The sequence below is a fragment of the Glycine soja genome, chromosome 7 (genome assembly GCF_004193775.1).
Source record: "Glycine soja cultivar W05 chromosome 7, ASM419377v2, whole genome shotgun sequence".
Taxonomy (NCBI): domain Eukaryota; kingdom Viridiplantae; phylum Streptophyta; class Magnoliopsida; order Fabales; family Fabaceae; genus Glycine; species Glycine soja.
In genome coordinates this window covers 19,759,691-19,831,779 of record NC_041008.1, presented here as the reverse complement: position 1 = coordinate 19,831,779, position 72,089 = coordinate 19,759,691, and the positions used below count along the sequence as shown (strand labels likewise).

The 72,089-nt window shown below is 33.2% G+C and overlaps 2 protein-coding genes and 1 pseudogene across 29 annotated transcripts; 2 read left to right on the top strand and 1 right to left on the bottom strand.

Moving 5' to 3' along the window:
* Positions 1–26,289: 26,289 nt before the first annotated feature.
* On the top strand, positions 26,290–35,224 carry LOC114419142 (protein indeterminate-domain 5, chloroplastic-like). The gene is made up of 4 exons (XM_028384788.1): positions 26,290–26,854; positions 27,271–27,667; positions 30,462–31,523; positions 34,952–35,224. The coding sequence occupies exons 1-3, from the start codon at positions 26,701–26,703 to the stop codon at positions 31,510–31,512; spliced, it is 1,602 nt and encodes a 533-aa protein (XP_028240589.1). The 5' UTR covers positions 26,290–26,700; the 3' UTR covers positions 31,513–31,523; positions 34,952–35,224.
* A 2,771-nt stretch (positions 35,225–37,995) lies between these two features.
* On the bottom strand, positions 37,996–67,011 carry LOC114419140. Of its 28 annotated transcripts, none has more exons than XM_028384776.1 (21): positions 66,336–67,011; positions 65,519–65,664; positions 64,948–65,049; positions 54,850–55,046; positions 49,644–49,691; positions 48,901–49,016; positions 44,763–45,051; positions 44,463–44,675; positions 44,108–44,363; positions 43,274–43,966; positions 42,923–43,176; positions 42,668–42,835; positions 42,321–42,593; positions 42,135–42,230; positions 41,979–42,038; positions 41,736–41,757; positions 41,488–41,579; positions 40,713–40,864; positions 40,112–40,242; positions 38,322–38,468; positions 38,051–38,233 (listed from the first exon to the last, which is right to left on the bottom strand). In XM_028384776.1, exons 8-13 carry the CDS (start codon positions 44,558–44,560, stop codon positions 42,542–42,544), a joined length of 1,521 nt encoding a protein of 506 aa, XP_028240577.1. In that variant the 5' UTR covers positions 44,561–44,675; positions 44,763–45,051; positions 48,901–49,016; positions 49,644–49,691; positions 54,850–55,046; positions 64,948–65,049; positions 65,519–65,664; positions 66,336–67,011; the 3' UTR covers positions 38,051–38,233; positions 38,322–38,468; positions 40,112–40,242; positions 40,713–40,864; positions 41,488–41,579; positions 41,736–41,757; positions 41,979–42,038; positions 42,135–42,230; positions 42,321–42,541. The 28 variants fall into 28 exon arrangements, with proteins under 28 accessions (XP_028240570.1, XP_028240565.1, XP_028240568.1 ...); XM_028384773.1 differs by having other exon boundaries at positions 40,112–40,197; XM_028384779.1 differs by having other exon boundaries at positions 40,112–40,197; positions 41,488–41,547.
* Positions 50,816–52,432, top strand: LOC114420489 (annotated as a pseudogene).
* Positions 67,012–72,089: the final 5,078 nt, after the last annotated feature.

The following is a 72,089-nucleotide window of genomic DNA, read 5'->3' as shown; positions in this document are numbered from 1 at the left end:
TTGTCCGTCTCTTTTATATGGCTTTCTAATCCCTTCCTTGTAACAAACATATATCTACAAGAGGTTATAATACCATCATCTTTTCGCTTGTTTTTGAATTGCTTTCTAAGTCCAAAACCTACTTTCTCACCATATCTACTCCAAAATTCCTATGCTTCTTTTACATCTTCAAACTCTAAACCAATTTTTGGCTTCCAATCACCATTTTCTTCTGTCATGTTTAGTATCCTAATTCAAAAGGAAAAAAATACACTCAACATTTCATTAATAATAAACTATTAATTTGGTCCCTATTTTTACAAGGCATTGTCATATTAATTATCACATCACTCATGATTCCACAGAAGAGAAACAAGTTTTATTAATTAAAAATACTCAATTTTTGTATTTTAATTCAACAGCTATAACATAAAAAGGTAAAAATATACAGGGAAAAAGAAAAGATGAAGTGCAGAAAATAGGAAGGATTAAAGGTGCACACATACCTGCTCTTGCTGAAGAAGTACAGAAAATAGCGTGGACCAGGACCCAATTGGAAAATAATGCGAAACACCACCACTGTGCAACTATATAAAATGAATCAACCTTTCAGTTCTTCCAGGAGTGATACTTGTGAGTTAAAAAATATGCGGTAAAACTGTAAAAGTAAAACACTAAGTTTTTGTTAAAATTCATCCTAACCATTAATTTTAATCTAAAGAATATTATTTGTTTAAATTAAGATTTTGAAGTTTTTATAAATTGAGGAGATCCATTCCCCCATTTAGTCCATATATTTTTCACTTTATCTCTTTTAGTCTCTAAAGTTAATAAGTGAATTTTTTTATTCCTGTAAAATTTATATTTTAATTCTCAAAAAGTCTTTATCGTTAAAATTCTTTAATTAATGGAGTTAAAAAAAATTAACCTTTTAGAAATTAAAAGGTAAACTTTCAGGCACTAAAAAATTCACTTATTAATCATAGAGACTAAAAGAGAGAAATTTGAAAACTATAAAGACTAAATAAGTAATTAAATCTTAAATTTAATACTAGAGAAAAAAAAAGTAAATATTAACTCAATATTCTATTTTTGTTATGTATTTTTTTTCCCTTTTTTCTCGAGTATATACAAAGGATGTTGAGGGGGAGGGTCTGGAGCCAATAACACACAATTGTACTAGTTATTCCTTAATTAAATTTTGAATATTGATAATATTTAAGTCACTTTAATGTCGTATTTGAAAATATTTTTAATCAACTTTTATAATAATTGATTAAAAATTTAAATGCATTTTATTAAATAATTTTATATTCTTAAATTAATAAATATTTTAAATTTTTTTATATATTTGTTTTTTAGGTTGCTCTTGCAGCTATCAATCCATTTACTTATATATATATATATATATATATATATATATATATATATATATATATATATATATATATATATATATATAATATGAACTTTGTAACATAGACCCACTAAGAAAACCCTTGTTCTTTTATTTAGACTAACATAAATAAAAGGATAATTATGTACTTTTGTCCTTAAATAAAATAATGAAAAAAATCTTTGTTTTTCCCTCTCCCCTTAGCTATATCCTAAGTCCTAACAACCCGAGATTCCTGCTGTAGTGCTTCTCTCTCTCTCTCTAACTCTTCTTTCTTCTTCCTGTTACCGATTCAGTTTGGAACCGGGCACGTTGTGCAGATTTTTAACTTCACGTGATAGTACTTGGTTATAAAAAATGGAGTCTTTTCTTCTCTTCTTTTTTATCTAAATGGTTTGAGTTTTCACTGTTGTTTTATTTACATTAAAAAATGAATTAATAGAGCTGTGATGCCAATGAGGCAAAGATTCAAGATTAGAACAGATAAAATCAGTTTTCAGTTTGACTAATAATAAGTAATTGCTTTTCATTTTCTGGGAAATAATAACATTTTCTTTAAAAAAAACTGCAAAACAAAGTGATCGTTTTTTTAAAATAAACATGTGAACGATGTTAACAGTCACAGGAAGAAGAAAGAAGAGTTAAACGGAGAGAATCAGAAATTTTAGATTGCCGCAGCATATCCAATGGAATATCTTATTTTAATATTTTAATTATTTTTTTTATGAATTTCACATTATTTCTTCAATTTTTTTATTCTAAAAATATATTTTATTTTAAAATTTTAAATCATTTTTTAAGTTATTTTTTAATATTTATTTATAATTTATTTTAAAATAATTAATTACACAGCTCTTTCTTCTTTCTTTCTCTCCTCTTTTTTCTCTTCTTCCCCCTTCCAAGAACACCCTCCTCCGCCCAAGCTTTCTTTCTCTTCCCAGCCTTCGCTTGTCGCCCCAACCTCCCTCCGATTTGGCCACCCTGGCAGTGCGTGCTTCCAATCTGGTCGCGTGCGGCAACCCTCCTCTCCGATTTGATATGTTGTTTTTATAATTGTTTTTGATTTATTTTATTGTTCAATTGGTGTTGTGATGATCTATTCTTCATTATTCTGTTAATTTTTTCTTCTCAAATCAGTTAACCAGATACCAATGAAAAATTATTTTTTTTTATTGAAAATGTTGGAATCGAGTTTATCAACATGATCTGAATCATCATGGAGATTTGGCCTTGTGCTCCAGCAGTTCTTTGAAGATCTTAGATCAAGTGGGAGAGAGAAAAAGTAATATTTGGTGGTGTTGGTTTTTGATTTTTAAATGTAATTTTTAAAAGCAAACACACAAATGAAACTCAAAAAATTTTAAATTAATTTCGAAATACTTTTATACTTATTTGCAAAATTAAGAAAAATAGTTCTCAGAACTTGTTTTGTTTTAAAAAAAGCATTTCACATGCATGTATTTTACTCCACACTTTTATTGCCATCACGATATTGTCACTAAGAGTGTCATTGTTACCACCACCAACATCAATACCACTTTTATCACCATAATTATCATCAATGTTGTCACAATTACTGTCACAATTGGTTGTCAAGACCAACATTATTACCATCATTGTCACTAACATCACCATTGACACCACCAACATTACTACTACCACCACTATTGACATTGTCAGAATTACCACTAGCTACCACCATCACCAATGTTGGTGCTAGAACCACTACTAACGTCATCGTTGTCATCACCAGTATTACTGTTGACACCATCAACATCGTTACCACCATCGCCATCCCCTACCGTCACTGGCAATCAACCACCAATGATATCTCTACACTACTGTCATCATCATTGTTGTCCCCCTTACACAAAAACACTCTTAAACTAATTTTAATATAATATGAAAATTTTAAAATAAGTTTATTTTGAAAATAATCATATTTTAAAACTTAATTTTAATTTTTTTAACTAGGATTAAAAATTTTTTGTTATTTTAAAAAAATTTGAAACTCCAACCTAAAAACCATCCCAAATAGGACCTTAATATTTTTAATTTTTTTTTATCTTAGCTATGTTTTCCATTTTTTTCCTTTTGTTCCCCAAAAGGATAAGCATCGAATGTCTCAAAGTTTATTGTATGAGTTATCACTCATGTAACTAGATGGAAATAGTTTCTTTTTCTTCGACATTCATCTTCAAGTCAAAATAAAAAAAAAGCACTCATTTTCATTTTCACGTTAATTTTATTAATTTATTATTTGAATTTTTTAGATTCAATAATAAAAAAGATAAATAAAAAATAAAAAATAATTAGCAATGTTATAAATACCATAATGTTTATTTTTATAAAAAATGATTTGATTTATTGTATAGCAAAATATATTATTAATAATGGGATGATATTATATCTAAATAAATTTAAATTTAGGAGTATCGATCAGAATTCTTCTACATACATTATATTGATTGGAATGGAAATGGATTTTGAATTCTTTAAGTTTAAGTTAAGTTTTAAGTTTAAGTCATATGAATAAAAATAAAAAATTAAGATAAAAGATCCAACTAAGTTACTACCAACTAGATTTTCTAATAAAGATTAGGCACATACATAAAGAGAGTGGTTATATTGTATCTAAATAAATGTAAATTTAGGAGTATGATAAGAATTCTTCTACATTGATTCGAGTGGAAATGGACACACACACAGGCGCACACACATAGAATCCACTTAAGCTTCAATTTTTTATAATAAGGAAAAATAAATTCAACATGAACAAAACAAGATTCGATCAAGCATAACCACTTCTCATTGATCTCTCAACATTTTTGTGATTTACAATCTCTCACTCTATTTCAAATTTCTCACAAGGATTACAAGTGAAGAGAAAACTACAATGTCAGAAAACAATCATTTATCCTAGAGCTACAAAGATTAAGCTTTTATAGCATCTAAAAAACTGTCAACTAACTACCTAACAATTATAACAAAATTATTAAAGAGAAATAACAGTTAACAGAAATAATTGTTTTGCAAAGTAAAAGCAAGAGTAAACTAATTTATTGATTGAGCCAACTCCTGACAATTCTCCACCTTTGTTCAGTAATAATCGCATATCAGTGTCTGCTTTATCAACTCCATTTAGCTCAATCACCCTTTAGTTGAATCAAGTTCAAATAGTGGAAAAACTTAATGCTAGGAAGTGTCTTTGTTATCATATTAGAGGGATTGTGATCAATTGAAATCTTACTTTTACTGATCCTTTAGCAATAATATCTCTCACAAAATGTAGCTTTATATTAATATTCTTTGTCCATTCATAAATTCCACTTTGGTTGTCACAGTGTATAGTAATCACTTGGTCTTGCATCTTTAATCCTCAAGCAATCCCTTCAAGCCATAATGGTTTTTTCACTGCTTCAGTCAAAGCCATATACTCGTCTCAATAGTGAATAGGGCCACAATCTTCTATAGATTTGGTTTCCAGCTGATAGCAATGCCATATGTAGTAAACACATAGCCAATAAGGGATTTCCTTGTATATAGAAAACCTACATAATCAGAGTCTACAAACCCTTCATTTGTTGTTGTTCCTTTTCTATCCCTAGCTCCACCATAAACCATAATTCTACCTAGAGATCTTGTTATATATTTATGGATCCACTTTAGTGCCAATGTGCTTTTCTAGGATTTGACATAAACCTGCTTACCAAGCTCATTACATGTGCTATATCAGGTCGAGTACATACCATAGCATACATTATAGATCCTACAATGTTAGCATATGGAATACTCTCCATATAAGCCAATTCTTCAATGTTCTTGGGGGATTGACTTATACTCAACTTGAATTGCTTAGATATAGGTGTCATAACACGTTTTGAATTTGACGTTCCAAACCTTTCAAAAACTTTCTTGAGATATGCCTCTTGAGATAGGTACAAAACCTTCATTTCAAATTCTCTATTCAATTCAGCTTTGACCTTTTTAATCTCACCCTTAATGTTGCTTGCTATTAACATATCATTAAAATATAACAACGACATAATGAATGTACCTTCAGAAGGGAATTTGAAATAAACACAATTGTCATACTAACTCCTTTTGAACAGTATGTGAGCCATGAATTCATCAAATCCCTTATTCCATTGTCTAGGAGACTATTTGAAGCCATAAAGGAACCTCTTAAGCTTGCAAACATACTCTTCCTTGCCTCTAATTTCAAATCCCTCAAGTTGTTTCATGAAAATAGTTTCATCTAGCTCTCCACACAAGAATGCAATTTTTACATCCATTTGTTCAAGCTCAAGATCAAGTTCAGCTACCATAGCTAAGAGAAGTCTAATTGATCTATGCTTAACAACAGTTGAGAATACCTCATTGAAGTTAACTCCCTCCTTTTGAGTAAAACCTCGAGCAATAAGTTTGGCCTTGAATCTATCAGGTTCAACACCTTTTATACCTTCTTTCCTTTTGAAGATCCATTTATAACTTACCACCCTTGAACCAGTGGGCTTTTTGATAAATCTCACACATTGTTGTCATACAGAGACTTCTTTGTTGGATCAAGTGGTCTCGGAATAATTAAGAAGGGGGGTTGAATTAATTATTACTGAAACTTTATTAATTAAAAATCTACCCTTCTTAGGCTTTTACTATGTTGTTAAGAAAGTAAAGAACAGAAATATAAACTTAACCAAAAGTAAAAGCGATAATTAAAGTGCACAACAGAAATTAAAGAGTGTAGGGAAGAAGAAGACAAACACAAGAGTTTTATACTGGTTCGGCAACAACCTGTGCCTACATCCAGTCCCCAAGCGACCTGCGGTCCTTGAGATTTCTTTTCAACCTTGTAAAATCCTTTACAAGCAAAGATCCACAAGGGATGTACCCTCCCTTGTTCTCTTTGAACAACCTAGTGGATGTACCCTCCACTAGAACTGATCCACAAGAGATGTACCCTCTCTTGTTCTTATTCACAACAACCTAAGTAGATGTACCCTCTACTTGTACCACAAAGGATGTACCCTCCAATGTGTTAAGACAAAGTTCTCAGGTGGTTAGTCCTTTGAAACTTTGTGAAGGGGAAACAAAAGAATTCTCAGGCGGTTAGTCCTTTGAAATCTTTTGTTTATGGGAAAGGGAAGAATCAAAAGAATTCTCAGACTGTGTCGTTTTGAATTCTTTGACAAGGGAGAAAGGAGACACAAAATAATTCAGGCGGTTAATCCTTTGTTCTTTTGGAAAAGGGAGAAGAGAGACACAAAAAGAATTCAAGCGGTTAGTCCTTGGGGAATTCTTTTTGGCAAAGGGAGAAGGGAATGAAAAAAAATGAATAACACACTTTTGTTTTCAAGGTTTGGAAAACCAGAAAACTTTGGAAAGCTTTTTGCTAAGGAAGAAGAAAGAAGAAAAAATTCAAGAAGATGTTCGAAGAGACTCAAGGGTTGTAAAGGATTCAAATCAATGTATTCAATGTATGTAAAATGCAAGTTAAGGTCTTGCTTTTATAGACTCTTCATGTCTGGCCAAGAAAACCATTAGAAGAGTTATAACTTTTAGAAAAGCTTGAAAACCATTGGAAGAGTTACATCTTTTAATTTTTATTCAAAACTTATCACTGGTAATCGATTACCAAATCATTGTAATCGATTACACAAAGCATTTTTGTGAAAGGATGTGACTCTTCACATTTGAATTTGAATTTCAACGTTCAAACACACTGATAATCGATTACCAATATATTGTAATCAATTACACTATTTTGAAATTGATTGGAACGTTGTAAATTCAGTTGAAAGCTTTTTGAAAACAAAACTTGCCACTGGTAATCGATTACAGTAAACTGGTAATCGATTACCAGAGAGTAAAAACTCTTTGGTAAAAGCTTTTGTGAAAACTTCATATGCTACTCAATGTTTTGAAAAACTTTTTTGTACTTATCTTGATTGAGCCTTTTCTTGATTCTTGAATCTTGAATCTTGATCTTGATTATTCTTGATTCTTGATTCTTGAAAACTTGTTCTTGAATTGTTCTTGACTCAATCTTGAAATCATTCTTATGGGCTTTTTGTCATTATCTTTGTTATCATCAAAACTTCTTGAATCAATCTTAATTCAACATCATGAAGCTTGCTTCTACATTCTTCTCTTCAACCATAGTAGTTTTCTATTTGTCCTTCTCTTTACTGCCTAAGGCATATTTAAAACTTGTGGGTTCATCTTCTAGAACCTTACTTGCAGCTATCAGAGAAAAAAAAAGCAATCAGGTCTGTATATCCATACCTATCAAGTGATTTAATGTCTCTTTTAGTTTTGTCTCGAGCCAACATATAACCATCTCTCTCTTCATTCTATTGCTCAATTTTATCACTTAGTCAATCTTTAGATTGACCTTTATCAGCCTTGTCCTTAGGCTCCACCTCAAGGTTTAATTTTTCATATTCATCCTTTTCATTCTGATCATTGCTAGATTTTGACATACCAGAGTCAATTTTATAAGCCATGTGAGTTTCATTGAAGACAACATCATGACTTAAAATAATACATCTCTCGTAATCACGTTCTAGGCACTATAACATGTATCCCTTAACTCCTTCTGGGTAGCCTAGAAACATACATTTGACTACTCTAAGTTTCAGTTTGTCTTGCCTAATATGAGCATAGGAAAGACAACCAAACACTTTAAGTCTATTCAAGTTTGGAGGGTGACCTGACCAAACTTTTTCAGGAGTTCTCATTTCAAGGGCAGTGGATGGACATTTCATAACTGCTTTTGCCCAAAAAATCATTGGCAGACCTACACTCAACAACATGTATCTCACTCTTTCCAAAATGGTTATGTTGAATCTTTTTGCTAAACTATTTTGTTGAGGAGTACCAGCAACTGTCCTGTGCCTTGCAATTCCATTTTCTCTACAAAAAACATTGAAAAAATCAGAATAAAACTCAAGACCATTGTATGTTAGAAACCTCTTGACTTTCCTTTCTGTTTGATTTTCAGTAAGAGTTTTTCAGTTCTTGAAGTTTTCAAATGATTCATCTTTTGGTTTTCTAAATGTAAATCCATAGTTTTCAAGAGTAACTATCTACAATTGACATGAAATATCTTGCACTAGAGTGATAGGGAGTCTTGGATGGTCCCTAGAGATCAACATGAACATAGTCAAGTGTTCCTTTTGTTCTCTATTGACCAACATTGGATTTCACTTTGCAGGCCTTGCCATAGACACTGCTCACAGAATCACAGCTTTTAAACTTTGTCTCCACATAGAAAATTTTGTTTCCTAGTTTAATTAAACCTTTCTCACTTACATGGCCCAACCTCATGTGCCATAACTCAGTCTTGGACACCAACTTTTCTGATATAGAAGTTGTTGAACCAATTACTATGTCACCTTCTAATGAATACAAGCCATTTTTCTTAATTCCCTTCATAACAACCATGGATCCTTTCACTGCTTTTAGTAATCCTTGTTCACCCTTAAACACATATCCCTTTTTGTCAAGCTCACCAAGAGAAATCAAAATTCTTTTGAGGTTTGGTGCATATCTTACCTCAATAAGAAGCCTTTCAACCCCATCATAAAGCCTGAACCTTATAGACCTAATTCCAGCAATCTTGCAAGGTTTATTGTTTTGAAGAAGCACTAATCTTTCTGCTTGATCACTAAACTCTTCATCAAAGCAGGATATGTTTGGAGTCATGCGCCAAGAACAACATGAATCCATAATCGATTCAATTTCTAGATTATCATTAGACACCACCAATACTTCAGATGATTCATAACCGTCTTGGACAATGGCTGCATTTCCTGAATCCTTCATTTTTTCAATACTGTTGTCTCACAGGGTAGTGCTTTCGGGTGTATCCTTCCTTTTTACAGTGATAACACCTGATGTTAGGAACATTTCCTCCACTACTCTTCTATTGTGGCTTAGATCCTTTCTTGTGATGTCGTTGTCTTGCTTTGATGATCTGCCTCTTGCTGTTAGTCCTTCACCAGTACCAGAGGACTTTATTTCTTTTCTTTTATTCAATTCTTTTGAATTCAAAGTAGTCTATACTTCATCAAGAGACAAAAAGTCTCTTCCAAACAGTGAGGTTTCTTTGAAACATGCATGCATTTTAGATAAATAACACAATAATAAAAAAGCTTGATCCTCATCACTTATAGTATCATCAATGTTTTGAAAATCAGGAATTAATTTGTTAAAGATGTCTAACTGTTCTCCTATAGATTTTTCTTTATTCATCTTAAAGGAATATAAAGCTTATTTGAGATAGAGACGATTTACTAGAGATTTGGTCATGTATAACCCTTTGAGCTTTTCCCAAACTCTTGCAGCAGTCTTCTCTTTGGAGACTTGTCTAAGCACTTTATCCCCGAGACTCAAGATAATCACATTGTGGAATTTCTCCAACAGTGCTTTCTTATCAACAACAACCATTGATTTTTCATGCTTAGCCTCTCCTTCAAGGGCCTCCACCAGACCTTGCTGAATCAGAAGAACTCTCATCTTCATCCGCCATAACCCAAAATCATTTTGACCAGTGAATTTCTCCACCTCATACTTGGCTGAACCCATGACTATCCATGCTCACCACACCAATTTGTGATGCCAAGTATAGAGAATCCTCTCAAGCTTCAATTTTGGATAATTTGGAAAAGTAAATTCAGCAAGAACAAAACAAGATTCGATCAAGCACAACCACTTCTCATTGATCTCTCAACTCTCTTGTGATTTACAATCTCTCTCACTTAGTTTCAGATTTCTCGAAAGGATTACAAGAGAAAACTACAATGATTTCAAAAAACCATCATTTATCCTTGAGCTACAAAGATTAAGCTTTTATAGCACTAAAAAACTGTCAACTAAACTACCTATCAATTATAACAGAAAACTATTAAAGAGAAATAACAATTAACTAAAATAAATGTTTTGCAAAGTATAAGAAAAAGTAAATTATTGTTGACTGAGCCAATTCTTGACAAAACATTTATACAATCAGTTTCAACACATGTGTGTAACAGGGTTTGGGGATTGGTGAAGGTGCTAAAAATTAGATATAGGCGTGCATGGCTCTCCTTCAATGCATGCGCCATCATCCTCGTGAAGTAACTGAAATCTCAAGTTGTAATTATCATAAAAAATCAATTAGACTAATCTAACTATACATGGATCATTTTATCTGGAAATGAAATGATGACTAGATTACTTAAATATAAGTAAAATTATGATTTTTATTTTTTTACTCTAATGTCATCATATCCAATCAGTATCATGAATTAATCTAATAAGTTATTGTAATTGAATAAGACTTAAACATATTTTTAATTGTTTAAATTTGTAACACTTTTCATTTTGATCCTTCAATTAATTTTTTTAGTTTCTCAAATTTGCAGAATATCATTTTTAATCCCTCAATTTTAGTTTGAAGAATTAAGAATTTATTTTTCCCATTCCTCAAATTTATTGTGAGGGACTAAAAATAAAATTCCACAAATTTAAAAGACTAAAAAGAATATTTTTTTAATTGGATGACTAAAATCAAAAGTACCTTAAATTTGAAGACAAATATATTTAAGCAATTGAAAAACAACATAATATATACTAAATTTGTGAATTTTATAATAAAGATATGCATAACGTAATAAATATATTATTTACATGTATATTAAATAACTTGCTCTAACTCAATGGCATAACTTCTTTCAGAATTAATTCCTTGTAACTTAGGTTCAATTCTTGAAGGAAGAAGATGTCTTGAGTAGTATGCAAAAAAGTGCAAAGGAAATTATTCTTTCTCCTAGATTCTTTGCTGGAAATTGAAAAAAAAAACTTATAATAGAGTTAGCTTTGATGAATCCTTCATAAATTTAATTCATAGTGTATCTCTTCATCTTCCATGAATGTGTTGGCCAATGGGCAAAAAATGGAGTTTCAATCCTTCTAGAGACATACCGTGTTTCCTCGTAGTTTTTAGTGCTCTTGGGGTTTCCCCCAGTTTTTTCACCAAAAAAAGGGCAAGGGGATCCAATTTTCCTTTACCTATCTGTGTTATGTTTAGAGCACTTTAGCTCATTTTATAAATGTTTTTAACAAGTAACAAAATCCCATTAAAATGTGTCTTACAAACTTCCTATATCTCACTTTTTTTTAAACAACCAAAAACAAATTCTATTAATTGGGGACCAGGGGTACCAAGACAGAAGATAGTAGTAGTTTACATAGACATTCATTTCTCAGCACCAACTGTGACACCCTCTACCCCTCACATATATACTAACAAAGGAATAAAAATTCAAATATTAATTAAAAGTATTTTTTAAAACATTTTTAAATACAAGTCTTTCAAAGGGATAAAAGACTCACATTCACTTTCTTCTACATCACATTCAAACTTGTCCAAATAAATAATAAAGTCATCTCGGCTCAAACAAGGTTGTCTAAGACTTCATACAATTAATATAAAACCCTATACCCCAATGTCATATCCTATCAGAGTGTTGTGTCTCGACGTCCTTCAGCACAAGGTTCCTTAAAGCAATTCACCTAGTCATCTGCTCCCCCAAACACAAAGTTTAAGATCATCACAAGATCCAAACACAAACAACACACGGGAAGTGAGTTATCACATTCCTAACTAATAGAGAAGCAAGACAACTAGATATACATATCATATAAACCAAATAAAACTTACTTACACGTAACTCACGTAATTCCGCCACTTTGTCATTCAAAGTTCACTTTTCATCCATCAATCACACTTTTCAATCATCAATCACATTACACAAGAATCACACGCTCTGATCAAGACATAATAACACATTAATTTCATAATAAACAATTAGCAAGTGCATGAGACAGTTATGCTAAGACTCAAGCCTATATGCAATGTGGTACCATGTCAGTGAAAAACCACCCTGGGGCGCTTAGGAGTATAAAACAAGACACACCACACAATGGGTTTGTCAGGTCACTCTCACTAAGTAAGATCATAGGGAGACCAGTCAGGGTCTTGATGTTTTGCGAGAATGCTCCAACCATATGGGATCAGCATAGGCTTAAAGGAGCACTCAAATCCGGTGACCTCCAAGGCCTACACTCTGAAGAGTCCATCAGGGCATTTCCCTCCTAATTCAGGTCTAACCCCTAAAATCATTTTAGCACACAGACACTGCTCGTGAATTGTACAATACCCACGACCTCACACTCGTGTTTTAAACATGTACAACATATTGCGCTACAATTTAACACTGGTTCCTAAATAGGAAACCTACACTTTCTCTTTAACACTACGCATTTACACTTTTCTCAAGATAACACTGGTCATGTTATTGTACAATTCACAGCTTACAACACAAATAATGTCACATCAAGAGTTAATCACACACTTATTCACAACCAAAACTCATTCACAATTTCACATCTCATAATGTCACAATCCACCATCCCATGTTTTCACGTATCTCACAATTCAACACCTATTCTACTTTGCACTTTTACTCAATCTCAATAACAATATTGTGATCTCAAAATAACATGTCATTCCATAATTCATCATATATTTCATTCATAGACATTGCTCATGAATTATACAATATCCATGACCACACACTCGTGTTTTAAACCATACAACATATTGCGCTACAATTTAACACTGGTTCCTAACTAGGAACCTACACTTTATCTTTAACACTGCGCATAAACATTGGTCGGGTTATTGTATAATTCACAGCTCACAATACCATTATTGTAACATCAAGTGTTAAACACATTCACTTATTCACAACCAAATATCATACCCACAATTTAACATCTCATAACATTCCTAATGATATTCATAAGGTACAACATACATATGTTTATCAAATCTAACCATAATATTCTCAAACTCCAACACTTAATAATTTTTGGAATCATACTATAACAACTCTACAATATTATTTACATAAAATATTATTATAAATAAATATATAACTAATTATATATATATAAACTAGCATACATCATATTGGATCATGAATTTCAAAGTAAGCTTTCAGTGCACAAATTCTAAATAATTATATGAACACTTTGGTCAATTTCAATTATGATATTAATTTTAAACTATAAAAAAAACCTAAAAAGCATAAAAAAGAGAAAATACAAAATCAATATCTCACTCTAAATTTCTCCTTACTTTATTTCATCAATTCATGCTAATTAGAAAAATGCTCGAATTATAGGGTTCACACTCGACACGATAGCATATCAATTTCACAACAATTGGTTTGTCAAACATATATAATTCACAATTATAATTATAAGGATAGAATCAAAAATGATGGAAACACCCCAAAACCCATTCTAATTGATACTTAGGGATCCCTACACATGTTCTCACTAATCCCCAATTGTGAATAACTCATTCCTTACCTCTAAGTTGACTCACGTGTCTTCAGACATCGGTAGCAGCGGTTCCTTGAGATTCCTCCAATTTTTTCCTCTGACTGCTCCGATAGAGTTCCCAAATGTCATATAGACTGAGAACGGATTGAAGCCTCCACTTGTACTGTCCTCGTGCGATTTCTTTTTCTCTCTCTGTGAATATTATATCGCAAATCCCAACGGCGAAGGTGCGCGAAACTGAATCGTGAACTAAATATCAAAATTTCATGAAAATTCAACGGTTAACAAAATCGGGATCATAGTTTTACTGAGACCATTTTGGGTTTCTGCAGAAAAGAAAAAGGATACAATGCGAAAGGTATTTCTCTCGGATCAAACATGATACCGAAATTCCCAACGGTAAGAATTCTCAAAATTGGGTTTCGAACCTGGTGCTTAAATTTCACAACGATCCAATGGTGAATGAGTCCGAGATTGTTATTTTTCTGAGACAGGTTTGGTGGTCTGCGAGAAAAAGAGAGGGTTTTGAGAGGATAAAAGAAAAAAATAAAAAATGAGACAAAGAGGAGACACCTGACTTAACATAGCTATTTATACCTAGGGTATTCAGTCTATTATTTGCTCTATATTTATTTATTTTTACTAAACAACTTTTTAAATTTATTTACGAAAAAAATGGAATGTTACACCAACTAGCTTCTTTGATATCTACATCAACGCCCTATATTTTTGTACCCTTCCCTTCTGTATTGTCCCTTTTATAACTTACTGGCCCGTATACAAACCAAACCCTTCCCAGCAATAAATATTGTCACACCCCTTTGACGTAAAACAACATGCATTTTACACAAAAAACAAAACTAGGGGAGAGCTTTTAAACAGAGAGCTGCCTGAGAGTACCATTCATAATAAGAAAAAGAGAAGTTGGGAACCTTAGCTGAAAACCACGCTCATGATTTAAACCGAATCTGTTCCAAGGTCAGATCAAAATCCTTCCTTACCTCATAGAAGACAATGTGTTTCGGTAACTCCAAATTGACCAAGCTATAGCACACCAAACCACCCTCCAATATTTTGTCTTTCCTTTCCCAAGCCACCAATAGTTATAGAGTAAAAAGTGACTGATTGGCTGGCAGTGTTGAGCTTGTTGAACGCCTAACCATCCATAGCAGGATTGCCAGATGCAAAAAGAGAAAGAGCATTGAAAAACAAATTGCAAGTATCTTCCATGACCACTTGGCAAAAGGGACACTTGCAGTTCGAATCTTCCACGATGATACCTCTCCTTATGAGATAGTTCCGAGAGGGCAACCTGTCCTTAGATAAACGCCATATGAAGACAACAACATGATGTTGAATAGGAATCTTCCATATAGTACTTTATAAAAAATCATCAACATAAATATTGGCTTCAAGAAGGAGCAAATAAGCCTCTTTAACTAAATAGTTAATGTTAAGGAGATTTTCCATAGAAAAAAGTCCTCTACATCGAGGCACACCGTGACACCTTCCTAGCCCTCCAAAAAATAGAGCACCAAAGGAAGCTCCCATTGGAACCATTGTCTCCTTCATTTAAAGTCCCACCTCCAACCCCTCCATCCCAAAAACCAACATCACTCAAGAAAGAATCCTTTTGCTTCAAGTTCAAGAATAACCTCCTAAACTTCTCTTCAAGACTGACATCCCCCACCCATAAATGCTTCCAAAATATATCTTTGCTACCATCCCTATCCTCCACAATACATTTTTATCAAACCATGCATTTCTCATCCCAATCCCGCACGCATCTACAATATCTCTCAATCACACCAAGTCTTTCTCCGATATTCTTTTCACACACAGAGTTACCTACCCCATATTCTGATATCAACACTTGTTGCCACAACTCATTTTGACCTTTCTCTAGCCTCCACCTCCATTTTCGTAACATTGTTATGTTAAAAGGTTGAAGCTTTTTATATCCAGCCCCCCAACTTTTTTGGTTTACAAACTTCCTCCCAACTAACCCTGGCCATTTTCCTCCTCCCCTCCTTGACACCCCGTAAAAAATCTCTTTGTAACTTGATCACGTATTTTACAACACAAGGTGGAGCTTTGAAAAAAGAAATAAGAAACAAGGGTAGAAGAAAGAATAGAGTTGATCAAAGATACCCTCCTTCCAATGGACAAAGACTTTTGCTTCCACATGGCAAAACGAATTTACGTCAAATTACAATTTAACACATACCCTCACATACCTTCTAAGAGCAAGATCCTCCACATCAAACGCCGGCAATCTACTCTTGATGAAATTCACCTTCAACACAAATACAATTTCAAAGCATATAAGAATTGCCTTTATACACATAACATCATGAATTGAGTCCCTAGCAAAAATTATTATGTCATCCACAAATTGCAAGAGAGACACCTCCAATTGTTGAGCCCCAATGTTATAACCCAAAAACAAATTGCAAAGGGAAGTTTGCCTCATAAGTCCACTTAAGCCTTCAGCCACCATTAAGAACAAGAAAGGTGCAATGAAATCACCTTGTCTAAGTCCTCTTTGGGTCCTAAATTCCACCATTGGGCTAGCATTAACAAGGATAGAAACTTAATCGGATTTCAACCCATTTTTGATCCATCTCTCACAAAACTCCATCCTCCGGCCCACATCATCTAGTAAAGGAATTCCCAATTGATAGAATCATAAGCTTTTTAAAAAATCTACTTTTCTCTTCCTTACTTCATCCACAACTTCATTAGCAACAAGAACACCATCAAACATAAATCTTCCCCCCACAAAAGCACATTGTCTCTCATCAATACATTTAGGCAACACCTTTGATAATCGTGAGGCCTCCTATATCTCACCTATTATTTTCTAATGATCTTCCATCCTCTCTTTAGTGATAACATAATTAGTCAATTGGATAGTGTGCTTCACTATTTGGAATTTTCTATGTTGTGTATGGACAAAGAGTATTAGTTGCAAAAATAAGGAATTTTGAGTCTAAAAATGTTCATTATTTTAAATCTTTGGAGCTTAGTCAACTTTCAGGATTTTGTTTGACAAACGACCTTGGTAAGTACTTGGGTGTTCCCATTTTGCATGGTCGAAAGAAAAAGAAGGCTTATAATCGTCTTCTAGACAAGACTCAAGCAAGAATTTTCTTCTTGGAGAGGTAAGGCGTTGTCATTTGTTGGACTTACGACACTTGCTCAAATAGTTATAGAGGCTTCACCCACCTACACTATGCAAATAACTTTTTTTTTTCACAAAGAAGTGTGTAGTAAATTGGAACAGCTAAATAAGGATTTTATTTGGGAAGCTTCACCTAAAACTTTTTTTTCACTAAAACGAGTTTGAACACTGGACAACATCATCTGCTGCACAAGCTTTTCATTTTTAAACAACATGGCTTAGTAGTTTGTTCCATGATCAATGACTTCTTTTAATTAGCTTGCAACTTATATGGACAGTAGCTAATTTCCAACTTATATAGAGATCATATAAGGTACTTTTAAGATATTCTAACATGAATAATCATATTCTGAGATATTTCCTAGATACTTTGGTGTCAACCTAGTGAACTCTTAAATTGTTGCAAGGTTGTTAGCCAGATTGAATATCCCTCACTGGTTGATCTAAAGGGGCTTCTTCTAGACTTAGTTGCTCAACTCTAAGGTGCTCTGTCTCGTATCAGGTATCCCACATATCAGAGTTGTATTTTAATTTTATCCAACATGATAAAAATTATTTAATGATTATGAGGTTAATACATTTAATGAATACATCTTCATATCAATCAGATTCATTTGTTTTTGATACATACACAAATTTTTTATGGGCTTTACGAGTTATAGACATAATATATTTTTGTGACTGATCTAATTATATGAGCCCACTAGAACACACCACCTTTGACGATCAAAGCCTTAATGCTCTAGACAAGATTAAACCAACGATGATAATTCTCACAACCTTGGTTTAGTAACTTGATAGCAATTTGAGAGTTCGACTCAACTAAAAAATCCTTATAATTGTAGTCCCAATATATTAATACTAAGAAGAATTACCCATAGCTCAACATGCAAAACTGAATAGAACCCGAGATTTGCGCAAAAGAAAAAAGGACAGATCCAAGATGGTCCCTAAAGACCTCACCCGCTACAACTTTCCTCAATCCCTAATTGACTAAAGCATAACAATTTAACTTGTATTTAACTATAGGAGGTTTAATCCAACCAATTGCCACATTTACTCTATCATTGACAACCTGGTGGTGAAATTGATGAAGCTGATAAATATTACCAGAAATAGCATCAACCCAACCCAAGATATTTTGCCTAATCTTATTCAGATGAGTTACAATATCCTAGAAAATTATATTATTTCTAATCCACCAGATAGTATCCAACGTGACAGTAAAGACATGAAACTTACATCTCTTGTTCACCTTGGTATCATCATGCAACTATTATTTATCAGACATCCAGTTCTTAAAATTCTGAACAATTAAAAAATACCTGATGTTTAGAAGCCGGAAACAACATATACCTAGCAGACTCCTATACCACCCCACAAATTCTAAAAACACGATCCAATTCTCCAATTCACTCACACACTTGTGGCAAGAAAGGTCGTTTATCATGTGCCTCACTACCCTAGCCTCATTTTAGAAGATATGCAATGCCACACAATATCAATAAAGTTACCTAGGAAGCCAATATCCATTAGGATATCTCTAATAAAGAACCAATTCAATCGATCATAATCAGATTCATTGAAATCTGTCTGATCTTAACTTTTTGTGATTAGGAACGTAGCAAATTAGACTCTTGGTGAATGAAGAGCTGGACTTTAAGGTAAACAATCATGGTGGTGGAATGCAAGTGAACAAGATAAAGTAAGGGTTAAAGGGGATGTTATAAAGCATGTCCTTGTGTAATAATGCTAAAAATTGGGGGGGAAAATGTGGTACCTAAGAAGAATATAGAAGATGGTGAGGCTAGAGTTAGAGTTTTTGATGGCTTATAACACTTCCTAGGCAACAAAAGATTTACTTGCTTGCTAAAAGTAAGGAAAGAAATTCAAGAGACTTGGATTAACTTACATGCATTAAGGATGGAGAAGGTTAAGTCTTTGTTATGGAACAACATACGAAGGAAAAATGGACAAATTACTTACTTAAGTTATTTAATGAATGACTCAATTTTTTGCATTTGGATAGTCTTAATACAACAGATGAAGCCCAAAATTAAACCTTTCATTGTAGAATTTGAGAGCTTGAGGTTAAAAAACCATGGCAAATGGCAAATTCAGAGAAGGAATACGCAAATGGCAAAGTCAAAGAAGAAAAAACTCATCCCTAATTGATATTATCTATATTCATACTTTATATATATTGTTCATGTTCCTAATCTGTATTCCATCATCCACATTTAGGGTGTCCTCAAAGGCATTTAGTCCAAGGAATAGGCAAGTCAGAGAAGGGTGGATAAAATGTCATTTTCTTTCCCTAGTGAAAACGTGGAATTTATCTTAACATTTTGAACTCCTAAAATGTATAAGTCGCCAACTACAGTTCATAGTTACTTCATTTTTTGTGTCCATTGTGTGTGTTTTTTAAACTACTACAATAACAATAAAATCAGCCACATAAAATGCATGATAAAATAAAACATGAAATTCACAACAGCAAAACAAGGACAGAGGTTCAGTGGTGACTGGTCTTTCTTGGAAAAGCTACTAGCATCACACCATGGCATGGATTAAAGCTAATGTAACCCTCCAACTCATCATCAAGGTGCATGTGATGTGGGAACGTCAGCTCAGAAATTCCCATTTCATTACCTTGGCGTGACACCACCCATGATATCATGAAATTTTCCAAGTAGGAAGGGATATTGAATTTGAATGTGTTATTATACCTAATGTCATCATGAGGTCAGAAATATTTGGTTCCTAAGTATGTCTAATATGTAGCATCTTGTTAGATACTCATTATTGAGATTCCACTCATGAATTTACTTTTTACTTGCCTATCAGTTGTATATATGGCTATGATCTTTTACATGTAATTGGGTATTTCATAACATGCTAGCTATGACGAAATGTCTTAGTACATGAGGTAACCCTAATTCTCCTTGCTACACATAAATTATTTTTTATAACTGAAGTATATTATACAGAGCACAATGGTCTCTATAATCTGTCTATATATCTACAAACTAAAAACACACTTCTTATCCAACTCATGAAACTATATTTTAACCCATACATCAATTTGAGATTAAAGGGAGGGGGTACCCTTTCTTAATTCTACCACATGAAGCTTCACAATTCATTGTTAAATTCATGAGACACAACACCAATATTGACAGGCATCATCATCCCATCCAATACATACCAAACCAAATATGTGCACACAAGGAATGCAGCAAAGCAGTGAAAGTGCAGATGAATAAGTTTCATATTGTTAATCAATTGTACAAAAAAGGAGTTTAAAAAAGCTCAAACAAGGAGATAGGCACCAACGACAGGAGTGTCTCCAACCATAGTGTGACACCCTCTACTCCACACATATATGTACTAATAATAAAAAAAATAGGAATAAAGAATTAATCAAAAAATTTAAAACACATTTAAATAAAAACATTTCAAAATGGTAAAAGGCTCAAATTCATTTTTCTAACATCATAATAGAACTTATCCAAATAAATAATAAAATCATCTCGACTCAAAATAAGGTCGTCCAAAACATGATAGAAACTCATGTCATAATATAACATCTCATAATGTCACAATCCATTGTCACATATTTATGTGTATCTCACAAATTAACACATGTTCAGCTTTATACTTATACTTAATCTCAATATCAATATTATGATATCAATGCAACATGTTATCTCACAATTCATCACATATTCAATTTATGACTTACACACAATTTCAATCAGAATTTCATGATCCCTATGTAGAGATCTCGCAATTATAATCATATATGAAGAATTACAATACAATAAGCATCACAAAATAAATCCTAATTTGATCTCATAAGGATCCCTACACATGTTCATTTTAATATCAATTGCGATAAACTCATCCCTTACCTCTAAGAGGGTTCCCCTGTGTAGTCCGATAGTGATAGAGGTGTCTCTAGTAGTTCCCTAATATTCCTCAAGTTTTTTCTTTGTTTGATTTGTTAGGATTTTCAAGCGTTAGAGAAAAGAAGAAGAAATTATAGCCTCCATTTCACTATCAACGTGAGAGACTAATTTCTCTCTGCAAAAATATTATTTTGCAAATCCTAATGGTGAGAGTGTGTCGAAACGGGTTCTTAAGGTGATATCCAAATTTCACAACGATCCAACAATTAACAAGTCCAAGATTGTAGTTTTGCTAGAATAGGTTGGGATGTGTGCGAGAAAAGAGAAAGCTCAATGCAAGGAACATTTCTTCCACCACAAACATAATTTCCAAACTTCTAATGGTGAGTGTGTGTGAAAATAAGTTTCAAACCTTGTGTTCAAATTTCACGACAATCCAACGGTTAACAAGTCCGGGATTGTTATTTTACTGAAACAGGTTTGAGTGTCTGTGGGAAAAAAAGAGGATTTTGGAAAAGGAAGTAAAGAAAACGAAGTTGAGAGGAAGAGAGAGCATAGAGACATGTCGTAAATGTAAAAAGTGACCTATTATGTTTCTATTTATAACTAGGATACTTTGGACTTATTATTTACTCTATTTTTTTTGTTTTATCATTTTATATAAAGAAAATCTATTTTACTCTCTGTCAAATGAATAAATAAAAAGTATACTTTTTTTTCTAAAAATATATTTATTTTATTTACCTTAAAACTATTATTTTAATTAATAAAACTATTTCTCTTATTTATTTAATTACAAAAAACTCATTGTTTTCCTAAAAATTTATTTATTTTAAATAAAATTATTTTTAATTTATTTTATAAAAAATGAGATGTTACACATAGGGTCATAAGGGATGATGGGAGGCTAAGGGAGGAGGGGTCAAGGTACATGACGATGGCAGTGTATGACTTTCCACACCAACAACGACGCAACAATGGAGAAACCTTCCACGGCGAGGCAAGGCAAGAGACACCTACGACAGTCGGTGAGTGAGGGAGGGCATAAGTTGAGTGAGGGCATGATGGCGAGTGAGTGAATGAATGAGTGAGGGCACAAGGGTGAGTGAGTGAGTATCTATAAAATTGACTGCACAAATCACGACGGTTTTACAAAAAAAAAAAAAGTTGTGGAATACTGCATTCAACAACATTTATATAATTAACCGTCATTGAACCCATCATTCCACAACTGTTTTTCTTGAAAAATCTTATATTTACAAAATTGTCATCATCTTATATTTTAAGAAGATTTTTGGGGACCGTTGTGGAAGGTGCATCGTAAAATAATGTTGTTTAGTAGCGAATATTTAATTCAATGCTTATATTTATATTATTTTTTATTATTCCTTTCTCATATTTTCATAGCTTAAAAAACGAAAGAAAAAAAAATTCTTTTATTTTAATAATTTTTCATTATTTTTAAGTTTTTCTTATATTTTCATTGAGTTCATAGACCGGTTCATTTATTCACGGGTTTAACGAATCGAATATAGATAAGAACAAAAAAAAATCATTATATTTAACAGGTTAGACTTGTCTGGCTTGTACAAAATGTGAATTTCACTAGACGATCATTAAGTAGGCCAAATCTGTCCGTATACTTATCTCAAGTTTGATAATCATAACCTTAGATATAAGAAGGGTAAAAAAAAATTGAGGGGCTTACACATATATCAGGTGTCTGTTAGGCTGTAGGCATATATAGCAATAGTTATGAGCCTAAACCAATACTAATACATGATTGAAGTTTTAAATCCTCTTAATATGTCTTGTTTTACCAGCTAATTAAACGTGTCCCATATGTCCAAAATATTTGGGTCTGTGTTATTAGTATCTGACCATTCTATATATATTCAGCTGGATGGAGCCATTTTAACAACCATGTGCATTAACCTTTCCCAAATTAAGAGGTTGGTTAGAAAAAATTAACAGCTGCATGTACGTATATGGTGGTTAGAGGGCATGCTCAAAGTTGTAGCTAGCCATATCTAATCTAATCTCACTCCATGACATCCACATAAAAAAAAAAAGCTTTATCTCATAATTTATATTATGAACCTAAATAATCTTATTTATAGTTAACCTGTCATTATTTCAAAGAATGACAGCTGCCCTAGCAACTATTGGTTGTTAGTTGAAAATTCATCCATAAAATAAAATTTTATTAAAAGAAGGACAACGGAGTACAAGAAAAGCTGAATCTTTGAATCAAAGGAATGAAAATTTTCTCGGTAAAATTAATTTTAAAACAAAATGGAGAATATGCTAAATAACTATCCCTTTCAAGACCTCATAATTCCCAAAAGGCACGCATTTCACTTTATCCAGTTCCGTAGACTGTTTCCTCCAAAAAAAAAAAAAAAAGAAAAGAAAATTCCGTAGACGATCATATATTATTTTACACACGATCCACCGTCAGAATTCAACTGTCTTGAAAGTAAAAGACAATTAATTAAGCTATGACTATACTCTAATTCTCAAAATGTCTTGAGGGAGATTTGTTTATCCAGGGTGGTTGGATTAGGTCTTCCACTGGGTGTTATAATCGAGATTCCCCTTTCCTTTTTCATTCACTAAAATTTAAATTGTTTAGCTAAAATCAAGCTTCATTATTATTATAAACCCTCTAATATATTTTTTTAATTCTAATAGATAAAAAACATTACACTTTATTGTATCAATATTTTAAAATGTAACACCTACTGATCAATGTCTTAAATTTGAGTCTTAGTATTAGGTTAAATATTTTGAGATTTAATTTATCATTGATAATAATCTTACCTGATTCAAATAGATTGATTCTAGTAGAGAATATATACTTATGATTTTAAAAAGAATTTAAAACATATAAATATGGTTATTATTTTTCTATATAAGAATAAAATGTATATGTATTGACAATTTAATAAATTTTTTATATATAATAATTTATTGACTTATACCATAATTATATTAAATATTATACTAACAATGATTTAAGTTGATTGATAATATAAAACTTTTTACCTTAAGTTAAACTTTTCCTATAAAGCATTTAATTTCCATGAACGTCTTGTGAAAAATATATTACACTACTAACCGCTCAGAATTTATTGTTGGTGTGAATATTAAAATATAATTATCATATAAAACCAAAAAATTTATCATACATATGATTAAATATTATTTTTTCTTACAAAACATGACCAATTGTCATTAGAAGACAGTGTATTTTTTGTGCACTATCATTACATGCACTATTTTCTCTTATGTAAAACTAATTAAAGTGATGATATATATAAAAAGCGAATTTAATATTTATTTATATTCTTAAAGAATTAATTTAACATCATAATACTTCAATATATTAAGGACCAACTTAATAATGTTTTTTTTTTAATTTTCAAATTAACTTTCTAAAAAAATCATAAGAGAAAAATATCGTAACACTTTAACTAATACATTTTTTATTATTAATTAAAATTTGTTTAAAATACAAAAGTCATCAAAGCTTCAGTCTTTATTTAATCAACATTACTCATCATTTATAATTTTGAACAATTTTTTCCTCAATAAGAAAAAATATATTATGAGAAGTGTGTTATTAACACTTTTTGAATTAAAAATAATGTGTTTGGATTGATTTTGTCGTAAAAAATAATCAAATAATTTTTTTTTATGACTAAGGTAAAATATTAGATAGTTACTTTTACTCTTTCATAATATCACTATAAATTTGTAGGATAAAATTGATTCTTCTATTTTTACATCTTTTACATATTTGAAGTAAAAAGAAAAAATAACAAACATAACAAGTAATACGACAGAATTGAAATATATATAAATAAATAAGTGTTGTAAGAATATCAGGTAATTTCTAATATTATTCCATGTCCCTCCTTGATGTGACTTCGGAGAAGTACCAGCCAGCCATTGCATTGCATCATTGCATGCAACCCAAGGCAGCTAAACACAGCAAAGTTAGGTTCAGAAACCTTTTTTGCCCTTTCCATGTCAATGTCCCTATACGGTAATGCCACAGTACACTCTGCCACTGCTGAATTTCAGACAACAGTTTTGTTCAGTCCCTTCCCCAATGGATCCTCAGGTGCTTTTCACTTCCATAAAAGCAATTATTTATGTACATAAAAATATAAAAACTCCTCTTTAACATCTTATTTATTATTTTCTTTGTTTATTTTTAGTTAAATTGTATTTTTTTTTATCAAAGCTCTTATCTAGGTTAAATTACTAAGAAGGCTCTCCAACTAATTGAGAATTTTTAAACAGTCCAAAATAGTTCTTTTAATTGGTTTATTAATTATATAATTTTTTATTAAGCTTTTATTATTTTTAAATTATCATATTTCATTTTCTAACTATTTCAAGCATTCAAAATTAATCACATGCATACATTTACATAAGGATTCAATTAAAAAAATAGATTATGAATTTCTTTGAAAATTCTTAAATAGTAGAGAGATCTGCTAAATAATTTAAGCTCCTATTTGTTAACTCGTGTCTATTTAAAGAGTGTGTTTGTTTTTTCTATTTTGGACCCCTCAAACGACCGTTAAAGTTAAAGTTAAAAATTATTACTTCTCACAAAGCGGTGCTTTGAAACATGAACCAATTGAATGTAACGCATAAACCGACATGTTTTAAATAGTGTATCTTTTAAATAAAATTAAAACTTTAGTTGAGACACTATTTAGGTGCATTGTATATAAAAGTATTGGCCTGGGGAGAATTTTATCTGCTTAAATAAATTCATTTGACTTAATTTAAGTTAGAGAGTACAACATGACTTATAAATACCAAGAATTTTAAAAGAAATACTTATATATTTAATTTTTACCATTGCCATTATTGTCAGAGACTTTCTGTATTGGAAAGTTACATATTGAACTTCAATTATTCTGAGTTGATGTAGATGAATTCATTTATAAAGATATAGCCCTCTTAATACTTTTTTCTTATCACTTCCAACATGGTAGCTTCTTTGTTTTATGGATCAATTTTTGTATATACACACACGCAGTTTCAGTTTATCACCTTTTTATTTGTTTTTGCTTATGAATTTTCGTAGGGTCCATAGTGGGGCTGAGTGATTAGTGAAAGTTTGTCTGAGAGTGAGCAGAATATGCGAAACAAGAAATAGAGAGAGGTATAGCTGTTTCATTTCATGCTGCTTACACACATCTCATGTCGTTATGTGACTAAGGATTGGGTCCACAGTGCCGTAGGCCTTTCTTTCTCTCTCACACATCAATTTGCAATATTGCAATTAAAATTTCATTTATTGCTGAAAAAGCATTGAGCCAAATCTGGAATAAAGTTTGAAGAAAAAAAAAAAAAGAAACAATTAAGTAAAATTGTGTGTCCATATGTGTTGGTGTATCTGCATGACACCAAATCAGTGGAAGAGACTCACAAAACTTCTACCTCAAAATTTCTCATTTAAAACAAGGCCAACTTGGGAGAAAAATTCATATCAAGTGGCCATGATGGGGGGTTGATTCAATTTCCCATTTCTTCTTCCTCTTCAATTCCTATCTCTCTTCTCTGCTTCAAAAGTTTCTTTTTTTTTTCTTGAAAAAATTTTCCCTTTAGATTTTCTTCTCTAGTTCTCTGTAGGGTCCAAGAGAATTGAAATTCCCTTGCCTTTGAGTTTTGAGATTGGGGATAAGAATTGAAGGACTCAAACTGCATGTGGGTTTTCCAGAATTCTAATTTAGGTGTAAGGTTTCAAATCCAAGAAGGAAAAGAAACACTTTGAGAAGAAGGTCAATTAGAGGGTTTTTTTATAAGATATGGCAGCACCTTTTTCTGCAGCATCTCTTTTTGCAATCAGAGAAGAGGATCAGAATCAGATGAAGCAGCAGCAGCATTCCTCAACACCATCATCATCAACCACTCCAGCTGCACCACCCCAGAAGAAAAGAAGAAACCAACCAGGAACACCATGCAAGTATCTTAAATTTTTTGTACAAAAATGTCTAATTATCTTTGATTCATTTCCCATCAATTAAATGAATTGATTTTCTCTTCTTTTTTTTTTGTTTCATGTCTACAAACATTTTATTAGGCCACCCATTATTCTCATAATTTTTTTTTCCAATTATGTATATGTAATTCCCTATCTGGGGTGGGGGAATCCTAATTCCTAATCCTAACTTTGAAACATAAATGTGAAATGCAACATAGAAATTAATTAAAAGGGTATGTCTCAGAAACCTTTGGCTTTGTCTTCAAGCTTTCAAAAAAATTAATTGCGCTCTTTAATATATTTTTTTAATCGTGAATTTTCTAATAATTTATTGTTTGGCATTATTTAAAATATTTTTTTTTCGTTTTGGGAATGGGAACATGTGTGTATGCAGATCCAGATGCGGAGGTGATAGCACTATCTCCCAAGACCCTAATGGCAACAAACAGGTTTTTATGTGAAGTGTGCAATAAAGGGTTCCAAAGAGAGCAAAACCTACAGCTGCACAGAAGAGGACACAACTTGCCTTGGAAGCTAAAGCAAAAGACCAACAAAGAGCCAAAGAGAAAGGTTTATCTGTGTCCCGAGCCCACATGTGTTCACCATGACCCTTCAAGAGCCCTTGGAGACCTCACTGGCATTAAGAAACACTACTCTCGCAAACATGGTGAGAAGAAGTGGAAGTGTGATAAGTGCTCCAAGAAATATGCTGTTCAATCAGATTGGAAGGCACACTCCAAAACCTGTGGCACTAGAGAGTATAGATGTGACTGTGGCACCCTCTTCTCCAGGTTTGTGTAAAAACATTTCACAACTTAATTATATGACGAATTGACATTTAAAAAAATATTTGTTTTTTACTTATAGCATTATTTTTTATTGACGCAATTCTAGTTGCTAGCATGTAACAGAGAATTGGTGTCATGATCACATTGGAAGGAAGAAGTACTAGTGTTTGGTTTGATTTAGGTTTGTTTTGTCTGGGGTTAAGGCTTATTATTATTAGATTCTTCAAGTGACTATAGTGAGGAAAAGGGCTGAGATGCTTTTTTTTTTTTTTTTTCCTATTGAGTTTGGCTTCCTTCCAATTGATTCAGATTCTTTCCTCTCTTTCCCTCTCTCGTATGGTTTCCTTTGTCATCTTTTTCTTATATATATTTGGCATGGTGGCCAAGTGAAGTGAAAGTAAACATCCCCCACGTGAATAATCTCTGAGAATCAGAAAAAAGCACAAGGAAGAACAGTTTACGGCACAATAAATTATTATATGGTTGGATCAATTTCCACATAACATAATTAATTTACGAAAAAAAGAATTAATAATATATCGCATAAAGATTATATATAATAATTTCTCTTAGGGTCACCTCCTCTCTCTCTCTCTCTAACAATATTAAAATTAAAAAAAAACTTTAATATTCTCATTTTATCCAAAAATTACAGCTGGTTTTCGCACATTTAGCTATTTTTTAATTCAAACCTTCAGAATTTTATTCTTACACCTATCTATTTGTGTTTAGGAAAATAATTTCTCTCTCTTTACTTGCATACATGCATGAATGAGTGTGGGTTATGAAATGTTTTCCTTTAATTTTCCTATTCACGTGCTGTTTTGCTGTGTAGAAAGAAAGGGGCCCTAGTGCAGTGTGGTTATTGTTAGGAGGGTTTGTTCTCTTGTGAATTGGCAAGATGTGTTCAGTGCTGTGTTCTCTTGCAGGTGCTCCTTTTCATGATAACGTCAGGCCATAACAAACTCCTTCATTTCATGCTTGCACTATTTTTCCTTTCTTTTTTCCTTGACATTATCTGATGATGTTAAACTTGGTGGAGCTAGCTAGTGGTCATGCTTGGTTCAGAACTGCAGTCAAAATAAGTACAAAACGGATATTTCACAATTATGGTAGATTTGGAATTATATTAACTAAACAAAATGAACCGAAACAAATTGTATATATGTATATATTATACACAAACACACGTGTGTCTGTGTATTTATGTATATATATTTCTAGACACATTAAGAAAAATTAGAATCCGTTTGAACACAAGCCTTCAATTTGGATCTTGATTGATTGAAAACTTAACTTTGGCAGACGTTATACACATTCTCCAGTTTCATTTATTGAACATCAATTTCTTGAAATGGGGCATTTAGTTAATTTTGACAAGTCTTTTAGTCAAGTTATTTCACCTGCATCATTTATATCTAAGTTGTCTTTTTCGTAATCTTTACACATTTTCTTAATCACTTGAAGTGTCATTCACAGAATCACATTGTTCTTTTCTTTAATTAGCTACTCGTTTCACAAGTACACGCAAATTTTTGTCCTCGGGCTCATTATGAATTATTATTAGTAAGATTTTCCTTTTAAGTGATTTTGTGTTGTGTTTTGCTAGGGAGTGCCAAGTTCTCCTATAAATTTCAGGGATCTTTGACAGCACTAACAGTTTTGATAGCCAACTTTTTTGTAGGAGTGTTCTGTGAGCGGTTAATTTGATTTCATGTAGTAACTTATTAATTTATTTCTTAAGAATAAATATAGTCCAAGCCTTCTGAAAATTCCCTAGAGTTCAACTATATACATATCATTCCAACAAAACTTTTACAACTTAAATGATATTTTATACTTTAATTTTTTTTTATACCAGGCCAATTCCTGAATTGCTATTTATGGTAAAAGGGAAAGGGATATAAACTTACAATTAATTAAAGTTCCCTCTTTTCTCTCTATTTTACCATAAATGAGAGTATAGAGATAAGATATGTACAAAAAAAAATTGAGTGTGATACAAACGTTATTCCAACTCAATTATAAGAATTTGTCTGAATACATCGGCAATGAATAATGTTTTTAAATACATAACGTCATCAGTTTCTGCATTTCTCTAGTCAATCAAATGTTTCATTAAATAAATACGTATTCTCTTTTAAATGTTTTATTCAATAAATATTAATTTTTTAAATGTTTTATTAAATAAATGTGTATTTTTTAAATCTAATTTACGATGTTTTCTATGAACAACGTCAGAAAACCACAGACAATTATTTAATTAAACCTTTTTCAGCTACTGACAACCCTTTATTTGTAAATTGTAATATTTATAAGTTGGTAAAAGAAGAAAAATGGTTCTAGGGACAATTAATATGGTATGTCAATATAGTGATTTCCTATTAAGTATTTATGTGAAAATAATTTACACTACTCATCATACATATAAACATAAGTTAAAGTTTATTTTATTATCTTAAAAGAATCTGGTAAGTTACAAATTACAATATACGTAAGATGCTCAACCTAACCCTTCTTTCACCCACTTTATTTTTCCTTTAAAAGTATTCTATTGTAATATATATAGTATGAGAAAAAAATTATAGTACCTTGGAAATTTAGGAGTTTTGGTGGTGTGGCTAAACTCATTCAATTATTAGCTCAAAAAATAGTAGTACCAATAGTTTTAGATTAGTTGAATATCATAGCAACTCTATTTTTTTTTTTACGACTCTCTAATCTCTATTGTGTATTACCTAAGATATCATATCATATATATCTTAAAGGATTAAATTATTTATTTTTTTCATTGCAGAAGAGACAGTTTCATCACTCACAGAGCCTTCTGTGATGCTTTGGCACAAGAAAGTGCCAGAGATCAGCCACCAAACCTGAGCAGTGCCATTAGCAACCAACTATATGGAAACAGCAACAACATATCCTTAGGCTTATCTCAAATGGGTCCACAAATCCCTTCAATCCATGACCAAAACCATCAATCTAGTGACCTATTGCATTTTGGTGGTGCACCAAGGACTGGTCAATTTGACCACATTCTCCCACCAAACATTGCCTCATCATCACCCTTTAGACCTTCCATGCAAACCCCACCATTCTTCATGCAAGAACCAAACCAAACCTACCATGACTCAAACAAGCCATTCCAAGGACTAATACAATTATCTGACCTAAACAACAACAATGCCCCTTCTGGCTCCAACTTTTTCAACCTTCCTTTTCTATCCAACCGTGCCAACAAGAACAACAACTATTCTGAGGAACAACAACAATTCAACACGGCTGAAGAGTCCAATTTCTTCTCAGAAAGCACCATGAACATTGGCACTGATCACCAAGCAAACTCCACCACCACTGCCCCTTCTCTCTTCAGCACTAATTCCCTTCAAAACACCAACATTTCTCACATGTCCGCAACAGCACTGCTTCAAAAAGCTGCTCAAATGGGTTCAACAAGTTCAAGCAACCACAACATCATCAACAACAACACCACCAATAACAACCCTAGTGCCTCCTCTATTCTTAGAAGCTTAGCATCAAAATCTGATCAGAGGCAACTCGGTGGTGGTGCTGGAAACTATGCAACAATCTTCAACAACAGTGTTCAGGAAATGATGGACATTTCAGGGTTTGAAGCATATGATCATCATGGTGGCATGAACAAAGAACAAAAACTCGGTGTTGGAGGCTCTGATAGGCTCACAAGGGACTTTCTAGGAGTTGCGCAGCAGCAACAACAACAACAACGAGAAGGGTTTAACTTGGTGAGTTCTTTGGAATCAGAGACAAATAATAATAATGCTGCGCCGTCAGGTCAATCTTTCGGAAGTGATGGCAACTTTCAGTGAAGTACAAAAAGGTACGTCATAACATAAAAGTTTCTCACCTTTTAACAATTTATTATTGTTGTCTAATTATTAAAGCATGATTGCGCATTATATATATATATATATATATATATATATATATATATATATATATATATATATATATATATATATATATCTTAAAAATATAAGTTTAAATTAAAAAGAAAAAATGGTTCTATTATTATATTTTGATAGTTATAATTCATAAAAACAATTTTAATTTTTACATCTGCCGACTTCAGAATTACACAAGTCTTTCTACTGCAGTTAAGGTGTTTAACACGTGAAAAATAAATGAAATAACTAGATTCCCTTTCACAAGTGTTTTGTTTTTTTTTTTTGGAAAATATTCAACATATTTTCATATTTTCTTCTGTCTTATTTTTAATTTATTTTTGTCATTACAATTTATTTCTCTACTCTTTTTTTTTCCCTCTCTAGCTATCTTCTTTTCATTCCAACAATACGTATATGGTTTCTCTTCGATTTTGTATTGAATGGTTAAGTTGGTCAGAGAGAATTTAAATCCTTACTTCTCTCTTGTTTTTCTTCTCTCTCGGAGTGGTAAACAAACACTTCATGAAACTGTGAAATAATTTTTTTTTTTTTCAAAAACCAAAATGATCCTTCTTCGGCTTTTCAATTTTTTTTTTTCTTCAAAGAAAGGGGTGTGTGTGTTCTGATCCTGCCATATTGTCTTGCATGGAGTGGAGTGGACAGCGATGTGGTGCAGAACTTTGTTTCTAATAGTGTCTTCTCCTTTTCATTAATTTTTGGATATTTTAGTATATGGGTTGGCAAGTCACGAGTGTCCTTCAACCTAAATGGAGGGGCATGGCCAAACATATCAACTTTGATGCTATTATTATTCGGTCTTTTTCTTATGTGTCATTTTCTCTCTTTCCAGTCACAATTAGCTTCACAACAACGCTATGAATAAAGAAAAATCAAAATATAAAAATGAACGAATTGAAATAGTTTAAAGCTTTTACATTGTTATAAAAAATATTTATTAAAAGCCACGCGTTATTTTATTTAGTTCAAATTTATAAATGAATGAAAAATTATTTTTTTAATTAAAATATGAGTAGTTTCTGAAAATGCTCATTTAAAAAATAATTTTTTTTTCAAATCAGTAAATATAATCCCCATTTTGATTTCATAAATCTTCTGTTTTTTTTAATTAAAAAAAATACAGACTGAGTTGTAAATATTGTATATAATCTCAAACAATATTTAAAACTATACAAAATATAATTATTAACTTTTTAAACTTGAAAGATATGTTAATTTTGATCTTACTAATTAAATTTTATAAAATTCCAAGTAACTAAAATTACTTTAACAGCTTATGTATATTTGAAGTTTCGTAGAGTTATAAAATAATTCTTTTTTTGAATAATTAATTTAGTGGGTTTTAAATATTTTGATTGATAAAAAACTATAACTGATTTAAGTGAATTACAATTTTATTCTATCCATATGATTTATACAAGCAGTCTTTTTTATTTTTATTTTGCATGTAGTCTTATTTTAAAATTTCTATATTCCAGTGACTAAGGTTGTGCTGGACAAGCATGTCATGTGGTTTATAATGGATCACTTCTATATACCATTAAATTTATGTAATTCACACAGCTATGTACACTCTCTCTATTAGATTTTTTTCTCCCTCCTTTAATTTTTTCTTTTTTCTCCCTCTCTCTTTCCCTTTCCCTCCTCTCAGTCCAGTCCTCTGTTTCAGTAGCAAACGCCCTCTCTCTCCTCCCTTTCGGCAGTGACATCATGTCCCTTTCAAACCACCAAAATTTCACATCCAACAATTTCAAAATTACTTCATATCATTCATAACTCCTACGGAGAAAAATGCCAGAGAGAAGAGTGAATGTGGCAAGGGAAAAAAATGCCGCCTTCGACGGAAACGGCGAAGGGCAATTGATGAGAGGAGGTGAAGGATCCATGTAGAATGACCTATTATAACAAGATTAATCAAACAGAATAAAAATCATGATTCATTTTGGACCACTTATGATACTGATGCATGGAAGCAATGACAAGAATAATTTAATAAGAGTCATAAATGTATCTAACAACCTTAACTAAAGATTTGTAAGCAAATAGTTTATTGCATCCATAGTTTAAATATAAATAATAGTTTTGAATTAAATTTATACATAATATAATTTGAAGCGTAGTAGTGATAAGTTCTATTATGTTTTAATTTTTGGATATATAGAATATAATATAATGGGGGGTCCCAGGTGATAGAATGAGTATCGTAAGAATTTGTATTACTTGTTATCACATGTTCCGATCAAATTTGACCAGACACCCAGTTATTTATTTTCAATTAATATTTAACTCTTCGAAAAAGAAAAAGAAAATTGTACCCTCCCTCCCTGTATCTAAGAGATGGATGGACGAGACCTTTAGTGTCAGTCAAAATATTTGGTTTTATCTCATGTCATATATATATATATATATATATATCATTTCATATTTAGGTATATTTAGTATAGATCCCTTTACAAGTCTTTAATATTTATTGGCTAATTATCTTAATATGCAATATTTTTAAGTTGTTTACTATTTGTATTAAATAGTAACTTTTTTACTACCCCATAGTTTCTTTTATATTCCTTTTGTATCCATCATTTTTTTTTTTTGGTTTTTTTTTTCTCTTCCTTCCACTATTCTACACCCTTATGTAAAAAAAAATAAAAAAATTAGCCTTGACTAAGTAATAGCAATTTCTTCTCTTAAAGAAAAAGTAAAAGTAATTTCTTACTATTACTCCATGGATATGATGTTAAATATTTGTCTATCCATGTAACTCCTCTGGGCAGGTAACATTCATAAATTTTGTCAATATACTTATTACATTTGCTTTCTTATTTGATATTTTTGAAGAAAAAAATTATTTTATCTATCTGTCCTTTTAAAATTTTGAAATAGTATCAATTACTTTTTTCCTTTTTTATTGTATTAATTACTTTTTCTTAATTACACTCTTATTTAAATAAGAAAACCAATAGTAAATGACATGTCAAAATAATAAATAAAAGAGGGGAAAAAATATTTTACAAATGGCTATATCCCTGGTACCACTACAGTCAACAGTAAGCTTGATTCAATGCACTGTAAACTGTTAATTTGCTTCAATTTAATATGTTTTTGAGAGTGGGGAAACTTGGGTAAGAAACACAGCTTCGAGAAGCTTTCTTTGTTTTCTTTCTTTTTTCAGAAACCATGGAGACTAAAAATAAGGTTATGTAATGCCAACAATATCTATTCATCATCAGCAGAGTTTTTTTTTTTTTCTTTTTTTTTTAAACTTAGTGTGTTGTTATCAGACAGTACGTAGCCTATTATATGCTATAACAATTACAATTATTCGACTTTGGTTTAATTTTTGCAGGGGTATCAGCTTGTTCCATTGACTAATTTGATCATCTATTTCGGTTTTCGGGAGCAACATGGAAGCATATTGGAGTTTCTGTATAGGGCTAGCTAGTGTCAACATTTTCAAACAAATGGAAATTGACTTCCTTGCATCATCATACTGTTGAACCATAAGCAATTGGTATTAGGATTCCAAACAAAACTTGTTTCATATTTTTCATGAGTTAACTTAGTAGATTTTGTTACTAGACAATGCTTTAATTTGATATGTAAATGGTCAGGAAAACCAGCCATAACGCTTTATAGCGCGATGTATATATATATATATATATATATATATATATATATATATATATATATATATATATGCATCATTCTTTCTTTTAGTTAGACAAAAAAAAAAGATATTTTGGCATAACTTTATTAGATAGATTTTAAGAACAATCTCATCATTTTTTATCTATTAAAACAATTCATAATTTATAGCAAATAAGTAAAGTCTTGTTTATTCATATACAGCAACTTCATTTCACTAATATCTAGAAAGGAATCATTTCTAGCCGTACCAAGCCAAATAGGAAGCTTATGAAATCATTAGTAAAGAGGTATGGAGCATATTTGTGTCGAGCATATTTATGGAATAACTAGAATATAGGGTCGTGGCATGCATGGTTAAATAGTTTTTTTAATAATATATGAGAAAAATAAAATTTGAAATATAATTAAATAGCATATTATATTATAATATAATGTTAAATTTCATTTTCTATACTTTAGTTATATGACTGTTCTTCTTTTTTTTCTTCTTTAAATGTCAATTCATTACATATAAAAGTTAGGATGAAAAATTCAGCTGTCATTTTTTTAATAAATATCACCATCTCCGTATCTTTTTTCAATTTTTTTTTTCATGTTAGTATAAGGATCTAAAATTTTTAGGATGAAAAGTACTTATTGGGTTATAATGCTATAGTTTTTATTTTTATTTTTGTTACAAAGCTAACATTTTTAATTAATATATAGAAATATAATTCTTAAACTGATTTCAAATGTATGTAATTTTGTATTCCGTGTAAATTGTATAATTATGGTGCTGAAATGTGTACTTCATTTATTTCGATTTCAAATTAAATCATATTTCTTAATTTGGTGTGGCACTAATCAAGCTATATTCATAAATAAATTTGCATTCGATAATCAAATGTATAATCAATTTATAAATAATTTCTTGAATAAATCGATAATTTTAATTATTACCTTAAATATAAATTTGGCAATGAATTTGTGTAAAAAATTATTACATTCATATTGAGATTTTTAACCTTGGTGTCCATCACACCATTTCAAATAAAATGGCATTTTATTAGGATTAAGATTAGGCATTGATATAGTACTAGGATTTTGGATCAAATCGAAGAACTAGAAAGGTAGAAGAGAATCCCAAACAAGAAGACATTATGATATTATTGATATAGAATGAAGAATGCAAAGGATTACAAAGATATTGGGAATTTTCAAAATGTAAATGAGCAACTTGTTATATATAGCAAGTTGTTACTAACTACCTCTTAACAAACTTCTCACTCGGAAATCCTAACACAATTAACTCCCTAATGACATGTGGCACTACTAACTAACTCCCTTAGCCTCCTATTATCATCTAATCTGCAATCTAATTACAGATTACAGTAGTGATCCTGCATCAATTCCTCCCTCTCAAGCAAATCCTTGACCTCGAGGATTGAATTCTGGAAACTTTTTCTTTAGATCATAGTAAAATTCCCATGTGGCATCCTCTAATGAGCACTTTTGTCACCGCCTTGTTGCCTCTTTTTACTGTCATCCTATCGAGTATAACCTCAGGCTCCTTGTGACTTATTTCTTCATTAGTACATGGACAATTGACAGATGTTGATGCCTCCCCTATAAACTTCTTAAGTTGGGAGATATGGAACACATTATGGATCAAAGAATTAGGCAAAAGTTGAACCTTGTAAGCCACTGCACCAATCTGATCAAGAACAAGATAAGGACCATAGTATTTAGGGGCCAATTTAGCATTGCTTCTGAAAGCTACAGAGACCTATCTATAAGGATGTAGCTTTACATAAACCAAATCTCCAATCTGCAATTTTTTATCAGATCTATGCTTATCTGCTAGCTGTTTCATCTTATCCTGAGCCCTTCTCATTTGAAACTTCACCAATTTAAGCATTTCACTACTAGAAAAAAGTCGTTCAACGTCGGTCCTTGTCGGCGTTCAACAACAGTGCACGACTGTCTTTAAATGCGACGTCGTCGTAGACCTCCGGCCAATCTATGACGGTCTCTAAACACCATTTTAGAAGGACGTGATTCGTGCGACGGGGATAACTTCACGGCCGTAGTTGCAGCCTTCGAAGACGTTGTCGATGTCATTAACGACATTGAAACGTAAGCTTTTAAGGTCGGGCTATGGCGGCACCGACATAGTAATATATAGCGTTCAAGGTACCCTTTACTACGTCGTTGCACCGGCAACGACCGCCGTTGAATGCATGGCCAACTATGTCGTTGCTATTGTAAGCACCGATGTAGATTAATTTTTTTTTCTATTAAAAATGTTGATTATTGTATTACAAATTAAATATAAACGTAATTAATATAAGCTTGAAATTTATAAATTATTATTGTCAACTAATTATTATGATAAGTAAATATAATTTTTGTGCTATAAATTATGGTTTTACTTAATTTAATATTATATAAATAAGCAAGATAATGATAAATAATTATCAACCAGTATTTGAAATGTAACCTGATGAGATTAATAAATAACAATAATTAAACATAATATAATATAATAATAAATAAAGTAAAATCTACTAATAAGCTGAAAGTATATAAATTTGTGTAGTATATATTATCATTTTACTTAATTTAAATTTATATTAATCTTAAGCTACAAAATGATAAATAATGATTATGAATACAAATAGTCATTTAACAGTTGTTAAAATATTGTAACTTAATTATATTAACAATTAACAATAAACATAATTAGATTTAACAGGTAACTTATTTATATTAACAATTAACATAATTATATTTAACAGGTAACTTTTGTCTCACAACCTGAAGAAAGGTTAAGTTAATTGGTCATAATAATTTTTATCCTTAAATATTGTTTCTTTTTAAACAAAATCCAAATTGTGTCAGCACCTGCATTGTCCACAAAAAGTAAAGCTCTTCTATGTAGGGGTGGTTTCTTGTCCCCAGTTCCTAGCATTCTTTGCTTAAAGGCATGAAAATCATCCACCTGAATGGAAAAAAATTAGGTCAATATTCAACTATCAACCATGCACAAGATCAATACCCTCATCATGAATATGTTGAACTACACCTACTCGCCAAGGTCTCTGCATTTTGTTGTGACTAATTCTGTAAATTTCAAGAATAGTTCCTTTATGATAGAGATCCACACATGCATGAGATCCCCAATCAAAAATGTTTGCAGCAAGAACACCTTCAATGAGAGTAAGTAGTGTTGTTTCCTGAAAGAAATGAGGCTTTCAGATTAATAGCCAACATGATTTAAGAGAAACTAGAGTGGCATAGGGGCGCTATGAACCAAAATGCAAAAAGGATTATTGACATATTGAATTTAAACTCTGCATGGCATCAAAATGAAACTCACTGGTACATTGTCACTTCTACTGACTTTACATATATTGACTTGAAAAAGGAATAATGTATTAGTTGCATATAGAATCTCATGTACTACACGAAAAGGAACAAATATTGACTCCTCCCACCATGTTAAATCCAGAGGATTATAGTAATAGTAAGGCATACATCATCCATACTATCAAGCTCCATCAACAAATCAGGTAGGACAACAAGTGATGCCTCATTTCCCCTATGATAGATATAAACACAAATAACAAATTTAAGTGATCAAGAATAAGGACATTCTGAGGATAATAATGGTCTAGAGATGACATGAACTACATTAACATTGATAGAAGGGAAGTTCTCTTCTTTTTGTTTTAAGAGTTGAGTTGTGTATCTAAAGCTTGTATCTTTTATAATGAAGCAGCCATCAAGTATTTTTCACTAGGTGAGGCTAGCTGCATAAATCAAAAGACACCATTGGTTTCTATCTTCAACTAAACCATTTGCTAGTCCATTGAGATAAAATATAAACATAAAAAAAAAATCTAGGTAACAATGTCTACTCTAGTCATGATGATAAGCTTTTGGGTAATGAAACACAAATAACTGTTAAATTTTTTGAGAAAAGTAAATAAGAAAAATCCTAACAATAAGGGGAAAAATAATTAAGAAAATCAAGAGATGTACACATTACAGAGGTACAAGACAGCAGGATAGTGAGACCCCTAGATCAACCAAAAAAAGGATATTTAGATTTCCAAATGTTTTTATTATAGGGTTTAGGAGATTCAGATTTCCAAATGGTTGTGCCCCTGATGTTATTCCTATTGAGTACCATGGTCAAGTTTACAATTTGACCTGAGAAGAAGATTTTGATTTTGAGGTAGGTTTGTCAACAAAAGACCTCTCCCAATTAGGAGAATGAGTAAAAAAAAAAACAGAAAACTAAAGTGTAAACACAACAACAGGGTCGAGAGCCCTTATTCTGCCAGTTTTTTATAATTATAACGAAGAAATTAAAATTGAACACTATGTCCTTAGATAACCATCTCATAACAGAGTGGAACATTGCATTCTGCACCTTTCAGTGAGACAGAATAATGGCATTGCATCATATCACACAACTAGCCAACTTCTCTTTATCTAAGTAAATTGCTTTTCTGGAAGTTGCACATGTAAATAGACATATAGTGGCTTAAAAAACCAGTTACAAAAATATACATGTAAATAGACATATAGTGGCTTAATAAACTCAGGTTGAAATTGCCGTTAGTATTAATAGCATGTCTAATCAACAATAACAGCAACCTGATTTCTCGGAAGATGCAAATACAAAAATTGTTTCAACATGAAAGGCAATTGCTATTTTAACAGAACACACATGGCAACACTCTCAAACAAATATAAAAAACCTGTTTGATGTGGTTACTCATACAAACAAAAGTATATCAGATTGTCCAAGAAGGAGGTGCAAAAGTAGTTAAAAGTTTACAAATTAATGTAATTACGTGCACAACTATACCTGTGGTGGCCCTTAACCACTTAGGCCATTTTTCCATCGTATGTGGGAAGAAAAATATCTCTGTCTAACTCCAAAGTAATCCAATGCTGCCATGTGGGAATAATTATTTTGGAAGAACTGATTGTGGGATGCTAAGAAAGACAAAGTCAAATGCTAAGAAAGACATTAAACAATTACAAACATTACAATTACCATACTGCCTTCAGTATTTATGTTTACCAATTTTGGGTACTCCTTCGCTACACTTGGCATTGTCCTTTCCCCTACACATTTCTTTTAATGTTTCAATTTCCAGGCCTTATCTTACCCGAGCTTATCTACTAGAAAAAAACAAAGCCTGAATTGTACTTTGTACCCCCAATTGTTATTTTCTAAGGAATTGTGTCTTTCTTTGTATAAGAAAATGTTGGAAGCTTTTGCACAATCAATCTTTCGCTCATGCTCTCTGTATAATATTTTGCTAATTATAGATTATCTACATACCACTTTGCTAAAACAAGAATGGATGTTTATCTTGTCTTTTTCTCAGTCTTGTTTGGTTAAAGAAAACAAAAAAAAAAGATAATTATGCTTTTGGCTGGCTGGATCAATCAATTTATACCTGCTGTTGCTGCTGGGAGTGGTCACTGGTCAACCAGTTCTTCCACTACTGAGACTAAAGCAAAGGGGATCAGTTAGCTCTAGGTGACTCTGCCATCTAACCAATTGCCATTTCCACCAGTCACTGGCAAATACCAATACTCCAATTGCCACCTACATAACTCAAAATTGTGGAATTCCAATGCTTAAATTTGTACATGTTTTCTGATTGAGTAAATCATTTTCCACTATGCCTCATTCTATATGGTTTAGTTATTTCATTTGGCTATGAAGCCTAGCTGAAGAATGGGACTAAAAGACAAACAAACCTGCTTTTATATACTGCATTTAGGTAATCATCTTAAGAAACTGATATAAACCACATACCCTTGTCTTTCCATGCTTGTTTCTATTTTCAGCATATTTTAATTGGATAGCAATACTGATATTCAAATCTCCTAGAAGAAAAATGAGATCATGACTTATAGTTTTCACATGAATGAATCAGAACTAATAAATATAAAATTTGGCATTTTCTTTTAATGGGATTTGGAAATATCTAGTGTAATCCATCTACTGGGTTAAGAGTTTGACTGAAAATGAGTCAGCGTGTTTAAGTGGACTGGCCAAGGACCTGGTTTTACAACACAACCCCTAATAATGGCTTCTAACATGGTTTAATTGGAAAATCCAAAACTTAAGCCAAGCCTATAAATCTTACGCAACTAAGCAATCAACACAAAATTGGATTTAAGCATATTTGCACACAAGTACTTTGAAGCACTTAAATGTTCTACCTTGATGGTCTCTGCAGTAACTATTGTATGTTTGCGACCTCTCATAGATGAAGATAACACCTACAAAGACATAATCCTACATCCATTTTTTTCTAACAATACCAACAATGTGAAAGCTTCAACAACCATAAAATTATGAGTGAATAAAAGAATATTAGAAAACAAGAACAAATGTAAAGAATATTATGAAGCAGACTGTCAAATCTAGCAAATTACACATACAAAACGTACATGAAAATTAACCATACCTTACATTTGGCGCTACATATCCTGTAAAATAGTAAATACAACGCGTATACTTAAGTGTTTTGGAGCATACAAAAATGAAATTAAGACATTCATATTTTAATTGAAAGATAATAACCATTAAAGGAGCAACACTGTTCAACCCAACCAAAACAATTACATCAGTAAAACAAAGTTCATGTCCACATGTTATGTAATTACAACTTTGTACATTGGATGGTTCTAAGTTTCAAAAAGTAAGCTACCCATTTTTTACGTAATGTTGTGATCGCCTCCGGGTCTAGTGCCGAGCCATCACCGAACCACTACACATTGTCAAACACAAACAATTAATGAAAATGAGTTTAAATGAGTCTACATATGGCGATTTGCCGTCAATGTTTTCGGACTACAATATTTACCACACTCCAATCACTCTTCAACTCTGCGCCAATTATGTTCCACATCCAATGCATCACATAATACCCACACTCATAGCCTCCGCGTTGAATGTGAGTCTACATGAAGAATAAATTAACTATTGAATGTAGGGCTGAACATGATTAATAACATTTGAAGTTGCAAACATTGTATGTAGTTCGACTAACCTTCAGTTCAAGCCACTGGGGTCCAGTTTTAGGAACTTTCCCATCAGCAGTCGTGTTTAATTTCTTATATGCATTGCATTGGAAGATTAATATGATGTTAATATAATGTTCAGAATTGTAGCCTCCAACTTTAAAATAGGTTAAACGACTAAAAATATATTACTTAACTTGTTAATTGCAGTTTTGATATGAACATCAGGCCTTCTACGCACTAAACAAAACTAGACCACCACATTGTCTTTAGGACACAACACAACCATTTGCCAATGGGCGCTGCAATTTGCACACCAGTTATGTATTAGTAGGACAAAATGAGTTACAGCATTGCCAAAATGAATTTGACTTACTCATTCAAATAAGCTCCTATGTACAGTTGTCGTTGAGATTCCTTAAGCCATTTTTCAATATATTCTTCACATTGCCCACGTCTATCCTTTGCATTGTGTATAGATTGAGGCTCAAGGAATCCATACACCGATCGATGACCCAAGCCATTACTCCACTCATTCATATACCTAATTTGCACATGTCATAAAATAACTGAAGATCACGTAAATGTCATAGCAATATGGATTTCATAGTGACGAATGGATTTTACTTACATGGTCCAAAATTGAAGTATGGCTATGTTCAAGCATTTTTCACCTGATGTTATTTCACTGACATTAGTATACGTTAAGAACAACAATGAATTTACATTTGGAATCCCAAATTTAGTAAGATCCCACACAAACTCCACAGGCTTGTCGTAAATCTCAACAAGGGTCTTAATCAACTCATGCAAGGGGTCCTGTTTAGGAACATCATTGTTTAATTCGGCAGCATTGGCAGCTTTGTCTGGAGTGATTCCTGAATGCTATATCATGCAACAAAAGTATTCATTATAGGAATGTTCAAAAGTTTGGAATATACTGTTGAAAAGATACTAATTTGCAGAACATAAAGTATACTACCTCATTTGATACCAGTTTTACCAAAGGCAATGGCCATGCAATGAATGTGTTAACGACATCTCTCACATACTTAATTTCTGATGTCGCTAATGGAACTTCAGCTTCACCATCAATTACTTTTTCGACACTAACCCTTACGACATCATCTGCATATGCTACGCAATGTATGGTAGATGGTCCATCATGAATTTTTCCCAACGCCACCAGCTTTGTACAATCTTGACTTTGGACGTACAACCCCATAGGCGGTGTTACACGACCAACATGTTCTTCCCCAGAAGGGTTCACAACAATTTCAGCATTGCTCTCCTTAGTGCTCACGCGTGCACCTAACACATTTAAGTCAAAATTAGCCGGTGCTGAGACCTTATCTCCGTTAAATATGTCAGTAATGATGGCATCCTTCAGCTCGTTTTTCCAAGCGTGTAGACTTCGCTTCTTTTCTTCTTCAATCTCATTCCTGACTTGTTCCCTAATGGTCACTACTATTTCAACTAACTGTTCTTTGGTGAATGATATGGATGAGGTAGTTGAGGCACGTGATGTCCTCCCATAGTATTGACTAATTGTGACCCCAGACCCAGCTGCACGAACACGACCTCCATGATCTGGTATTCCTATGGTCGTGTTAAGTATATCTTGACGACCCTGGGGGACAAACTCACCCTGTGTCACTTGTTCTTTCAACGAGTCCTACATGAAGAACAAATTTCACATCGTTAGACTTCCCTATCATTGTAAACAACATAAAAAGTAGTAATTATATGTAAAACACCATGTGACATTTAATCCAAAATTGAAATTGTTGTAATCCAAATTGAAGTTGGAACTGACAATTTTATCAGCAATTTGTCTAGCAGCCTTAGATGTCATCATCCCATATCGGTTCGTGCGTGCCATCTTCCACTTGACATGTCTTTGAATGGGAGATGGGAGGTCCTCAATGAGTGCTGGATTTTCAGTCATCAATGCGTCATGTTGCCTTTTCTTGATTTTCTCGTCTAACAGCTTCTTTTCTAGCAAATCATATCCCCCGCGGGAAAGCAAATGGGGACAGTCATTATTCTTTTGGATTTCCTGCATCTTCTTCCTAATTCCCAGTGGTTTAACATATAGTGTTGGAAGGACTTCAAATTAATTTGTCTTTACAATGATATAACTCAAAATTTTTTTAGACATAACATTTAACCTGCCAATTAGGGGTTTTGCGGGTTGCCACAAATTCCTCCCATATCTGTGCATCAAAGCCATATTTGACGGAAGGATCTTCTTTATGTTGGTCCTCATAAATACTAAACACAAATTTACTTGTGAGGGATGATTTAAACTGTCTCCATCTAGTGGCCACAGTTGACATCACCTTTTTCTTTGCATGTAGGGCTTCTGGGATATCAAACTTGGCCTGCAAGACAAATTGTTTACTACTATATGCATCAAAGTAAACATTTAAAATTTTTTAAACTTTATACGTCACCAACACTGCACTTACCAAAATCTCATTCCATACTAGCTCCTTTAGTGTGTCCGGTACATCCTTCTAATTGTTATGTACAATTGGAACTTTTTCTCTAGCTACAACACCTAAATAGCTATGGAATTTCTCTTTATGGGGGCCCGATCCTCGCCCAGTTACAGCATCAACAGTGACAATAGGTCACGGCTGATCCAAGGTTCTTCTAGTCAACATCCTGAGCCATGTGGATCGTCTAGTATTCCTAGACATCGCCTCTAATTGCTGATTGGACTGCGGAAGGGATGCTGGTGGTGTTGCCATGATTCTGTCCAAATAAAACAAATAACAGTTAACACTGACAAACAAATAGCATATTGTAATATAAATGGAAATATGAACATGTATAAATTACACAAGTTGAAGGGAAATAGGTTTTTACATTAGTATCCTAGGGTACAGTTAACTGACATTGTTTTCCCATAGTCCTTCATCATGATCATTACGATTTGCTAGCACCTCATCAACGTGTAATGAGTCATTGGTAGAAGGAATTTTTGTGGAAAAAGGTGTAGTTTCACAAATGTCAAGTGTGGAACCATCATGTGTGTCATTTAAACCACTTGGTCTGCCTTGAAGAACCACTGAATATCTTGAATCGCAAGGATCTTGGACGTAAAACACCTATCTTGCTTGTTGTGCCATAATGAAAGGTTTGTCCATATAACCCACCTTATTTAGGTCTACTAAGGTAAATCCAAATTCATCTTGACGGACACCAATATTGCCATTGACCCACTTACACTTAAACACAACAGCTCTAAATTTAGTATAGTCAAGCTCCCAGATTTCATGAATAACTCCAAAGTAAGGCATCGATGCTCGAATTGGATTGTTGTCTGATGCACTAGAAAAGTGATCGGAGTTGGCATCAACAGTCACACCACTGTTCTGCATTGTGCTTTTGTCATCTCCTGACTTCGTGTAGAATGAATAATTATTGATATCATACCCTTTCCAAGTAGGTACATTTAGATTTGGCCCAACAGCTAACAATCTTAAAGTCACGAAGGCGTCGTCGTCAGGAAATATAGTTTCCTTGAACCAGTTAATGAAAGCTTTATTATGCTCTTGCAAAATCCTCCTCATGTTCATTTTTGGGTTCATTTCAGTGAGTTTTTTTTAGTGAGCATCAATGTATGGAAACACCTCTGCTGTATTGTTTAATACATATAGATGCGCTTGTGAGACTTTGTGCTGAGTCATTGTGATGACGTTGAATCCTCGTGTACCCTTACCCCCAGGTGTCCAATCATGGCGACTTTCGGGAAGGCCGACAGGTTGAGCACATTCAATGTACTGGGAGCAAAACTCAATACACTCTTCAGCAACATACCTTTCGACAATTGAAGCTTCGGGTCGGTGTAGATTCTTCGTATACCCCTTTAACACTTTCATGTAACATTCAATTGGATACATTCACCGGAGGAAAACAGGCCCACACTTCTGATCTCCCCCACTACATGAATAATTAAATGCACCATTATGTCAAAAAATGATGGAGGAAAATACATCTCCATTTGACAAAGGACAATGGCAGCCTCCTCCTCCAACTCATCCAATCTTGCTGGGTCAATGACTTTGCTACAAAAGCATTAAAAACAAAACACAGTCGTGTTATGGCAACCCGAACTTTGACAGGCAAGATTCCCCGAATCGCTACAGGTAATAGATGTTGCATTAGTACATGACAATCATGAGATTTCAACCCAACCAATTTCAAATCATTGACCGACACAAGGCTCTTTATATTTGAAGAGTATCCTTGTGGAACTTTAAGCATACGCAAACAATGACAAAAACTCCTCTTCTCGTTTGCTGACATCGTGTGACATGCTGGGGGTAGATATGTTCGTGAACCTTGTGATATTGGGTGCAACTGCTCTCTTATACCCATTTCAACCAAGTCCTGACGATACTTCAAACCATCCTTTGTTTTGCCTTTAATGTTAAGAAGGGTGTCAATTAAACTATCACAAACATTTTTCTCCACGTGCATCACGTCTATATAATGTCTAACATGAAGATCAGACCAGTATGGAAGATCAAAGAAAATGAATCTTTTCTTCCATATGTTTTTGTCAGTTGGAGGTTTTTTTTTGTGTCTTGTCAAAGATATTTATGATGTCCTTCACGCGATCATAAACTTCTTTGCCCTGTAATGGTTGCAGCGCAGTTTCATGTTCCTGAGATCCATTAAAAGCTTTTTTCAAACGCCGATACGGATGATACTATTTCAGAAATCTTCGATGCCTTGTGTATACAGTCTTCTTTCCATGTTTTAGTTGGACGAAGGCAGTACCTTTCTCACATACAGGACATGCGTAATGACCTTTCACACTGTATCCACTTAAGTTGCCATATGCTGGATAGTCATTTATGGTGCAAAAAACCATTGCACGCAACGTAAAAGTCTCATGCAAATAACCATCCCAGACATCAACCCTGTGTTCCCATAATTTCCTCAGGTCTTTGATCAATGAAGCAAGATACACGTCAATATCATTCCCTGGCTGTCTTGGACCCGCTATCATCATGTTGAGCATTATGTATTTTCGCTTCATGCACAACCAAGGAGGGAGGTTGTAAATCATGAGCAAAACAGGCCATGAACTGTGATTGATACTTAAGTTACCAGATGGATTCATTCCATCCGAAGCAAGAGCAACCCTTAGATTTATAGGCTCATTCCAAAAATCAGGATACAAGGAATCAAACTGTTTCCATTGCGGACTATCAGCCGAATGTCGGAGCAATCCATCACTTTTCCTCCCGCCTACATGCCACGTCAAGTTTTTAGCATCATCTCCATTTGCAAACAAGCGCTTAAACCTTGGTATTATTGGAAGATACCAACAAACCTTTGTTGGACGAGTGTTATTAGGGGAAATATCATCAATCAAGTCCTCAATGTTAGGCTTGTAGCATGATACACCACATGTAGGGCAATTGCGCATCTCTGCAAACTCATTTCTGTACAAAATTCAATCATTTGGACATGCATGGATTTTCTGGTACGACATTTCCACTGGACATAAAATCTTTTTTGCCTCATATTGACTCTTTGGCAACGTGTTTTGTTCAGGAAGCAATTTTTTTAGCAGGACCAGCAATTCGGTGAAGCTTTTATCACTCCAGCCAAATTGAGCCTTCAAGTTGACCAGAGCTAATACCGCTGACAACCTTGTGAATGCTGTGCACCCTGGATACAAAGGCATCTTTGAATCATTTTCTATTTTGTCATACAAAGGAGCATGTGCTTGTTGAAATCCGTCTTGTCCCAAATCACGAATCATGTCTTCTATACGGTTTCCCATGTCCACATCAACTAGGTTTGTCTGAGAGATTGATGGGTTCTCTAGCAATTCCCCATGCCATATCCATCTTGTGTAAGTTGGAGTGATCCCGTGACATATAAAATGCGTTCTTATCTCAGCTATTACGTGGTGTCTCCCATTCGCACATGTCACACATGGACAAAAGTATTTACCCCACAAAAATGGTGCATCCAATTCAGTAAATTGAAGGAATTGTTCAACTTCATTCTCATACTCATCACTGATGCGTGATGCTTGCATCCAACTTCGATCCATGATTTCCCTTTGCTGTCATACATTATCATGTTATGTAACATGCATGTAAACCTCACTTTTTTCATTAGAGGTGTGGCCCTATCCCATTCAAGAAGACATCTTTTATTAGTAGATTAATACGTATATGTTATTTGTCTTTTCTAAATTTGTTGAAATTTCGGCAGCATTTCACCTATGTCTCTAAGTACACGAGATGAAAGCGGGTGCATGTATTCATGCAACGCATTCAAGTATGCACTCGAAGAACAAAGTGAAATGTAGTATACCAAAATTTCAACAAATTTAAGAAAAGACAAACAACATATAAGTATTAATCTACAATAAAAGATTGTCCTCTCAAACTGTCCAAATGGACAATTCAAGATTCCATACAGTGATTAATCCAAACTATCTGTATTAATCGTTGTATAAAATCTCAAACATGAAACTAGGTTCACTCAAAATGCACATAATTGGTTATGTAACACAAAATTTATATATAAATAACCATGAAATTATCATTGCTGAGTCAAACGAATACATACCACACAAGTTCGGTCAACAAGAACAAGTACGGGTGGGATCACAGCAAAACTCAACTCCAAAACTCTGATGCTTGTGAAACAATAATTAACTTCGTAACTTTTTGCGCGAACTTGGCCTACAACAAAGGAAATTTGTAACATATTCAAAGTCATTGTTAGTAATTGAAGTTGGATTGTAGTTGTTTTCAAAACCAAGATAAAATGGGAACCAACAGAATTAAAAAGGGTGCTGACGTTTCAACAATTGACATCACCCTAACATATGTTAGCATTTGAATTAGTGATCAACTCAAGTTTATGAAAATAATTTTAAAACTCGGAATTATTGATCACTTGTTTAACTAGGCTTGTCAACAAAATTATAAATGCTTTCTCAAAATTAGTGGCTTTGGTTGTACTTTTTTTTAAAAGAAATTGAAATCAAATGTAGTGTGTGTATAAGAACTAAGGTATAAAACTGAAGAACGAAAAGTAGTTTCATGAATAGTTTTATTTTTAACAATAAAAACAAAAACAACACCAACCAAAAGCCAAGGAAATTTACGAACCTGATTCCAACATAAGTCTTTAAGTCATGTAATGGAGAATATTCTAGCTACCAACATACTCAGTCAGCAAATTATTATTTAGGTTACATTGATAGCAACAACAAATTAGAGAAGCAGGACAACACCACAGGCCCTATAAAAGAAGGTAACAATAACTATAGCAGGCCAAGAAGAAATACAAGGAAGCCCAATTACCTTTGAGAGGATATCTTAAATGCTAAGTCTGGGATAATGTATCAGTAGCTGCGAGGCATTAGCAACGCACAATTACAACCAATTCCATAAACTTAGTTATTTCGACTAGGCAGCAAACAAATTTTGTCATAACAGAATTGCATTCAATTACAATAAAAATTAACATAAATATATAAATTACAAATTAAATATGCATGTATAAGGAGAAAAAAGATTCCATTGAGAATGCTTTTCATGCATCTCCTCAAATAGTTTGCTCAAAAGATTCCATTGAGGATGCTTTTCATACATGAATTCTTGTTGTATTATACTGTATGTATGATGTTGTTATCTTATTTCTCAAAATGTGTCAGGAAACAGAAAACCATGATTTAGACTCATTAAAACGGTGGTGAGGAAAGCCAACTTTTTGGGGGAGAAGCGAATTAGAAGTTAGAAGAGAGACAAAGTGTCATATTTAGCACCAAACCAACATTGGTTTTCATGCAATCTGTTTTCATTTGGAGGTTGCGATTATTCCATCAATCATTCAAGGCATTATTCCCTCTTCTCTTCGAGAAAAGATAAAAGCTAACTAAAGCCCACCACCACTGTTCCCTCTGTCCATTCAACCAGACAGACAGTCCTCACTCTCTTTTTCTCTCTTTTCCCTTTCAGCTTTAGCTTATTCTTAACAAAGTCATTTATTCCATTCCTTAGTGTTTAAAGCTTGTTCTCACTTTTCCACTTATTTACACTTCCCACAATATTGAGCTCTAGATTTTCATAATCCCACTTCACCTTTACATTGTACAACAAACAAAGAGAGAGAAAGAGAAAGTTGTGCATATCACAGCCAATCCACTTTCATATAAAAAGCCAAAATTTCCCTCATTGACAAGAAAGGCACAAAACCCTCACAATATCTATCTTGCAGACCCTTGCTATAAGTGTACCAAACAAAGTATAAACCACCATAAAGATCGATATATCTATCTCCATATCCTACCTCCTAGCTAAGCCACCATAGCATAGATAACCCTTTTGCTTTCAAACCAAATGAGTTAACCTCATTATATTGATCCAAAACTCCATTAAACTCTTATCTAACTCTTAAGTTTAAACTCCATTAAACTCTTATCTAACTCTTATCTAACCGTGTGAGTGTGAATTATTGTTACTAGTTGAGAAAAATGAGAGGAGGTATTTGTAGCATACAGCTTCAGCCTCTTACACTTGAAGCTACAACTGTTGTCAAGCAAGCTGTGAATCTTGCAACAAGAAGAGGCCATGCGCAAGTGACACCTCTTCATGTTGCAAGTGCCATGCTTGCAACTTCCACAGGCCTTCTTCGTAAGGCTTGTCTTCAGTGTCACTCTCATCCTCTTCAGTTCAAGGCTCTTGAGCTTTGTTTCAACGTTGAACTCGACCCTTTACCAGCTTCCACTTCAAGCCCTCTTCTAGCTCCTCAATATTCCACCCCTTCACTCTCCAATGCCTTGGTTGCAGCCTTCAAACGTGCTCAGGCTCACCAACGTCGTGGTTCTATTGAGAACCAGCAGCAACATATTCTTGCCTTGAAGATCAAGGTGGAGCAGCTCGTGATTTCAATCCTTGATGACCCTAGTGTTAGTAAGGTCATGAGAGAAGCTGGTTTCTCTAGCACCCTTGTGAAAACAAGGGTTGAACAAGCTGTTTCAATGGAAGTTTATTCAAAAAAGGCTTCTTCTGATAGGAGCCATGCCAAAGAAAATATCACCAAGCCCCATCATGTTGTTCTTGGTGGTAGTAATAATGTGTCTCCATCATCTGGACCTTTTGGTCAAGTTACTGCTGGCTCCTTCACGAAGCCTAATTTAGACCATGTTAACAATGATGATGTAACTAGTGTGCTAAGTGAGTTGGTGAGGAGAAAAAACACAGTTATTGTAGGGGAGGGTGTGGCCAATGCTGAGGGAGTAGCTAAGGAGGTGATGGAGAGGTTTGAGGTAGGGAATGTTCATAGGGACTTAAGGTATGTGCAATTTGTGAGCCTTCCTCTCATGTGCTTCAGAAACATTAGCAAGGAGGAGGTTGAACATAAGCTTATGGAGATTAGAAACCTAGTGAAGAGTTGTGTGGGAAAAGGGGTTGTTCTTTACTTGGGTGATCTAAAATGGTTGTTTGAGTTCTGGGCTAATTTTTGTGAGCAATAAATAAACTACTACTGTTCTATAGAGCAAATGGTCATGGAGCTTAAAAATTTGGTATGTGGTAGTGGGGAGTCTAGTAGACTGTGGCTTATGGGGATTGCAACTTTTAAGGCATACATGAAGTGTAAAATGTGTCACCCATCCCTAGAAGCTATTTGGGAGCTTCACCCCTTCACAATTCCTGTTGGCAGCCTCAGCCTAAGTTTAAATTTTCATAGGTAATTAATTAATTTATTCTTCTATATTTATAATTATTAGTCTGGTTTAGAATTTTTTTATGCTTTTCAAATTTCTCTCTTTCCTTGTCCTATTGTGTGCTTTGTTGTAACTTAACTTCTCTGTTGGGTCACATTTTTCAGTGATTTTCAAGCTCAAGAGAGAAGCAAGCTGTTTTTCAAGGATGTGGCTTTTGAAGATAGAACAGGAGTCAGAAACCATCTAACTTGCTGCAGGGATTGCTTGATAAATTTTGAAAAAGAAGCTCAAAGCATAACTAACTGTATAAGGAAGAAATTTTGCCCTGCTAGTAGCTTGCCAACATGGCTTCAAAATTGTAAGGAAGAGAGAAGTGACATAATGGAAGATCAGGTTTGTATACAAATAGTCACATTTGACTAAAAAAATATTAAAAAAATATCTATATTAAAAATTATTTATAACATTTCTGATTATATTTTCTTCTTTCTTAAACAGGAAAATTCAAGGCTTGAGTATTTGTGCAAGAAATGGAATTGTTTATGCAATTCAATACACAGACGACACCCTTCCATTATGGAATTCCGTTATAGACCCGTATGACAGAGACATTTAGCTTAATATTTATAAATGCTTTGGGAATTTGGTTTATTTTTAGAAAACGAAGAAATACCCTTCTGGTAATCAAACATCCATGGGCATTATGAGAGAGTCCCCATGACTTTGTACTTTAAAATTATATATTAGTTCTATGATTTCATGCTATGGTATCCTATTCAAACACAATAATTTGGCCATCATTATTCTAGAATATTGTCTGTTGTTTTGCAGCCACGAGATTGTGCTCTTGGATCTGACATTAAAATCAACATGGTTACTTCAAAAAAATCTTGTCCCAAATATGTTAGCTTGCCAGAATCTGTATCAGTGGGTAAGTTCAATATTGTTTCATCTTTATACTGGTATTTCTATTTTGTTGTTTCAGTTTCTCTTAACCACCAAACTAGTTTGCTAAAAGTTACATATTAATGACTGATGGATTAAGGATGAAGGGATGGTCTGTACTTTATTCTAGTTAGCATGTAATGAAGCATATGTTTGGAAACTAGTTACAATTCTAGTGAACTTTGTGGCTAAATCTGAAATTGGTTGACCTCAGACATGGAAGTGGTCAGATTAATTTAATGTCAATTGATTTAAACTATTGAGTATTTACACTTGGCAATGGCAGGTGGACAAAAATTGATTTGTTTATATGGATGTTTCTTCCTTTTGATTGATTAACAACATGTGAACTTCAACATGCTGATTATGCAAAACCAAAAAAAAGAAACATGCTGATTGTGACTTGATTTATACAAATGGTTGTCCTTTGCAAGTGGAACATCTGAGCAAGAAACTTGATATCACTTTTCCACCAACATTCTAGATATCTGTAGTAGTGACAAAGAAAGCAATCTTTTTTTGTTTCTTGTGACATAAGACATTTCATTGAAGAGAAAAATAGTACAACTAGGGGTGTGATAAAGAATCCTCCAAATAATGCTCAAAGTATGAAGCAAGGCTTCCTCAGCCTTGAAAATTCAAGATTGCAACACCCTTGAAGCAGTCTTGTACATAAAACAACAGGAAGGCAAGAAACAGTTTTGGGAGCAAAGAAATCACTTTAAAACAGTTGTGTCCTTCTCCAACTGCCCCAAAATCCTTACCCTCTCATGGAGATCACCTGGCTGAAAAATAACTAATAGAATTCGAATGTTTTTGGTTGGTATAATACTATAATAGCAATCATGGTGGTTAGTTTGAATACTGCTCAAATTTGTCAATACTAGCTCAAGCCTACTAGAGAATTGGAGTGAGAATCCTGGGGCTGAGGAACATGCCTGGTATATATCTCCGAAATTCGAAGTTGAATGTTTTAAAATTGCTAAGTATACCTAACAACAGGGGTTTAACTCATGGCCAGGTGTAAGGGGACTAACAATATGTCTAACAGGAGGAGATTCCTAAATATCCATTCATCTTTTACATGCCTGGGATTCTAAGATGGTGTTTAACTTAATTGCTAAATAAATTTACCTCTAATTCAAAATCATAGTGGAAAATAGATTGACTTGTAGGTGATTAGAAAGCTGATCTTTTCTTTAAAAGAAGGAGCTGCTTTTGTTTCTGTTTCAGTCTATTTAGTCTGTAATTGGTAATCTGCTACTATTTTATGGTTGTCTACGTTACTGCCTATTGCTAAGTATTTTACTTAGTTTTTGAGATTTCTATTTTGTTTGAACATAGTTTTTATTATGATAATTTTATTATCAGGTGAATTTGTCAAAAAAATTGTGTGAAACAATAATCATTACATTTGATTACAAGAATCCATTGCAATTTATCAATTTGATAATTATCTATGCTTCTGTAGGGCACAATGGACTTCAAAGTCGGGTCTCTGATGATGTAGCTCTTTAAGGTTATGGAATTGTGCTTCTATTTGTAAATATTTGTACCTTGCGAACAAGCAAAGCCGCACGAATAAAGTTATTAGGATGTGGTATCATTTATCAATTAGTGATAAATGAATAGAGTGAAGAGTTGGACATTTGAATTGGGATCTAGACCTGCTAAAGTTTAGCCAAAAAAAATGGTTGAAAGTATTATTTGGGAATTGGGAGCTGTCTCAAGCCTGCTGCCATGTATTTGGAGTCTGGGTTTTATCATTTTCTTTATTATTGGAAGAATGTACAACTATATAATGCAATTATGAATTCTCCCATGCAGTGATGCAATGCAAACATTTATATGCAACTGATATTATTATGTAACTATAGCATATTATAGTATCTTACCATAAGTTGTTCCTTTTGTACAAGCTTCTTTTGGCAAATCCTGGGCCAGCAGTGACAGACAAGCTTTATGCATCTAGTTTTGCCAACACGATTGGCGAGGACAAGATCTTCCTCACTGTTGCAGAGGCTGTTGCATATTGTTCTCCAAAGTTGGTTGAGGACCCTTGAAAAATATATATATGAATTTTGCTGTTGGTCTACAAAAAAAAATAGGGACCTATATATAGATGAAATGTTGTGGGGGAATAGAAATAGAGACCAGAAGTTTCCAGTTTACTTGAGTTAGCTAGTGAACGATATATGAAGAAGAAGGTGTGAAGGATGAGAATTCAGATGACATTGGTCACTACAAAAAGCTATAGTAGAAGAAAGGGGCCTATCTGATTCCGCTACTGTCTGTTAGTGCTACTACTAGCTCCACCATTCTTATCTTAAAAGTGTTGAAATTAAATACTACAAAATAAAACAGAGATAAAGTTCAGGTGGATGCGCCACATAGGCATCAACTCGTTCTCTTGTTGTCCTTAGAATCTAACTCAGGTCTATGTTGAATGAAGAATGGTCTCCTACGTACTCTCCTTTTCACTAGGGATCGAAGTTGTTGTAATGTTGTTGTTCTTCATGACTACTACCCCTCTCATTGAGCCATTGTCCCCTCATATAAAAGAGTATAGAACAATAAAAAATTTGTAGAGTATTTATTGTTCCATTTTACCATGTAAATGGTTTTAGGTTCGAGACATGGTCAAGATTAAAACCAAACCAAACTAGGGAGCATAAACACGAAAACATTATCTTAATGGGTTCCTAAACACATACATTCAAACATTACATTGTTAGGGCAAGGCAACATTTGCACAACAACCTAGTTACAACAACATTCCAAGTTCACTAAACCGTTAATAATTACTTCTTCAACACCAAACAAGAAATTTCAAACATCGACAAGCTTACCTTGAAGACAAGTTGTAGGGCACGACAACTCCGAAAAGGGAAACTCACTGGCTTGCACGGTGGCACCACCAAATGAGACGTCGGACACGCGACAATGCACTACGCCCTTCGGCCGAGGTCACGAGGGTGCGACGGAGATGCAGGCAAACGGCAAAGGTCACGGTAGATCGAAATTTCAAAGAAACAGGGAAGCGGGAGCTCGACCGCGAGTGTTCATGAATTAGCACGCAAAACCTTATAAACCTCAATGTTAACGACGGTGGCTCAAGAACAACGTCATTGACATTCAAAATTTCAACGATGGTGTTTTCAAAAGCACCGTCTTAACTTACCTGTTGCGCAACCTTCAAAGACGGGCACCCCGGTCAACCTTGTTGAATGTGTCACGCGCCATGCACATGGCACATAAAATGGTAACATATTTATGGAATTGCCACCGCTACTCCTACTACGACAGGTATGGCGGGAACGATGTGGATAGCGCGTCGTAAAATGGCTTTTTTTTAGTAGTGTTTCCTCCCTCTTTTCCAAACTTCTATCAACCAATTCAACCTTAGATTCACTAGGCAAATAGGGAAGGTAGGTAGGTAGGGCTTGTCCATACACTATTTCATAGGGGTTGGCTTTAATTAAACTGTGGTAGGTTGTGTTGTACCACCACTCAGCTAAAGGAAGCCACTTAGACCATTGTTTAGGATTGTCAGAACATATACATCTCAAGTAAGTTTCCAAGCACCTATTAACCACTTCAGACTACCCATCTGTTTGTGGGTGATAGACAGTAGACAACTAGACTTGCACGCCTTGGTAAGCCATAAACTCTTGCCAAAACTGACTAACAAAGATAGAATCCATGTCACTTGTAATAGAGTCAGGAAACCCATGCAGTTTAAAGACCTTGTCCATGAAACATTGAACTACATCAGCAACAGAATAAGGATGATGGAGAGCCATGAAGTGTGCAGCCTTACTGAGTCCACCACCACAAAAATAACTTGTTTGCCCCCTGAGTCAGGAAGTCCCTCAATGAAATCCATTATAATGTGCTGCTATACATGCTCAGGTATAGGTAAAGGTTGTAGCAGTCCAGGATATGCAGCAGAGTCATATTTGCATCTTTGACAAGTACTGCACTGATGAATGAACAACTTAACATCCTTGGATATTCCTTTCCAAAAGACAAATTCCTTGACTCTTTGCAAGGTTGCATCTCTACCAGAGTGGCCTCCACAAGTTGAAGAATGTAACCACTTCAAAATATCTTTCCTTAATTCCAAATCTTCACCAATTACTAACCTTCCTTTCCTCCTTAATTCCCCCTTACCCAGGAAAAGTGTTTATAGGATTTTGAATCACTTTGCAACTCAGAAATTAGCTTTTGAACATCTAGATCAGACTGCCAAGAAGCTTTAATTCTGGTGAGCATATCTGATTCAAGTTGAACCATAGAAACAACATTACACTTAACTAAACTTCCTCGAGACAATGCATCAGCCACCAAATTTTCTTGACCCTGCTTGTATTCTATGCAAAAATCAAATTCCATGAGTTTTACTAACCATTTCTGCTAGAATATTGTAGCTAATCTCTGATCCAAAATATACTTGAGGCTCCTATGATTGGTTCTGATTACAAACTTCTTAAGTAACAAATAATGTCTCCACTTCTGCACTGCAGAGACAACAGCTAGCAATTCCTTCTCATAAGTGGATAAGGACTGTTGTTGCACATTCAAGCTCCTACTGATGAAGGCTATGGGATGATTGTCCTGCATCAAGACAACTCCAATACCCGTACCAGAGGCATATGCTTCTACTACAAATTTCTTATCAAAATTAGGTAGAGTAAGGACAGGTGTTGAGACTAATAGATCCTTCAATTTCTGGAAGGCTAACTTAGCTTCTTGAGTCCAGCAGTAGTTATCCTTCTTAAGCATGTCATTAAGGGGCTTTGCCACACTCCCATATTGAAACACAAACCTTCTATAGTACCCTGCAAGCCCAAGAAATCCCCTCAGTTGCTTCAAAGATTGGGGCAGTGGCCACTATTTAACTGCTTCAACTTTTGCTGGATCAATTGCAACACCCTCACCTGAAATGAAATGACCCAGATATTCCACTCTAGCTACAACAAAGTAGCATTTAAGACCTTTTTGCAAACAATGAATTAGACCTTATTGTAGAAAAGACAATATGTAAGTGAGACACATGGTCTTCTAATGACTTACTATAGATGAGAGTATCATAAAAAAATACTAGCAGAAACTTCCTTAAATATTCTTGAAACACAACATTCATAAGACCTTGAAATGTAGCTGGTGCATTTGTTAAACCAAAGGGCATAACCAGGTATTCAAAGTGACCTACATAAGTCTTAAATGCTATTTTGTGCACATCATTTTCATCCATTCTCACCTGATTGTAGCCAGATCTTAGGTCTACATTAGAGAACCACTTAGAACCATGCAACTCATCTAGAAGATCATCCACAAGAGGGATTGAGAATCTATTCTTCATTGTAGCCTTATTCAACTCCCCCACCAATACAACTGGGCTAGAATAAGGATTACTGCTATTTTGTATTATGCCTAAGTGTAGAAACTCCTTGACCAGACCATCAATGATGTCTTTTTGGTGTTTAGCATACCGATATGGCCTTTTATTTACAGGAACAACACCTGAGACTAGAGGAATCTTGTGATCATGGGCAGGCCTAACAGGAGGTAGATTGGCAGGTTCTTGGAAAATATCATCAAAACTGCATAGCAATTCTGCAATACTAGTAGGCATGGCAGATGCAGGTGCATGAGTAGTAAGTGAATTCAACAATAAGTCTTTTTCTCCCTCACACAACTGCAGCATAGAAATGTGCACACCAGAAGAAAGTGCCTTGTGCAATTGCTGCTTCTTCACTGTTTTCAGCTTACATTAGAAGCCTAAGCCCCTCTCAGCACATGTCTCCTTCCTTGCGTAACAAACTCCATAGTCAGCTTATCCAAGTTCCAACTAATGTCACCCAAAGTTACCAACCACTCCACCCCAAGCACCAAATCACAACAACCTAGGGGCAACAACATTATATCAGATGAGAAACTGGTATTTTGAATCACCCATGTACACTACAAAAAAAAATAGATATTTCCGACAGAATATTTCCCACAGAATTTATTCCGTCGGAAATATTGTATTTTCCCACGGATATTTTTGAAGGATTGCATTCTATCGAAAAGTATAAATTTTTGACAGATTTTACCGAAGGAATCAAATCCGTCGGAATTAAAAATTACCCCAAATAAAAAGCCTGCAACCGTAGCCCTCTCTCACTCTCATTTGTGATTTAATAAGGGAACCTAACCCCCAAATAAGAAGCCTCCGCTGTCAACCCATCCCTCTCTCTCGCTACTTCTCACCTTACCCTTGTAAATTCTCACCATTGGCTTCAATCGAACTTACGAGGAACGGGAACGCTCACCATTGTAAATGGGAACTCAGTGCTGAGGACTTCAAGTTCGAGCTCCTCGCTGTGGGGGTTGTAGTGGGTGCTGGCTCAAGTTTCTTTCTCATCTTAGTGTGCTCAACTTCAGGTTTGCATAATAAAACACTTTTTAGTTTACTATTTTCTTAGTTGCTTCCTGCTATTAGTGCAAACCATTTTGTTATGTTTCACATTTTCCTGTTTGTGTTGCGGTTTTGAGTTTGAAAGTTGAACGGTTGTGCCTAGCTTTTTGAACTTTAGGGGATGTTGTTGTTGTTGGATGGCACTATATCACTACATTTTGGTTTGCAACCTGCTTAGTTTGCAAAGGGTTGTGAAGCGAATTTAATAATAAATAAAAACAAATGCTTTCTCTGAATTTTAAACTTTTTATAACAAATGCTAAGTTTGCAAGGGGTGGAAATCAATAAATTTCTAACTTGAAGACTAATGAATTGACAAGTACCAAAAACTTACACTCGTAGTGATAATTTCTGACAACATTCAAAGATCTTTAATTAAAAAATTATTTGCTTAAATAAAAGAAAGATGTTCTTGTATATTGATCCTCCAAGCTTGCACAACAGAGTGCTAGGTTCCTTGCACTTGATGGCCAATTTTTATTAGCATATACTAATGGATCACATCCAGATAGCTTAGTAAAAGGTGTTTTAATTGTGTTATTAAAAGATACTAAATGCCTTTTCAGATGACTTTAATGTGATCACATCAACGTTTCAAATAAATTACTGAGTTCATCTGAGTTCATGAAAGTGGTGTTGAACCGAGTCAGAACACCAACTTATCCTCAAATTCTAATATCACATTGATTAATTAAATGACACAGATGGTGGTTGGACGTCAAACACTTATTTTATTTGACTATATTGATTATATGTGACATTGAGCCCATAAGGGAGAGATTGATCCATAGTGTGAGGATATGCAAGAGGTTAATTTTTCATATTAAAAATTCTGGAGCAAGTTGTCAACACCAATAAAATCATACCACGTGAGCAATGTAGATACCTGTTTTTCTTATCAAACTTTGGATTGCACCTTTGGACTTATGGTTACCTAGTTAGATTTTTATTTAGCACCTAGCAGTTACTTGTTTAGCTCAAAGTAACAATTTACGAGTTAAATTATATTCACGTTTTTTTTAGATTTGTTTGATATCTTTTCATATCTTTATTGTCAATATAACTACAAAAAGTAAAGAACACAATAATATATTATACAATTTTGTGTTTTATATGAATTGAAATTAGGAAGAGAGAAGAAGAAAAAGAAGAAGAAAAAAAAGTTGTGGATGACAAATTTGTTAAACTTTTGTCCTAATTTCTATGTATTCTTGCGTGGATTGCACCTCATGATCATCTTATCCAATGAAGGTGGTGACTAAATGATTAACATATGGCACAAGTGCTTTATTTGGATTTCAATCCATTACATTCCAATTGTGAAAATGTCTAGAATAAAAACATACTATTTTTAAAAAATCTTGGATGAAATGAGAACCAGGTTAACCACTATCTTGACTCATGAGCACACATTATATTCAAATCTGATGGTCACACCATATACATATAGTGTATGAATGCAATTGGTTTGGCACACAGTTGACTGTAAAAAATTTTTCCCTATGTTTATTGCTTCTACTGCTCTGGATAGAAATATGTTATGGGTAGGTCCCTTTGCACATTAAAGTAATCCTAGAGAAGCGTTGATGTGATCCATTATTTTTCCATTGTGATGCAATCTATTTTTCTTACAACTCTCAAAAAGTCAAACCCCTCCAAATCTCTTTCTTACAACATGCATTTCTTTTGTTTTGTACTCATTTCCTCTCCCCTGCTTCCTAAATTCAACGATTTTATTACTACTATTTTGCTTCTTTTTCTTTTCTCTCCCTTCACTAGAGTCCCCAAAGAAAAAAAATAAAAGAAACAAAGAAAGAAAACAAGGAAATGGAATCACAGGAATGAAATTGTGAGACTCTCACTCAACTAAAGTGTTCACAAATTTTAATCCATGTCATCTCCATTCTTCTCTACTAAATTCAATTTCAACAAGAAACATGATGAGCAAAATTTCAAAAACAATCTTCCCACTATGTTAACCAAACTAACACAATAATCTTGCACTCACTACAAGAAAAAGTGCTTTTAGCATAAGTTATTTTAGGAGTGAATAGGCAATTTAGTCCCTGAGATTGTACCTATTTTGCATATTAGTCTTTAACTTAATATTAAATTCAAAATAGTCACTATCTTTGCATAAGTGTTGCAAAATAGTCCTTCCGTTAAATTTTAAAGTAACGCCGTTAGTGAGGTCAATTTTAGTGTCACATGGACTATCCACGTGGCACTAAAGGATGACGTGGCATGACACGTGGACGTGCCTGATGCCACGTCATTTGATGATAACAAAATGAGTAAATAGACAATTTAGTCCCTAACTTTGTACCCCTGTTGCATATTAGTCCCTAACTTAATGAAAAATTCAAAATAGTCCCTATCTTTTACATAAGTATTGCAAAATAGTCCTTCCGTTAAATTTTAAAGTAATGTTATTAGTAAGTTCAATTTTAGTGTCACGTCATTTGATGATGATAGAATGAGTGACTTCTTCAAATTTGATGGTTTTAAACCAATTGAGGCATATATACGAAAAAGAACTCACACACACTTGCACAAATAAAAAGAACCAAAAATCCACAGCAACAACCTTATCTCTGTAGCTGTCAACACCAATGGGCGAGGTCTGCATAACCATTCTCTTTTCCTCTTTTTTTTACTTCAATTATCATCAATGTATCATTCTGGGTTCTGATTTTTTTTGTGTGTTTTGAATAGGAAGAGAAAAAATCAGAGGAAAACAAAGTGGAGGAGAAAAAAGCAAATGAAGAAGAAAAGAAAGAAGAAGAGAAAAAACCAGAGGAATCAAAAGATGACAAGGAATCCAAGGAGGAATCTGCGCTGCCAGAAATCGTACTAGGCACAACCTTTGCAATGCATGGACACTTTAAGCATGATTTCTGGCATCTTTTAAGTTAGAGACTATTTTGTAACACTTATGCAAAAGATAGGGACTATTTTGAATTTTTCATTAAGTTAGGGACTAATATGCAACAGGGGTACAAAGTCAGGGACTAAATTACCTATTTACTCATTTTGTTATCATCAAATGACGTGGCATCAGGCACGTCCACGTGTCATGCCACGTCATCCTTTAGTGTCACGTGGATAGTCCACGTGGCACTAAAATTGACCTCACTAACGGCGTTACTTTAGAACTTAACGGAAGGACTATTTTGCAACATTTATACAAAGATAGGGACTATTTTGAATTTAATATTAAGTTAGGGACTAATATGTAAAATTGGTACAATCTCAGGGACTAAATTGCCTATTCACTCGTTATTTTAGACATTCAACATCGATTTTAAACCGATGTTGAATCTACCGACGATAAAAGTGTCAACGTTAACATCAATTACGAAAATTGATGTTAAAATACACTATGCAACATCGGTTTTCTTGAAAACCGATGTTGTATTATAAGAAATAAACAAAAAAATGTAATATGTGCAAAAACCAACATCGATTTTTTTAAAAAACCGATATTGTGATGCACTCATAACATCGATATTTTAAAAAAAATCGATGTTAAATTGTGTATTCTGAAACACTTTCTACATCGGTTCTGAAAAGACCGATGTTGAAAGTCATACACAACATCAGTTTTTGAAAAAACCAATGTTGAATGTGCTTACAACATCGGTTTTGGCCAAAATCGATGTAGAAAGTGTCTTTACAACATCAATTTTTTGTTCAAACCGATGTTATAAAGAAACTTACTACATCGATTTTAGACCAACCGATGTTTTTTGCAAAAAAATTAAATATTTTGTTTCTTTTTACAATGAATCAACTAGAACTAATTTATAAAAAATATATTAATTTTATTCTAATATAAATGTTATACCCAACTAAATAAATGCAAACGCTAAATTTAAACTCAATCAACTTCTGATCAATAATTATCTATGAAATCATATCCTATAACAAACAATAAATTGATAAAATTCAAAACTAACCTTATATGCTTTATTTTCAGCCTCAACCTCGCAAATCCTATCCTCATAGATTTGTTTTACGTTTAGGTCAAATGTTGAAGCATGGATTGGGCTCAAAAATAAAATTGTCGAAAAAAACATAATAGTATTTTTGTTTTTACCTTTGGAGCACCAATTCCTTCTTGCCTTATTTCTATCACAATTCCATGCAAGTATAATCTCTTCTTGATTATTTCGTGTTTAAGAGAGTTACACATCAAAATACGAATAACATTGTCATATATTATAAAATTACTGCACCAAAACCAAAGACACTTACTCAAGTGCAAAATTATTTTCATAAACACATAACATGCATGCATAATCATATTCCAAATAGTCCAAATATCTTAATCTAAGAATAGTCAAGATTGTCATTTTTTTAGTTACCATACCAAAATTATTATTAGATTAGTAACAATAATGAAATCTGACCTTTCAATTTGTGTATTAATTAGAATACATAAAACAATTTTATTTTTAATGGAAAGGAAGTTAAGAATATCCGCAGTTTTAAAAAATAGTATTTTTTGCATTACATGAATATTGTCAATAAACAAAGTTCAAAAAAATATGTTTAAAATATAAACATATAACTAAAATATCATCATTACTATTTAATATTGAAATTATGTGATAAAAAGAAATTACATTTTTAAAATTCACTTTTTAGTTATATGTTTTATTTTTAATGTTAAATGTCTGCTTGTTTACCCGTTCATATGCCATGACAATGGTAATTTCATCACTTGGATTTGATTAAATTAAATGAAAGAAAAATAATTTATCAATGTTTGCGTGCTCTCGGGGATCGGGATAAGGCTCCTCCAGAGTCTCGACCGACTCGAGACAAGTGCATGAGATGAATAAATTTGTTTCCTTCATTTGATACAATATATTTAGACATTGTATTGTACAACTTTTTCAACAGGAGATTATGAGTCTTATTTCACAATGCACAATGAATTAGCCACTATAACAGGTGGTTTACTAAGATGTGAGTGAGTTATTTTAAAGAATTTAACATTTATAAAAATATAATTACATCAATTAAATTATTTTGATCTTTAGATACTTTATTTAGATGAAATTATTCAATTTTTTTTGTTTGAATAGAATAATATAAATTCCATTTATTTCAAATTATTTATTTGAATAAAGAAATTCAAATTTTTTGTATTTTAATTTTTTTTCTTATATACTACCTTAAAATACTTTTAAGATACTTTATCTAAACACACAAAAGAATTTCATATACTAGCTATAAGAAATAGAGGTGAGTATAAAATTCTTTAATTTATGCAATAACGAACACTCCCTAATAGATAAAAGTAAAAATGCAATAACAAACACTCCCATCTACTCCTCTCTTCTATGTTTCCTACCTTTTAATTTTTCACCCATCCTACTAAGCATTCCTTAAGAGATAGTGAAGTGCTTGCAGTGCTTGGCCATGCAATGCAAGTTTGATTCCATTAATTTACTTTTGATGGGTAGGTAACGACAAATGCACACACAGATATAGAGCAAGTGAAAATTGGCAATCAGACCTGGGTTAATGTAACCTGGTCCCTCAAGAAATGTATATCAGCGGCAAGAACTTGTAAACTGGCTTTAGCATTATCCTGGTTCTTCTGTAGAAGATCAATAGCCTGCACCAAAAATTCACATGAAGCTAATGTAAGGAAAGAACTAACAAGAAAAAGAAGAAACATCCATAACACCTAACATGGAAGGAACTCTTCTAATGAATATTCTGACATAACATTTGCTCCCAGCCATAAACACACACTAAATTAGTTTCCTCTATGCAAGCTTGTGAATATTTTTCTTCTAAACACCTCAAAATCAGCAGTAAATGTCTGCATTTAAGTAGAGTGAAACATAAACCTTCTGGTTAATGAAAGATTTAACAATGAATTCAAATTTGATTCATTGATACTAATAGTATAAAACGGTTTACAATATCAGTAAACAAGAAAGTACTACACTCATTATAGAGGTAGTGATTTTAACATGGAAATTTCTAGCTAAAAATTAACACATCACTGTAACTAAAAAACCTTCAAATCATTTGAACTAAACCAATATTGAGCAGAAGATAAAGATTTAGAGCCATACAATTTTGTTGAGGTAGCAACATCCCCCTACCCAAACACTCTGGTGTGTCTATCCAATTATGATCAAAAGACTTCTACATGGATTTCATCCTCATTCATCCAAGAAGATCTTCAGTTTAGTTGAGACTTGAGAGGTTTGAGTCAATTCTAAATTGAAAACAAGTTAATCACAAGTAAGAATGTACACAATTCCCAAAATTAGATCTTAGTACCATATACAATTCTGATTCACTATAGTAATTCTTTTTTTCTCATTAAAATGAATAAATTTGGAACGTCCCCAACTCTATGCAAGTTAATTTCCAAGAAAAGAATAAGCCAGAGTAAAAAAAAAAAAATCCAATAAGCAATTTCCATCATTCAAGCAGTGCACATTTACTCTTGCTTTTTCCCAGCCTTTTTGGGCACTGCACTCAATTGCTTGAAAATGAACTGATAAAAACTAATTCTAATGTTACCTTAATATTATTATTTTTTTCAATTCCTCCAGCATCACTATCAATAGCAAAAGCATTGAGCAAACTCATACGCAGCTAATAGAATATAATGCATTCCTCACATAAGAATAGAGACAGCATTTAGATACTATATGTCTACTTCCACCGCCATCAAAATGCTCATTCTGATTTTGCTAAACTATTATTTAAGACTTATTATCAGTAACATCACAAAAATAAAGAAAAATGAAAAGAAAGTGATGCTTTCAAATCCTAATAATAACAGATAGAATTGAGCATATTACAAAAATATGAAACGCAACTGAATTAAATCAACATGCCCATACATGTTATTGTAGGTGTTAAGTAATAACAGCTTACAAAGAAGCGTGACTCTGGAGAAGGTGTGGCCACATGAAACAATGATGGTTCTCCTCAACCCACTATGTGAGCGTAATCTTTCTGTTCCTCCTCGCCGGTCGAAGCAGAGAAAAGAGTGCAAATCCTACAAATTAAGTAATAGAAGAGCAATATGGTGATGGTGAGAACGAATCGAATGGGGAGGAGAGTGACCAATGAAAAGCTGAGCTAGAGCTTCTCCTTTTTCGGAAACTCGTTGCATCCCATGGTGTCGTACACATCACGGCGGCATACTTCTTCTCCATCTCAGCAATGCTATCGGCAGAGGCCGGAGGCTCCAACTTCAGCAGAAGATGGTCGTCGAAAACGCTGTTGGCGTTGTCATTATAGTTCGGTGGCTTTGAATTAAGGTCTTTGAGTTCGGACTCCATACTTGATTGATGGATTTCCTTTCCATATGTAGAATTAGGGTTTTAGGGAGGGAAATGCAGAGACAGAGATAAGGAAGGAACATGATGCTTGATTTGGTTTGCTTTGCCTATGTGGATCTGAACAGAACTGCTCACGTGAGCGAGCCTTTGTCTTCAGCGAGACAGCAAGAGAGAGTGGATGTGCAGCGGCCAAGTAGGTTTTGAGAGAGACAAGGGGTTGAGAGAGAGAATGGGTTTCGTGAGACAGAGAAAAGGTCCAGGTCTTATTTAAAAACATCAACATCGATTATCTGAACATCGATGTGGTTTAAGTACTCACAACATTAATTTTTTAAAAATGATATTAAAATCATCATGTTAACATCAGTTTTTTTAAAACCAATATTGTAAGTGATTAGACGACATCGGTTTTTAAATAACCAATGTTAAAATTGTGTTGTTAACATCGGTTTTTTTAACACCAATATTAATAATAATATTTTATTTACAAAAATACCACTATATATTTTGTAACATTGGTTTTTATCTAACAGGATGATGTTAAAACCTATTATTTTAGTAGTGACTATACAATGCTGAACTTAACAGTCATCAGTCAATACTGAAAAACATTACCAATTCCTTTTGTTTCCTCTTCATCTATCATAAGCCCCTTGTCCTTCCCACCTATATAATTTCGAAGAAAGAACATTGAAGAATCAGCAGACATGTATGATGTAAATGCTTTCATAAAGTTATAGTTAATTAATTAGTCCACATATATATACACTAATTTAATACAAAAACTAATGTTAGTCTCTATGTTGTTGTTGTTGTTAATATGACAGGCTTTCCGTTTAGATTTGACGGTGAAATTTGCGAACAAAGTTACAACAATTGTTGTTTGGTGGTTGAGGATTTAACAATAGGAGATTCAGTGTAAGCCTCTTTTATTTGAACTTTGTCATTCCTTTTTATGTCTGTGGTTGATGTTTTTGTTTGTATGATGTTTCATAGATGGTTGTGTAGCTGTGTAGTTATTGGTTTCTTTTCCATGTTTGTTTGTGATCTTTGTTTATTGTGCTTTACTCTCTAGATATTACATAGGGTATCTATAGCATCTGCCTTGCACTTACATTGTAAAATTTCTATATATATTTCATAAAAGCTTGATGTTCTGGTTGGGGAGTGAGCAACATGATTTGGTTGGTACTTGAAAGAACTAACCGAAGAGTTCGGGAATTGGGATAGATAAGCCTTAGAGTTAGACATAATAGAATGAAAATCTAAAATGCCTTTACATTCATGAGAAATACTAACGTGAATTGGGATAGATAATTCGAACATAATGATGATTAAAAAATTAACGTGAGTCCACACAATATTTTGGTGGAATTAGTACGTAGGTAGCTAGGAATTAGTAACTCCCAACCTATTGGCAAAACGCCAGTATGAAGGCACATGTTGGTGCGTCAATGTCAATAATTTGTCAATATTTCCTTATCAGAAACTATGGCATGATTAAGAGATTTTCTCTAGGCCCAAACAGCAAGGAATTAGGGAATTTTATGGGCCAAATTATTAGAATCTGTTGCCTCCTTAGCACGTAAATTTGTTGCAGCTCTTTTTCTGCCAAAAAAATCTAGCATATGTGTTTACTTCTCTAAGGTAAGGTGGAAAAAAATTAAAAACAATAAAATGAGATACATTATTGAATTAAACTAAAATATAAAAGTGTAAATCTCATTATTTTATTGTTTTTTTTTGTTTTCTTTATCTGTAAACGAACCAACAAGTTTGCAAGGGTTTGATTTGAAAGAAATAAAAAATATTTAATTAAACGAACCAACAAGTTTGCAAGGGTTCCATTATTTTTCCATTGTGATGCAATCTATCTTTCTTACAACTCTCAAAAAGTCAAACCCCTCCCAATCTCTTTCTTACAACATCCATTTCTTTTGTTTTGTACTCATTTCCTATCCCTTTCTTCCTAAATTCAAGGATTTTATTATTACTATTTTGCTTCTTTTTTTCTCTCTCCCATCACTGGAGTGCCCAACGTAAAAAGAAAAGAAACAAAGAAAGAAAACAAGGAACGAAATTGTGAGACTCTCACTCAACTGAAATGATTAGTATTTTTTTATTTTGAATCCTGTTAAAAGTATTTTTTTAACTAATTGATTTTTTAAAAGTTATTGTATTATTTAACTAATCAAGTACTAAATAATATTTATTGTATTTTTTGAAAAATGATTTCTAAATTAATTAAGTACCTATTTGAAGTATTGAAATAATAACTAATTATAATTTTAGGATTGATTTAATGTTTTACTGGAAACATCATTAAGTATGATCTGTTCATTGCTCCGCGTCGCATACATAATCCGTATTTTACTATTTCTAGTTCCTTTGGTGCAAAAATGAACCAATATTGTGAACTTGTCTAGTATTAGAAGTTATGATATTTTAACACCCTTTTGTCCGTTTAGGTTCTTCATCAACCATCACAATTAATGTTTATTTGTCATTTTCACGGTTTCACGTATACAGACTCATTATAATTTTTTTCATTCATTAAAGACTCACTATATTTATCTTCACTTAGCATATATCTTTGTGTTAAAGTTAATATAAAATTAAAAGTTTAATGACTATGAATATAAAAAATTGACACTATGATTTAATAAAAAAAATCATTGTTATCGTTATTATTTTTTTAAAATATTTATAGTAAAAGTCAAAAACTTATTATATATAATAATTTATTGTCATTTCTTTATATTAGTATTGCATAAAATATTTTTAAAAAAATAATTTTAAATCATTAGATATAATTAAAATATACTTTTAAATTAATTGTAGTTATAAATTTATATTAATATGTGGAATAATGAGAAAAAATAATTTTAAATGTAATGTAAATAAGCACTTCACTTTTCTTTTTTAGGGACATGATGCAACAAAATCTAGACAACATAATTTGGATAATGGTAAGCCTATAAATTTCTCATTGTTCATTTGCTGACGTAATCTATCTTCTTCTTATGGCCATGGTCTCATTTATATGCCACTTCTTAATTTATTCCCCTAAAAACTGTCATAAGAATGTCACCTACATGATAAAAATTGTTTCTACACATTTAATGTAATTTCCCATGATAAGCATTGTTAGATAGAAAAATTTCTAACCATTTTAAAACGTTTTTGTTTCTCTCTTACTCTCAACTTCATAGTTAAGATTGTGTTGGGTGATCACTTCATTACTCACATGTATGCTAGTTGAGGTTTTTTAATCTAGTTGCTTGAAATTTTGTATTTTGAATGTGTTAAGCACATTTCTTATTGTGATTATGTTATTTATATTCCATGCTTTGTTCATTTACAAACTCAAGCATTATATGTATGCCATTTTATCAAGGTTCCTAATTTTTTATTAAATATATAGAATATGAACAATATTTCTTGGAATCGTCGTTGAATGTATGATAGATGCTATAGTGGTAGAAGCGGGTTGAAAGAGTCTTTTGTCGAAGGGGTTGAAGAGTTTGTAAGAAAAGTTAGTCAGCAAGATTGTTATGAGAATGATGGGGGGATCAGATGTCCTTGTGTTAAATGTGATGCACTAGGATTTTGGAGGATATGGTTGTGAAGGTTCACCTTTATAAAAATGGATTCAAGCCTAATTATTGGATTTGGACTAATCATGGTGAAGACATGCCGCATGTTGATTTAAATGAGGGCAACAATTACATGGATGCTTCTACTAGTCCAGAATATGTGACTCAACATGAACAATTTATATTAATGCAAGACATGGTGAGTGATGCTCTGAGACAACCTCAAACATTTGAAGCTCCAAACTCAAATAATATGGAAGAACCTCCAAATAAAGATACTCAAAGATTTTAAAATTTATTGGTGGAGGCGAATGAACCATTGTCATTGTACGAAGGGGCAACAGACTCTGTTGGATCGAGTGGTCTCAGAATAATTAAGAAGGGGGGGTTGAATTAATTATTCCTAAACCTTTACTAGTTAAAAATTACTCTTCTAAGGCTTTTACTTATTTTGTTAAGAGAATATAGAGTAGAAGAGAAACTTAACAGAAAGTAAAAGCAGAAATTAAATGCCCAGCGGAAAGTAAAAGAGTAAGGAAGAAGGAAACAAACACACAAGAGTTTTTATACTGGTTCGGCAACAACCCGTGCCTACATCCAGTCCCCAAGCGACCTGCGGTCCTTGAGATTTCTTTTCCAACCTTGTAAAAATCCTTTTACAAGCAAAGATCCACATGGGATGTACCCTCCCTTGTTCTCTTTGAAACCCTAGTGGATGTACCCTCCACTAGAACTGATCCACAAGAGATGTACCTTCTCTTGTTCTCAGTCAAACCCAAGTAGATGTACCCTCTACTTGTACCACAAAGGATGTACCCTCCAATGTGTTAAGACAAAGATCTCAGGCTGTTAAACCTTTGATACTTTGTGAATGGGGATACAAAAGAATTCTCAGGCGGTTAGTCCTTTGAACACTTTTGTATTAGGGAATGGGAAGAATCAAAAGAATTCTCAGACTATGTCGTTTTGAATTCTTTGACAAGGGAGAAGGGAGACACAAAAGAATTCAGGCGGTTAGTCCTTTGTTCTTTTGGAAAAGGGAGAAGAGAGACACAAAAAGAATTCAGGCGGTTAGTCCTTGGCGAATTCTTTTTGGCAAAGGGAGAAGAGAATGAAAAAATGAATAGCACAAGTTTTCAAGGTTTAGAAAACCAGAAAACTTTGAAAAGCTTTTGGTACAAAGAAGAAGAAGAAGAAGTTCAAAGAGATTCAAGGCTTGTAAAGGATTGTAATGAAATGATTGGAAAAGTATTCAAGATACTAGAAATGCAAAACAAAGCCTTGCTTTTATAGACTCTTCATGTCTGGTCAAGAAGACCATTTAGAAGAGTTATAACTTTTAGAAAAACTTAAAACTAATTTGAAAAAGTCAAAAACCTTTTGAAGAGTTACATCTTTTAATTTATTCAGAAACAACACTGGTAATCGATTACCAAATTAGTGTAATCGATTACACAAAGCTTTTGTGTGAAAGGATGTGACTCTTCACATTTGAATTTGAATTTCAACGTTCAAAGGTACTGGTAATCGATTACCAAAACATTGTAATCGATTACAGCTTTTTGAAAATAATTGGAACGTTGTAAATTCAATTTGAAAACTTTTTCAAAACAATTTTGCTACTGGTAATCGATTACAACAATCTGGTAATCGATTACCAGAGAGTAAAAACTCTTTGGTAAAAGGTTTTGTCAAAAACTCATGTGCTATTCAAAGTTTTGAAAAACTTTTTAATACTTATCTTGATT

Coding starts and splice junctions, on each gene's coding strand:
- LOC114419142 (XM_028384788.1), top strand. CDS start 26,701: ATGGCAGCACCTTTTTCTGCAGCATCTCTTTTTGCAATCAGAGAAGAG. Junction 26,855..27,270: donor AAACCAACCAGGAACACCAT/GCAAGTATCTTA, acceptor GTGTGTATGCAG/ATCCAGATGCGGAGGTGATA. Junction 27,668..30,461: donor TGTGGCACCCTCTTCTCCAG/GTTTGTGTAAAA, acceptor TTTTCATTGCAG/AAGAGACAGTTTCATCACTC.
- LOC114419140 (XM_028384769.1), bottom strand. CDS start 44,560: ATGAGGACCAACATAAAGAAGATCCTTCCGTCAAATATGGCTTTGATG. Junction 44,364..44,462: donor GCAAAACCCCTAATTGGCAG/GTTAAATGTTAT, acceptor ACTGGGAATTAG/GAAGAAGATGCAGGAAATCC. Junction 43,967..44,107: donor GACAAATTGCTGATAAAATT/GTCAGTTCCAAC, acceptor TTCTTCATGTAG/GACTCGTTGAAAGAACAAGT.